Source organism: Caretta caretta, chromosome 28 (genome assembly GCF_965140235.1).
Source record: "Caretta caretta isolate rCarCar2 chromosome 28, rCarCar1.hap1, whole genome shotgun sequence".
Taxonomy (NCBI): Eukaryota; Metazoa; Chordata; order Testudines; family Cheloniidae; genus Caretta; species Caretta caretta.
Genome location: NC_134233.1, coordinates 4,827,370 through 4,899,458, shown reverse-complemented (window position 1 = coordinate 4,899,458; position 72,089 = coordinate 4,827,370). Strand labels below are relative to the sequence as shown.

General features: G+C 45.5%; 3 long non-coding RNA genes across 4 annotated transcripts; all 3 read right to left on the bottom strand.

The window, feature by feature from the left end:
* Positions 1-8,127: 8,127 nt before the first annotated feature.
* On the bottom strand, positions 8,128-14,392 carry LOC142070294 (uncharacterized). Its single transcript, XR_012666259.1, has 2 exons — positions 13,515-14,392; positions 8,128-10,606 (listed from the first exon to the last, which is right to left on the bottom strand). It is a non-coding gene; the product is annotated as an uncharacterized LOC142070294 (long non-coding RNA).
* A 6,696-nt stretch (positions 14,393-21,088) lies between these two features.
* Positions 21,089-45,755, bottom strand: LOC142070295 (uncharacterized). Of its 2 annotated transcripts, none has more exons than XR_012666260.1 (5): positions 45,666-45,755; positions 40,262-40,495; positions 35,004-35,104; positions 22,739-22,799; positions 21,089-22,531 (listed from the first exon to the last, which is right to left on the bottom strand). It is a non-coding gene; the product is annotated as an uncharacterized LOC142070295 (long non-coding RNA). The 2 variants fall into 2 exon arrangements; XR_012666261.1 differs by having other exon boundaries at positions 40,262-40,353.
* A 3,844-nt stretch (positions 45,756-49,599) lies between these two features.
* Positions 49,600-70,398, bottom strand: LOC125627581 (uncharacterized). Its single transcript, XR_012666262.1, has 5 exons — positions 69,548-70,398; positions 58,593-58,668; positions 57,973-58,008; positions 51,700-51,818; positions 49,600-49,683 (listed from the first exon to the last, which is right to left on the bottom strand). It is a non-coding gene; the product is annotated as an uncharacterized LOC125627581 (long non-coding RNA).
* Positions 70,399-72,089: the final 1,691 nt, after the last annotated feature.

The window sequence follows — 72,089 nt, the reverse complement described above, 5'->3', positions numbered from 1 at the left end:
TCCTGATCTGTAAGAACAGCATTTTGCATGATGAGTTTACGCCTGAGGACAGAAGGGCGAATACTGATTCTCCTGATGGTGCGCCAGGCCAAGTTCTACACTGAATTATCCCCGTGCAGTCCCCTGTACCCCCATGAAGTCAGGCAGAATTTGGTGTGGACACCTGGAAAGCGGATGTAATTTCATGAAACTGCCCTACCTCATGCTTTTGCAGTTTCTCGAGCAGAACTGTCAGAACGGTAGCCAGCTTGGTCTCGGCTATAAAGGCAATCCTGAGGGCAATTTTGCCCTTATCTTGGTCATCCATATGTGCCAGGAGGGAGACAACCTCATTATAAACACCTGAAATGAAATAAAAGGATAGCAGAAATTGGTGCTGGCCTCTTTAATTCACTATCCAGTCAAGATTCTGCAGGAGCCCCAACACTGTGAGAAGTAGACCTGGGAATCGTGGAAATCCTCTTCCTTCCTCCTCATGACCAGGTTTGTTTGCTGAACTACCCAGTGTGCTTGGGGGGAAATCATAATGAAGCAAATTTGCTCCTTTCAAGTAGATCCCCCCATAAAATAATCTTCCTTTCCCTCTTTACTGTCAATTGATGAGTTTTGATAGCATACAGAGTAATAATTTAACTCTAAGCCAAGAAATAGAGCTAAAGTTAAGCACATGCTTAAGAGTTTTGCTTAGTCAGGGCCCCATTTTCAAAAATCCTGAGCACCCAGATGTACCTATTGGCTATGCTGGGAACTTTTGGGGCTCGGTATCTCTTGAAAATCAGGCCACTGTTGGAGAGCTCAGTATGAATTTAGAAGCCTAACTTTAGGCCCCTTGTTTTGAAGAAAGCCTTCAATCTTCTTTTATGGTAGTTTAAATACTTGCAGAGAAGACTCATGGAATGGAGTTCATCCAGTTCATAGAATATCAGGGTTGGAAGGGACCTCAGGAGGTCATCTAGTCCGACCCCTTGCTCAAAGCAGGACCAATCCCCAACTTTTGCCCCAGATCCCTAAATGGCCCCCTCAAGGATTGAACTCACAACCCTGGGTTTAGCAGGCCAATGTTCAAACCACTGAGCTATCCCTCCCCCCTGTACAGTTGCCTGTAGAGGTCATAAAGGAATTCCCCCGCCCCCCTCCCCCATGCACAATTGGTGAGGTGTACGCTGTGAGTGGGGTGGGGTGGGGTGAGTCCCTCCAACCTTCATCTGAAGCATCAGGGATTGACCATAGCAGGAGATGGGACACCTGGTAGGGTGGACCAGCGCTCTAAGATGGTTCAGAGAATCTGTTTCCTTAGCTGTCCTGTTCACATGCTCAGGGTCCAACTGATCTCCAGAGTTGTGGGTGGGAAGGAATTTCCCCCTGGTCGGATTGGCAGGGACCTTTGAGTGGGAGGATGGGGCACTGATCACCTGCTAGGATAATCTGAGTATATCTGACCTAATCAATTCTTGACCATTGCAAGGGCCTCAGGCATTTGTGGAACCTCAGTCTCTCCTGTCCTCTGCCGATGGCACACAACAGTTTTGTCTCCTAAAGACTGAAATGTTTTCGTCCAAGACAAGTTTTGGGGTTCAGGGTAGGGTTGCTCGGTGAAATTTAGTGGCCTGTGAAATACAGGAAGTCAGACTAGATGATCTAATGGTCCCTTCTGGCCTTAAACTCAAGGAAACAATGAAATAGCTGGTGTATGAAAAAAAACAGGATTTGATCTCCCATGTATCTCTTCGCTCTGGGCAGAAATTCTCCAGGAGACTTAATATTTCACAAGAAATCTGAAATGCCGTATTTATCTATCTCCATTGTAACAGCATTCCAAGCATGAGGGAGGAATTAACAAGATTTCCCCTTCCCAGGAAAGACTACTTGAGGTTAGGTGATTGCCCATCCGTTATGCAAATTGCATCCTTCAGTTGTAACACCCAGATGCAAACGGAATCATAACTGTAACCTACACTGCCCATCTGTGTGGGATGAGGAGCACTAGTGTTGCTAAGAAATGTGACCCCCATGCTTTCTTCTCTTGCATTTAAGATAGTAGCAGAGCTTCATTTAGACAGCTAGAGGAGAAGTCCTTCTGCATTTTTTGTTCTAATTTCCCCTCTCTCTGATGGAGTTGGCTCCATGGATGCAGAAGACACAAAATGAGGACCCATAACAAACATAAAACAACTGGGAGAAAAGAAGGAAGACATCCCCCATAACATTCCCTAGAAACTCAGATTCTCAGGAAAGTTTCCAGGTCCAGAGGCTGTAGGCCAACTCCTCAACTGGTGTAAATCAACACAGCTACAAGGAAGTCAACAGAGGGACACTGGTTTACAGCAGCTGAAGTTCTGCTCATACAAATGGAGAACATTACAGCTCATCTGTATGCCTATGCTCTCTAAATGTGTGTGTGAATATAGAATGGATATAGAGAATACAATGCTGACCCTTACCTCTGTCGGTTACCTCCTGATCACTCACAAATTTATTCATGTTTTAATCTTTCCTCAACACTTCCTCCAGTCCTTTCTCCAAAGAGCTCCAGTACTGATAGGCAGCAGGCCTCTCAGGCTGTCCTGTCCAGGATAGCCAGTTAAGATTATGCAAGCACTATTATGACATCACTGTGACTGTGACATAGCACATAAACTGCTGCTGACCAGGTAGGTGCTGTGATGACATGGACAAGATCCTCAAAGGTATTTAGGCTCCTAACTTGCACTGAAATCAATAGATGTGAGGAACCTAAATACATTTCAATATCTGGGCCCATCCATGTACGCAGTCCAATAGGTGGCTAAATTTGTTCCAGTGTAGAATTTCTCATTCGCTCTAAATCATTTTGAATTTTGGTTCTGTCCCTCTCTCAGTTTGCCACACTTTCCAATATTGGTTTTATTGGAAAATCTGCTCCTGGTTGAATGGATAGAAAATAAAAGCACCGAACAAAGAAAGAGAAGAAACTGCCTTGGAGAATGCACAGTGATACTTGAGTGTGGTTGGTTGGTTGGAATGCACAGTGACACTTGAGTGTGGGTGGTTGGTTTCCTTTGCTTTTTAATTCGGTTGATTAAAAAGCTTGATGAAATCTTATTGGACTGTATTACAAATATTGATTTTATATTGTTTTACAATGAATTGAAATTTATTCTTCATTTCCATGTCCCGCCAAACAAATTAACTAAATTATTTTTTGTTGTGTTTAATACAGTGTGGTGTCATATGTATGGCCATATGTAGAGGCCACACTTGATTTTGGAGATTATGTTGCCTTCAAAGCATTCAGAGTGATGACACTCTTTGCAGTAAACCATATGGAAAAAGAATTCCAATGACATGTGTCCTTTGCTATGTATAAGTGATTTGGTGCCTTACCCTTTCTGATTTTGCCCTTACATGGACATGCTATTCTTTTGTACTCCTCCTTAGTAATTCATCCATGTTTTCCCATTTTGTAGGATTTCTTTTTGATTTTCAGGTCATTACAAAACTTCTGATGGAGCCATTGGCCTCTTACTATTCTTCCTGTCTTTCCTTTGCATTGGCAGTTGTGCCTTTAATATTGTCTCCTGGAGGTTAAACTGCCAGCTTTCCTGAACTCCTTTATGCCTTAGACTTTTTCCCCATGGGTCGCTACCTACCAATTCTCTGAGGATGTTAAAGTCTGCTTTTGGCAGTCCTTCTCCTGTCATTCTCACTCCTTCCTTTCCTTAGAATCATGAAATCTATCCTTCATGATCCCTTTCACCCAAATCACCTTCCACCTTCACATTCACCACCAGCTCCTCCCTGCTGGTCAGAATCAAGTCTAAAATGGCTGTCCCCCCGCTTACTTCCTCCATTTTCTGAAACAAAGCATTGTCCCCAGTACATTCCAGGAACTTATTGGGTAATTTTGAGTTTTACCATATTCCTTTTTCAGCAGATGTCTGGGTAGGTAAAGTCCCCCATTACGATCAGGATTTGTGTTTTGCATATTGCTGTTGTTCATTCTAGAAATGCCTCGTCTCCCTCCTCTTCCTGATTTGGTGGTCTGTAATAGACCCCCTACCAGGACCTCACCCCTGTTTATTCCCTCTTTTATCTTTACTCAGAGACTTTCAACTGGTCTGCTTCTCACCTCCTTCTGGACCTCAGAACAGGTTTACAATGCAATATGTCCTCTCTTTTTTTTCCTGCCTGTCCTTCCTCAACAAGCTATAGCCCTCTATACCAATAGTCCAGTCATGAGATTTATCCCATCAAGTATCTGTGATGCAGTTAAGCTCAGTTAAGATTCATGTACTAAAACTCCCAGTTCTTACTGTTTATTCCCCATTATTATTACTCCTTGCTTGTGTGTACAGACATCTAAGATGTTAAGCAGATGCCCCCATGGATTTCCCTCTTGTTTCTCCTATAATTCTACTGAAATTTTCCACATTTACTTCTCCGCACACAGCTAGTTCTCTATTAAGGCCACCTTTTTTTACCTGGTGGCTTTTTTCACCTGCCCCCTCTGAACTTAGTTTTAAGCTCTTCTCCTAAGGTTGGTGAGTCAGTGCATGAAGATGTTCTTCTCCTTCTTGGTCAGACGGACCCCATCTCTTCCCAGCAAACCTCCTTCCTGCAATAGCATCCCATGGTAGAGGAAGTCAAAGCCTCCCAGAGACCCATCTTCATAACCCTATTCTGTGGGCATGCCTACCATTGAGTGTGTATTGAGCAGAAAGAACACTCAGTGCAGGAGACAAGGGGACTGAGTTAAACTGCAGATGTCAGGTTCACATACTTCCATTTACCGTGACTAATCTCTTAAGCTAGTGGGGATGGCCACGCTATAAAAATATTTCTGGAGATCAGCATGTGATTATTTGTATTGCAGTACTGCCTCACAGTCCCAGTCACAGAGCAGGATCCCATTGCGCTAGGACCTGTACAAACAGAGAACAAGATGGTCCTTAACTGTCATTAATTAATTAACACATCTTAACAGCACAACAAACAGACAAGAGGATAATAAAGCAAGCAAAAAAGCCCCCTTTGACCAGGTACCAGCAGATAACTAATATAGTGCTACCTATTTCGGGAACTTTCTTCCTGAGTCAGGGTCTGATGTGACTCAGCCCCTGTTCCATGCCATTGTGCAAACTGGGGACTCGTACATTTGCACAAGATGGAAAGTATCCAGTGGCACACAGTTGAGGCCTACTCCATTTTTAGTACATAAACAGCAGGCCGCTCTGCAAGAAGCTAAGGGCATGGTCAGCACAAAGAGTTTGCCTGTCTCTGTGCTGGTGTTCTGCACCCCTCACTGTCTACACCTGGCTCCATAAAGTTGGGCCTTTCAAAAATGCAGCATCAGGTAGGAGCACAGGTAATTGTAAGAATGCTTGCTCATTGCAGCTGTTACCATCCGGGCAAGGCATCCACATATAAGTCCACGACGGATGGACCAGTGATGGGAAGAGTGTTCAGCATGTGACAAGTAACACCATGAACTATGTCATGCCACAGAACAAATTAAGATCAAGAACAGAACAAGAGTATGTGTGGCAAAGCCATGACAAACACTGTGCAGGCATCAAGGAGCTCATAAATTAGCACATCATCACCCCAACACTGCCTCAGCTTGACTTAGAACTTGGGCAACAGTAGATCCTCCAAAGGAGGAGGCCACAGCTTTACACCCGTGGTCACTGTGATGTTAACTGGCTGCATTTGACAAGAGCTGGATCAGAGGTTGACTTTGAGTGTATTTACAGGGGGCAAGGTTTTCGCAACACAAGCCTTGTGCACACACGCAAATAGTGTTCTGCGGCAGTGCAAGTTGAGCTGCAGCAATGAGCAGCGGGATCCTGCTTGGGCTCGTAATTCATACACTTGTCTCACGAATGAGGATCAACAGATTAACCCATACTGAATGCAGCTTGACAATATACCATCACTTAAAACACATTACAGTCAGAGAGGATGATAAATATTCCATTTATACACATTATGTACAAGGCCCAAAATGACTGAGGATGCAAGAAAACAAAGCTGGTAAATACAGAAAATGCATTTGTCATAAATATAAAGGGAAGGGTAAACCCCTTTAAAATCCCTCCCGGCCAGAGGAAAAATCCTCTCACCTGTAAAGGGTTTAGAAGCTCAAGGTAACCTCTCGTTGGCACTTGACCAAAATGACCAATGAGGGGACAAGATACTTTCAAAAGCTGGGAGGAGGGAGAAAAAACAAAGGGTCTGTGTCTGTGTCTGTCTGTCTGAAATCAGTGGAAGCTAGGAGCCTAAATACCTACTGTAGAATTTGACCCAATAACAACAATAATACTAATTTGCATTTCTAGAGAGATTTTCTTCTTCAAAGCATTTTACACACATGTTTTCTAACTCTCTGCTTCAAATAAAAGCCATTATTGACAGACAATTATATTTTTCCGTCACAGCATAGACAAATAGGAGAGTGAAGAGAACACAGTTTATTAATGGGATTTTAAGCAGGTTCTTGTATGGAAAAAAAAATTAAAGATCCAGCACTCAAAAGATGACTCTGCTTAGCTGTGTGCCTTGTGGCTTAAAGCAGAATTCCAAGAACATTCCTTCGCTTTTTGAAATGGTTTCTCAATTAATGACAACTCAAAATATCTGCTTCCACCTAGTGGTGCGGGTTTGCATAACATGTGTTGTTTGTATTCCCTGTTTTCGATATCATTACCTAAAAGATAAAATACATCAGAATCTACTGAGACAATTCACACTTCTGCACAAAGCCACAACAGCACTAAGAATGTATTTCTTTGTTAGCAAATAGGATCATTAGGGAGAAGGAAAAGGATAATCTCAGAAAGAGGCTCTCTCTTTCTCCTTCACTTTATTCTATCTAGGTTTTTCCACTGTTCTCCTCAATGAAGTATCTGAGCAGCTTCGTCTAGTACATTAATAATATGACTCACATCTGTCATGGTAATATCTTTTATTGGACTAACTTCTGTTGGTGAAAGGAGTGCACAGAGTTCTCCTTCAGGTCCTTGAAAGGTTATTCCTTTCACCAACAGAAGTTGGTCCAACAGAAGATATTACCTCAGCTAGGGTGACCAGATGTCCTAAGTTTATAGGGACAGTCCAGATATTCGGGGTTTAGGCACCTATCAATCCCACCCCACCCCCATCACGATTTTTCATACTCACTATCTGGTCACCCTATCCCTCCCCCACCTTGTCTCTCTAATAGCCTCGCAATGACATGGGAGTTTGTTCTCCTGTCACAGACTGTCCCCTGAGAAAGCTCTATCTACTGCACAGACAAGCCTCATCCTTACAGTAGAACACTTCATGGTGCCTGAGAAATAGGCCCTGTCAGCCACAGCCCTAATCCCAGGGATTTACCTGATATTTTAGATATACTGGGCCCTGGCCACTGAGCCCCTGGAAGAGAAGGACTGCGACCTGGAACCTGACTTGATGTGTTCACGTTGCAGAAGTATGTACACAGTGTCGGAAGGCAAACAACAAACAACACTTCAATGGTCACTGAATGAGGGGCCTGTGGAAAAAAATACTACCATTATGCAATTCAAAGACTGTGTCAAAATGCACGTGCACAGTACTCAGACTCCCTGAATCCTGGCATTTCCGAACTTTCCATTGCTCAGTTTTGCAAACTTACTAATTGTTATTTTCATGCAGATTTTTATGTATTTGTTGGGCATCTAAAGATATAAAAATACAGACATCGGTTCATATCATTGTCGTGCAAACATCCCCATTTCATTGTTTGTTTTTAAAGAAAAAAGTACAGGACTAGGTTCTGGCAATTTCTGTATTGAGCTGTAAAGAAAGATATTTTTAAGGGTTTTGAACTGTCGAAACAGAGGCACAGAGATTGTCTCACACAGGGAGGAGTGGGTGATGCAGTGCACACTTTCCCAAGCCAGCAGAGCTGCTGGACCCCAAGAGATTCCCCCTCTATTCCGGAGTCAACCTTTGCCAGAAGCAAGCAGACAGAAGGACAAAAGTAGCTCTCCATTTTAATAAAGGCTCTTGTAACTTCCTGGGTAAACTGGTCCCTTCTGTTGCCGGCACCCAGTGCCGAGAGGCTGAACAACAGCTTGAGTTGGTTCGTTACCCGGTGTGCTACACCCAATAATCACAACGGGGTGGAGAAGCAGAAAAGTTTATTTGCAGCTGCAAAAAGGTACAGGGAGAATAAAATCTCAAATCCTGCACAACAGAGCAGGAAGTTACACAGGCTTTTATACATCCTTTTTCCCAGCATACTTATCCAATAGCAAGCTGTCCCAAGTATCCATATAGCCAGCCAATCCAGTTCCCAGCTAGTTCCCTGATTCTCTGTATTATTTGTTAAACTATACATAAAGCTGCTTTATTCAGCATTGTTCTTCCATATCTCCCGTTTGGCCTTGCTTAGTTTCAGGCAGTCTGACTCTGCAACATACTGTTGCAGATTCTCAGCATAACTGCTGTGTGTGCCTCCAGGCGGGGGGGCCAAGGACACTTGGGCCTAGCACGCAGAGCTGCTGCGAGTGCCTCCAGGCAGGGGGGGGGGCAAGGACACCGGGGCCTAGTGCGAGGGGGCTTCATCGACACTCGTGGTCTTCCATCCCCTCGAGTTACCTAGTGGCCATGCCCCAGTGTTCCCAACAACTCCCCCCTTTGAGAACACTCAACAGCCTTGGCTCTGAGTTTTCTCACTTGGGCTACTTATTTCTTTACAATATGACTTTGCATAAGCACTTTGTGATAGCCCTGAAGAGAATGACTTATTAACTTTTGCAAAAGGGCCCTAACACATGATACTGCACAGCATAATACCAGTAATACAATCAATACAGTAAAGAAAAATTTCAATAGCAGGCTAAATAAACCACCAAGCCAAGACGACAAACCCCAGCCTGAAAACAAGGTCTGCAACCAATCGTTTTCTGGGGCAGTATAGGCAACCTGTGCTCCGGCTCGGGCATGGGCCTCAGCCTGTACCACCTTTTCATAGATCTCATAACTGCTATCATTTACATATACACAACATCGGGGCCCGATGAGGGCACAAACCCCTCCTTGGGATGCCAAGAGATAGTCCAAAGCCAGCCTGTTTTGGAGGGAAAACGTCCTGAGCTGCTGTACCTCTTTATTTAATGTTTTTACTGCTGACCCTAAATCACTAACCGAGTCCTCTAACTTTAAGGCCACTTTCTCAAGTACCATCTGCAGGCTTACAGTATAGCGGCCTATGCATGCCATGGCTGGCCCGGTAAACAGTGGCGCTATTCCCAGTACAGCGCACCCTACCAGCTTCTCGGTTGTGAGGGGATTCTTCATATTGCCCTCCAATGCCTTAGTCAGTCGCCGCAGGGTCTTTTCTCGTGACTCAACAGAGGTGTCTCGGGCATTTCTAATCTTTCCTTTGGGCAGTGTGGCAGTTATGGAAAGATGAGGAACTCCATGAGCTATATAACAGCTACCTGTCCAGTTGGCTGGCAGCACCTTGTAAGCCTTGCGGCCACATACAAAATAGTGACCCTGTAGGGCCCAGTAAGGACTGTTTCTTAAGGGGATTCCTGGGATATTTAGGGCTGCTTTTCCAAACAGGTCATATGCCCCTAGGGGGGCATCCCATCCTCCTGATTGGGTACAAGTGGGGGCGTTTCTAATTGTCCCGTTCAAATTACACTCGCCATAGGGACCACTACAAACCCACCATTGGCTTGCTACATTGGAGATATTAACTGGACGGCAAGTTACATTTCCAAACCCCTTTTTTGTGGTAAGATTATTTGTAAGTGTTTCCCTAAAAGGGGAGCAACCATTACACCCACACTGTTGGCCTCCCCTGTTGGTCTTTATCCAATACCCATCAGCCCACTGTGTAATAACACAGGAGCTCTTTCCCACAGGATGCCCATAGGGATCAGATTGGTTTCGGGTAAAACATAACACTCCCTTAGTGAGTACTGCAACTGAATACTCCTGGTCCTGATAGGTGGCTTGCTGTAAAGAGGTCTTGTTCCAGAACGGTGAGTTCGTTCTTTCCTGCTCTTTGGTGGTGGCTAATTCTGCTAGGGTCAAGGGCAGCATGTCAAGGGGCATTCCCGTCTTGGGGACAGTGGAGTCGGAGCACATACCCAGCAATCAGTCTAGTTTGTTAAATTAGCAACATGGTGCGCAAGCAAAACAAAGGAGTTATGCTCCCGATATGCACAGTTTGGAAATACCAATACAAAGAATAACAATGTTACCCAATTAATTATTACCAAAGTCTTCCCAACCCAAGGTCTCCAATACCTGGGTGGGCCCATTTTAGCATTAAGGTGCCCGATATTTGTGTCTTTTAAACAGTAGCTTTAGCCCGAGATCGTCACTAGATGAGGAGTCAGCAGGTTGGACGGTCCACTGTTCCGCTGACGAGGGGGCGGGTACTGCCTTCAGACGAGAGTGATGGATCCAGTTCTTGTGTCCCTCGATCTTTGCCGCTGTATGGGAGATCAGCAGGACGGTATAGGGTCCTTTTCACTTTTCCTGGAGAGGCTCGTCTTTCCAGGTACGAACAAGCACAGAGTCACCGGGCTGTAAGGAGTGAACGGGAGAGTCCAAGGGGAGAGGCTGGGAATCCTTGGTATGCCTGTGAAGAGACAAGAGAACAGCAGACAGGGAACACATATACTGTGACAAAAAAACATTACCCAACTCCCATTCCCCTGACAGAACCGGGGTGCCATTCATGGGCCATGCCCTTCCAAACATAATTTCAAAGGGACTGAGCCCTAATCTACCCTTTGGGAGAACGCGGATACGGAGTAGGACGAGGGGCAAAGCATTAGGCCATTGCAGTGAGGCTTCTTGGCACACTTTTGAGAGATGCCGTTTAAGGGTCTGATTGGTATGCTCCACTACACCACTGGCTTGCGGTCTCCAGGGTGTATGGAGTTTCCAGGGGATCTGTAAGGCATGTGAGATGCTTTGAATGATTTTTGACGTGAAGTGTGTCCCATTGTCAGATTCCATCCACAGGGGGAGTCCAAAGCGAGGAATGAGCTCCTTAACAAACTTGAGGGCCACTGTCCTGGCAGTGCAGTTACAGCATGGGAAGGCTTCTGGCCATCCGCTGAACCGATCCACTATAACAAGGAGATATTTGAACCCTTGGGTCCGGGGAAACTCAGTAAAGTCTATTTGCCACACTTGTCCGGGGCCCGGAGTGGGTTCTAGGGCAGCTGGTGGCACAGGATGTCCCAGTCGGGGGTTATTCTTTTGGTAGACTAAGCAGTCCGCTTGTACCTGGGCAGCCAGGGGTCGGAGTCCGGAAGTGATAAAGTATTTTCCCATTAGCTGGATAAGTGTTTCCCTGCCAGCATGAGTGGTTTGATGTAGTTTCTGCAGCACTGGCCGGATTAGGCCCTTTGGTAAGAGGACCTTCCCTTCTGGGGAATGGAGCCATCCCTCCTTTTCCCGGAGACTGAGTTTGTCAGTTAGCTGTCTCTCCTCCCCAGAGTACTGAGGGGTTGGAAGCTCCCCTACTGATGGGATAAGGGCATGCATATGGGCGTTCTCAGCCTGAGGGGATGGCAGGGTGGCAGCATGCTTAGCCTCTCTATCTGCCCGGGCGTTACCTCTGGCCACATCTTGATCCTCCCTTTGATGGGCTTTACAGTGTACCACCGCCACTTCCGAGGGAAGTTGTATGGCTTCTAGGAGCCGGAGGATTTGGGGCCCTTACTTGACTGGGGAGCCTTGGGCTGTCAGCATTCCCCTTTGCTTCCATAGGCCAGCATGAGCATGCAGCACACCAAAAGCATACTTTGAATCAGTAAAAATGTTGACCCGCTTTCCTTTTGACAGTTCAAGTGCACGGGTCAGGGCTATTAGTTCGGCAAGCTGGGCAGAGGTCCCAGCAGGCAAACCTTCAGCTTCCACAGTGTCATGGAGGGTCACAACAGCATAACCCGCCCTCCTTTGCCCATCTATTACAGTACTGCTACCATCAGTGTACCACTCATAATCTGCATTTGGGACGGGTGCATCCTTTAAATCCGGACGGCTGGAGTACTGGACATCTATGATCTCTAAACAGTCATGTTTCTGTTCCTCTGTTTCTGGCAAGAGGGTGGCTGGATTAAGGGAGGGGCAAGGCTGTAGGGTGACTTCAGAGTTCTCTAACAGCTTAGCCTGGTACCGAGCAATCCAAGCCTGGGTGAGCCAAAGCCCTCCCTTTGCATCCAATAAGGCTCGGACCATATGGGGAGTATAGATTTGCATAACCCCTCCCAATGTTAGCTTCTCGGCTTCCTCAAGCAATAGGGCAGTAGCTGCGACCGCCCGTAAACATGCCGGCCAACCCTTTGCAACCTGATCCAATTGCTTAGAAAAATAAGCCACAGGACGCTTCCATGCTCCTAACAGCTGTGTAAGCACTCCTAGGGCCACCCCCCTTCGTTCATGTACATACAACTGAAACGGCTTAGAGAGATCTGGCAGGCCCAGAGCCGGGGCTTCCATCAAGTTTCTTTTCAGGATTTTAAATGCCCTGTCAGCCTCTGGGGTTCAATAGAAGGGGTCATGATCTGCTCCTTTTACACAGTCATACAGGGGTTTAGCCCACAGTCCAAACTCTGGGATCCATATCCTGCAAAAGCCTGCCATATCCAGAAATGCCCTGAGCCGCTTACGGTTACTTGGGGTAGGAACTTGACAGATAGCTTCCTTTCTTTCGCTTGAAAGCTGACGCTCCCCTTGCCTTAGCTGTAACCTGATCCCTCTCCACCTCAGACAACAGGGTTCTCAGGAGGATATTACAGTCGTCTCAATCGGTTTGTGACTACTGAGGCACCGCTCAAAGACTGAAATAAACCTGCTTGGGTTCGTTGAGAATTCCCCAGCCTGTGTTTTAAAAGCTGCTAAGTCTATTGGATTGAATGGCACATGGGTTTAAACTTGCATAGTGGTAGCCTGACGTCCGTCTGCCCCTGGGCAAGCCACAACCGTCTCGGTAAGCAAAGGATAGAGTCCCACCGAGGAGGCAATCTCTGTAACCCGAGGCATCCTACCCTTATAAGGTGGGGATGTGGGGGCCGAAGGGGACACCGGCTCTGCCATTACAGTGGGGGTGGGGGTCTGGGGACTAACATTAGCTGCTACCGAACCAGTCGGAGTCAGATTACAGCGCTGTAAAATATCTGGTCGAGTACATAAAGTCAGAAACAAATGCGCATACATATGTTCATTCCATTTACCCATTCACTGACAAAACAAAACTAATTGGAGGATCGTGTTGTAATTAATTGACCCTCCTGGTGGCCACCACTCCTGGTCCTCTAGTTGATATTGAGGCCAGTCAACTGTACAGAATCGTTTTAATTGGCTCTTAGTCATTGGATCCGCACCAAATACCTTCCAGTTTGCTAGAATGCACTCTAGGGGCGTACACCATGCCCTAACCTCTGAGCTCTGTCCCTGTCCCATACCTACAGGGTAACTCTGGGCGTCCCCAGGTTCCAACAGAGCATATAATCCGGATTTTAATAGGTTCCTACCTTATCCAAGGGTCCGGTTCTTCACCGTGGCCTGCAGCTGCTCCTCCCCCATGTCTAAGGGACCGGTTCTTCACCGCCGTCCACAACAGCTTCTCCACTATATGAGTGCGTTGCACCGTTGTGCCCTCTGGGGTCGATCAAATCGCGTCTCCTCCGAGGCCCCCGATGAACTCACCGGTGCGCGCTGGGCGTCGGTTCTCGCTGCAATCCTCGACCTCCAGGAGGGGTCCGGGCAAGGCTAAATTGCAGCCTCGTCGCCCACCCAGGGACGCCAAAAGCTGTTGCCGGCACCCAGTGCCGAGAGGCTGAACAACAGCTTGAGTTGGTTCGTTACCCGGTGTGCTACACCCAATAATCACAACGGGGTGGAGAAGCAGAAAAGTTTATTTGCAGCTGCAAAAAGGTACAGGGAGAATAAAATCTCAAATCCTGCACAACAGAGCAGGAAGTTACACAGGCTTTTATACATCCTTTTTCCCAGCATACTTATCCAATAGCAAGCTGCTCCAAGTATCCATATAGCCAGCCAATCCAGTTCCCAGCTAGTGCCCTTGTTCTCTGTATCATTTGTTAAACTATACATAAAGCTGCTTTATTCAGCATTGTTCTTCCATATCTCCCCTGTTTGGCCTTGCTTAGTTTCAGGCAGTCTGACTCTGCAACATACTGTTGCAGATTCTCAGCATAACTGCTGTGTGTGCCTCCAGGCGGGGGGGCCAAGGACACTTGGGCCTAGCACGCAGAGCTGCTGCGAGTGCCTCCAGGCGGGGGGGGGGGGGGGGCAAGGACACCGGGGCCTAGTGCGAGGGGGCTTCATCGACACTCGTGGTCTTCCATCCCCTCGAGTTACCTAGTGGCCATGCCCCAGTGTTCCCAACACTTCCATTCTTTAGCTGACTATTACTCAGGCTCTTTTCTTACTGGCAAACTTGAATTTTGATTTTTCTACGTCATGGCCAGTCTTTATCGTCTCTCTTGTAAACTTGAATATGCCAATCCCTGAGACGACATACTTTCTTGTTTTTTCCTGATTCGGCAATCATAGCTTTGGGGATTGAGCTCCCATTTAAGGTACTTTTAATGATGACCCCCAGTCCTTTATTTCATCTATCAGGATGTTCAAAGAGAGCAGCTACCCTTCACTGAACGCCACTGCTCTGACTTTGGATTCCCTTGTAGAATGTGTGGGGCTGGGGTAGTTGTCTCAGCTGGACTCTTAATCCAGAGGAAAGACGCTCTCCCCTGTTCAATCAAGATCGGGAATGGCACATAGATTTGGGAGAAAAAGTACATTTTACTTTTACTCTATTTTCTTATTTCTCAAAAGGAACAGTACAACAAAGATAAAAACATTGTGAATAATCAATATAGGTATTGATGTATCTCGTCTGAAATGGGACAGCTGCTCTTCTACTCTCGGGATGGATGCTATATCAATAGATAAGATAAAAAGACAGGCCTAACTGAGAGACTGAACCCATATGAGGGTCAAATTCTGCTCCTCGGTTACATGAGTATGTCGCTCCCCGACTAGGGCCCAAATCTGTGTAAAGAAGAGTAAATCTGGTCCCAAGGGAGTATCAAACAACTTCCAAACTGTATAAGAAGGATGGTTGAGTCTAAACTATAAAGACAATTCCAAATATGGACCGCAGTTCAGGAAAGCAGCCTTATTCATCCCAGCATATGAATGATGTAAGAAAATTCTGAAAATGTGCATCTTAGATCATGGTCATAATTTTAAAAAATTAATTGACACAGCGGACACCATTCACATTTGAAACATAAAGTAGCTTAAAACTGTCCTAGCTTGAAGTGGTGTGAAACTGCTTCAGGAAATGTGGTCCTCTTACAAGTGTAGATGTGAGGTTGCATATATGGTAAAGCCATGTATACAGAATACATGCTGATCTTAATCCTACAAATTTCCTAAACACTATACAGAATATCTAATTGCTTATTTTTAAATCCTAATCAGAGGAAAATTAAAATGATTTGTGCAAATAATTGAATTCTAAGGATTGTGTAACAACAAACACTCTTATTTTCTAGATCTACTGAGAGCTAGCTCTGAGAGAACAAAACAGTATTTTCAGTGTTTATGGTTCTTTACTGAAGCAGGTCTATTCTTTATCAAAGAACAGGAAAAGAAAAGAATTCACAATATTGTTATCCCTTTTGACATGAGTAATTAGTGAATATTTTGGGTCTTGTGAGTTGTTTCCATTGGGGGAGAAATGGGTGATGGAGTCAGGTATTTTTTTGACACAATCCTGCTATTTACAAAGAATGTACACAAAGTTCTATTTCCCTAACGACAGCAGGAATAGTTTCTTGGCTCACAATTCCAAGCCTCTTTCTATCCAGCAGTCGACCCTAAAGCGCGCGTGCTCTCTCTCTCTCTCTCTCTCTCTCAACTTTTTCTGAGATCACACTACAAATACTTCTCTGGGGCTCCTTTGTGCTTCTGCGGTGTCACACTCCCTCTCTTCCTCCCCCCCGCCCAAACCCCATCTCCCTGCATTTGCATTCAGACCCTAGTGAAAGCCCCTTCCACTGTATGGCTCAACTCCTAGTCCAACTTTACATGATGGTGACTTCTATTAAGTCAGCCATGTGTTCCACAAAAGAGCTTGATTGTTTTTACATTGATCCTGAATAAAGGACAACTGGTATGCCCACCAGCTTCAATAAGGCTTCCCCTTTCCCCAGCATAACTACCTGTTTTCATGTTGTTTTTATAAATCTGTATCTTGTACATGTCCGCAAAACCCACAGCATTCTTTTATTTTTACTAACCTGAAACAGGATATTGAATGCACAATTTCAGTTACACCAATGTAAATCTGTGGTAATTCATTAGGATGAGTCCATATTTATCCTGGTGGCAAAATATGTTAGCACGTCACTAGAGAAAACATGACACTTTTTGATAATTGTTATTGTTGCCGGCACCCAGTGCCGAGAGGCTAATCAACAGCTGAGGTTGGTTCGCTACCCGCTGTGCTACACCCAATAATCACAACGGGGTGGAGAAGCAGAAAAGTTTATTTGCAGCTGCAAAAAGGTACAGGGAGAATAGAATCTCCAATCCTGCACCCAGAGCAGGAAGTTACACAGGCTTTTATACATCCTTTTTCCCAGCATACCTATCCAATAGCAAGCTGCCCTAAGTATCCATATAGCCAGCCAATCCAGTTCCCAGCTAGTGCCCTTGTTCTCTGTATCATTTGTTAAACTACACATAAAGCTGCTTTATTCAGCATTGTTCTTCCATATCTGCCCTGTTTGGCCTTGTTTAGTTTCAGGCAGTCTGACTCTGCAACATATTGTTGCAGATCCTCAGCATAACTGCTGCGAGTGCCTCCAGGCGCGGGGGCCAAGGACACTTGGGCCTAGTATGCAGAGCTGCTGCGAGTGCTTCCAGGCGGGCAGGGGGGGGGGGGGGAAAGGACACCTGGACCTAGTGCGAGGGGGCCTCATCGACACTCGTGGTCTTCCATCCCCTCGAGTTACCTAGTGGCCATGCCCCAGTGTCCCCACTGAACTCCCACATCTGAACTCCCAGCCAGAGCCCGTACGTGCTCCACCACGAGAGGCCCTGATGCAGCAAGCCACCCCATACAGCAAAACAAAACTACTTCCCACATGGCATTAGGATGGCAAACGATAATAGAGAAAGATAAGAACTTGCTATAACAGGGGTTCTCCAACTTCATTGCACCACGACCCCCTTCTGACAACAAAAATTACTTCGCGACCCCAGGAGGGAGAACCAAACCCTGAGCCCACCCAAGCCCTAGCTCCCCCGGGCCAGAAGGGGCCAAAGTCAAAACCCAAGGGCTTCAGGCCCTGGCAGGGGGCGGGGGGAGCTGTAACCTGATCCCAGGGCTGAAGCCCAAGTCTCAGCCCTGCTGCCCAGGGCTCAGGCTTGGGCTTCAGCCCTGGGCCCAGGCAAGTCTAACTCCAGCCCTGGCGACCCTATTAAAAAGGGATCCCGACCCACAGTTTGAGAACCGCTGTGCAGTAACATGCACTGATTATTGGTGATACTTGGTTTCCTCACAAAGACATGCACAAGGTTACATGGAACTCACCAGATGGTTAAACCACAAACCAGACTGAACACATGCCAGGAGACCGGGTTGTAGGCGGTCAGGCCTAGTGGTCAGAGTGGGAGTCATACCTAGTGGTGAGTGTCCAAATGCCAAAAGCAGGGATTGAGACAGGGCCAAAACCAAGAAGCAGGTCCAAAGATTAGAACTAGAGTCAGAATCCAAATGCCAGAGCCAAGAATCAAGTAGGGTGACCAGACAGCAAATGTGAAAAATCGGGACGGGGGTGGGGGGTAATAGGAACCTATATAAGAAAAAGACCCCCAGATCAGGACTGTTCCTATCAAATGGGGATATCTGGTCACTCTAGAATCAAGAGAGAGTTGGAGTCAGGAATCAGAGCCAAGGGTCAGAACCGGATCACCGGGGCCAGGGAAGAAGGGAGCAGGGCTTGTTCTGAGGAAGGAGCAAGGCTGGGTGTAGGACAGGATCTGGGCTGAAGCTGTGGAGGAGCAGAGCAAAAGCAGGGCTTGGCAAGAGCTGAGCCCAGGGAGGCAGAGAATCACTGAGCACCCAGCGAGCGACTGCTGCTGCTGAGTTTAAGAACCAGGCAGCTAACTTCTTCAGCCAATCTGGCAGGGTGGTCCAAGCAGGATAGTGTCGGAGGATGGTGCCGTGGGGAAGGCGAGCAGAGCTTCATCATCATGGGCTTGCTTCTGGACGGCGCCGTGCCTTGTGGGGCCGGAGGTCTATCTTGCCTGGTGGGAAACTGCGGTGCCATCATAGAATCATAGAATATCAGGGTTGGAAGGGACCGCAGGAGGTAACTAGTCCAACCCGCTGCTCAAAGCAGGACCAATCCCCAATTTGTGCCCCAGATCCCTAAATGGCCCCCTCAGGGATTGAACTCACAACCCTGGGTTTAGCAGGCCAATGCTCAAACCACTGAGCTATCCCTCCCCCTAGCAATCAAGTCCCTGGCCACCTCAAACGTGTCTAGGATGGAAGGGAGCTCCTGCTCCTCCACCTGGCACTCTCTAGCAGGAGGGTCCAGTGGCACCAGACTTGACGGATCCCTCTGCAGGCCCAAAGTCGACAGTGCTGATCCCTGCGCAGGACGCAGACCGCTTATGCTGTCAGACCCAGTGCTCTGACCATGGGTGAGCGCCCTCTAGTCATCTTCTTGTGCTGCTTAGGTGGCACCGGTGAGTGCGAGCCGTAGTTTCTCTAACAGAGGCCAGAGCGCTGCGCACAGAGGTGCTTAATGCCAAGTCCTGCGCGCCCAGAGCCGGCAGGGGACGGAGGGCTGCCTCCATAAGGAGTTCTTTGAGCCTGAAGTCCCTTTCTTTCTTTGTTCTCGGGCGGAGAACTTTGCAGATCTTGAAGCGAGCTGTTTGATGTGCTTTCCCCAGACACTTTAGGCAGGAGTCGTGGGGGTCGCCCATTGACATGAGCTTGTAGCAGGTCCCGCACGGCTTAAACTCTTGGGATGGAGGCATGTGCCGAACCCCAAGAGGGGAGGGAATTGGGCTTGGGGGAACCCCCCACTTCTATCGAACTAATTACTGAAAACTAACACTAACTAATTAACTATTTACAGGTTAACAGAAAGTCCCATCACTGGGGAAACTGCTTGCGGAGGCAAGAGAGACACACAGCTCCAACGACCGTCACAGGCAGGAAGAACGAATTGAAGAGGTGGCGGGTCGGCAGGGACCTATATACACCGCCATGAAGGCGCAGCTCCGGGGGCTCCACAGCTGACCCGACGGGTACTGCTTGGGGAAAAACCTTCCGACGACTGTGCACGCGGCATCCGCACACCTACTTGGAATCGACATGAGCAAGCACTCGAAGAACTTGGCAGATTCCCCCACAATGAAACCCTAATGCAGGGCAGTTTTACCGTTAATCTGTGCGTTAGATTAGGAGTCAGCAAGCACCTGACAGGGCTGTAGCCATGGGTGGGCCTGAGTGGGCTGCGGCCCACCCACTTAGCATCCAGGCCCACCCAGATCGGGGCTGGAGCCCCCCGAATCCACAGGCTGGGACTCCCAACACCGGGTCGGTGTCCATCCGCGTCCCGCTCCTGCCAGCGCCACGTGCTGCTGCCCTGGTCTCCAGCCCTGCCCCTGCAAGGTACACCCCCGCCCTCCCCCAGGCAGCCTCATGGTCAGGTGCCTGCTGAGCAGTGAAGGACGGCTGGAGATGGTGGGGGAGGCAGGTCTCCCTATCCCCAACCGCCCCGTCATTGCCCGCCCAGTTTCCCTGTCCTAGCTACGCCACTGCCTGTAAAGCTTTTCCTACAGAAGGAAAGTGCTCTCTTCAAATCACCACGCTGCCAGCAAAAATAGCTGAAGACTGGTTCTTATCAGCCTTCCCTTGAAACTTCAGCAAAGCCTTAAATACACCCAGGCCCTGGGAGAATTCATCTGAAAGGAGATCCCGACAAAGGTGTGGTGAAGTCAAGGGGTAGTCAGTCGTATAGCAGAGGGTACAGTTGCTCAGCCAAGAAACAGGCCTTCTATCCCCAGTATTCCACTAAGCTCTATTCACGCTGCCTCTACCACGAGCCGACCGCAGAAAACGTCTCATTGAAAAGCGGCTCTCTGACAAGGCCCCCTTTGTGCACCGGAAAGTGATCTCAGCAGGATTAGAATTAAATCCCATTTCCTTTACCCTTTTTAGGAACACTAGTACAGCTGCTTCAGTCTCCAGAGTGCTTTAGAAGCATTCCCAAGAGCACCGGTGTGAGACAAGTCATCCCGTCGTACTCGTGGGGGAAAAGGCGGGCACACACAGCCTGACCCATTTCAGGCAAGTCACTTAATACTGAGAAAACTCTCAGGAGTCCTGCTAGAAGCTGCCGTTACGCAATAATGCTGAATTTACTCCATTTGCTTTTCCATGACAATCGTGTGATGCCACAAACCCAGGATAATGACACCATAGCAGGCTCAAATTCAAGGAGAGGAAGAACTGGGTTACAGTCTATGCATATACTTTATTCTCATGCAGAGACCCAATAACAACAATTGTATCTAACTCACTGATCCCCACTCCTCCAGCATCTGGACATCCCCTCACAGTCAGACCCCCCTGCTGAGCTCAATCTCCCCGCAACTCAACCCCCTCCCCCCACTGAGCCCCAACTACCTTCACCTGGACCCCTAATGCAGAATCCCATTACCTTTGCAGCCAGAACCCCCAACAAGCTCCTTGGCATCCAGATCACCCACTGAGCCGCCAGCTCCCAGATTGCCCCACACAGAACTCCCTCACCCCACAGTTGGATTCCTTCCAACTCGGATCCCGCCTTGTGAGCCTCCCTGTCCACACCTGGTGCACCTGGCATGGTGGGGCAGGACTCTGGGGTGTTTCTGGGGCAGACCCAATCCTTGCATTGTGTCAGGGTTGGGTACAGCCTCACCGGTGAGTCCGTGTCCCCTGGGGGCGGGAGGAGGAGGCGGCTGCACAATGATCTCCCACCTCTGTGCAGCCAGTGGCTTGTGCTGGAGCCTCCACATTTAATTAACAAATAAAATTTGCAGAATTTTAAAATATTGTGCACAGAATTTTTCATTTTTGGGTGTAGAATGCCCTTAGCAGTACTGGGCGCACACCTACAAGGCAGTACCATGGCTGAAACAGAGCACTCCAACTAAAGGTACAGCAGCCATGATGCAGGTCCACTTCTGCTATTACAGATTCACACGCTGTCAAATTGTTGTGTTCAGCTGTACAACAAAAGGATTTCACCAGAGCTGACGTGATACCCCTACTCATGGTGATTTCCACAGCCACACAGGAGAACAAAACTTGTTTTCTAACCTCCTTCTATATGACACTAAATCCCAGTTATCACTAGGCCCCTTCTCTACAAATCCCTTTAAATGCGTGGACCTCAAAATGCATACAATTGTTTCAAGAGCTCTAGTTCTCAATTACTGATATAAATTAAGCAACCTCATTTTCCTTTCTACAGTATGCAGAAGATTGTTTCCCCCCACCCCCTTCCAAAACTTAGACATTTATTTCCGAATCAGCATGAATGAGATCTAGCATAAAGCACATTCCGGTTTCTGAGAGCTTGCCTAAATACCCATTTCTGTTCCCACTCTTTTGTCATTGACTTTAATGCAAGTGGATTGGGCCCTAAACTAATAATCTACATTGAATGCTTATCACTAATCTCATCATTTAAAACCAAATTAAGCCCTCCCAACCTGATCACCATTGATTGAGGGAACAATTTAGATGCCAACTTGAAAAATCCCTTTCTAGAATACTAAAGAAAATAAATGCAAAGCCTAACTTTCCAGCTGAACCACTAGGAACTTTTATCCTATAAGGAATATTGGTTGTGAGCCAATTTTCAGTCTATTTTGCAAACCATTTTCATGAACTCTAGCCTAACCTACAATGAACAATGTATTACATATTTAGTGAAGATTAATTGTAAAGAGGTTCCTTGATCAATTTTACACTTATTCCATACAGACATTCAGTTTTAAATAATTTTAGCAGACAACTATATGGGTAAAGGACTATCAAGAAAAAACTTTTTTGAAAAAAAATCAGTCTTAATAAAAATGTCAGAACAAGATATCAAAGTGTCAAAACATTTCTAGAGACAAAAATATACCCAGGCCATCTTACAAAACCTCAGACAGCAATACGTACGTCAGTCTCTCATAGCTTTACGTGAACAAATATTACAGTCAAATTATACGTCTCCTCCTGGCCCAGGTGAACCAAAATATGCTGTTTACTGTCCAATACCTTCACTTTACGTAAGCTCAAGCTTCCAATGAGAAGGTCAGTTACTTGCTGGGATAATAAATGCCAAGGTTTTGCCTGATCCAGTCTTTGCAGCTCCAAGTACATCTTTACCTTGCAACGACAAGCCTATGGTCTGCCTCTGTATCTCAGTAACCATGCGATACTGTGCTTCTTGCAAACCTAGTATTTGGGAGAGAAAAAAAAAGATTCTTACTTTTTGCCTTGGATAATGATACATTTTCCCATAAGGAAAAATACTGCAGGTGGCAACATTATCTTGGAACTCTGATATTTAAAAACAAAAACTCCTGAAACAGCCAATGAAGAAGACTGATGAAAATTGGTCTTTTATTCCAATACTTTCCGAAGAACTGTTGGTGTACTTACCTTTCAGTGTTTTGTTTGACAATGGGAAATCTGAAAATCTTTCAATTTCATTTGGGCTGATCTGAAACAAAAGGATTTAATCAATGCTAGAATATAAGAATACCATGGGATTGAAATGATATCCTTTTCATTTGCTGGTAACGTTGGTAGAATTTTTAGTGGGTTAATTCTAGGAGTACCTGGCAATCAACCGCAACCAGCTCACTGGAGGTAAAAGGTCTACACATAGGCATAGTTTGACTTCTACATTTGGGGGGCCAGCTTCAGTCAGGCCAACAGGACTCTGCATGGGGGGAGGGGGATGCGCAAATTCCACAACTGTCGAGGCCTGCAGTTTGGGGAGGAGGGGCAACCCTCCCACCCCACAAACTACACCCTTGCATCTACATGAGGTTTACCTAACCCTGACAATTTTTCCTAATCTAGACACATTTTAAAATGTGGAAAGTGGAGCAAAAGATGCACTTATCATGGCTCTCTTATGTACAGTAGCAGTTCAATCTAAGGTCTTCAGAGACATCCAATTGTAAGGATAATCTAAGATACATAATCAAGGTTTAAGCATTCCATATGCTGCTTGCCAAAAAGCCCAAGCCATGACATGCAATTAAATGTTCATACTAAATAGACGATAAAACAATATCAAACCTAGGAGCAGAATTTCTCTAGATTTTTCTGAAGCTGTCCCACCACTGGGGACTCTCTGCTTCTCTCCCTCCCCCATCCCCAGGGCCCCTGTGCTTCCCCACCCCCACCCCTCGACTGACCTCTTCCTTGCCTGCCCACCCCCAGACACCCTAGTGCAGTGGAGGAAATAGACCACAGGAGCTGGAGGAGGGCACCTGCATGGCGCAGCAGGTAAGAGCTCCGACTATGTGCCACGAACAGGCCTCTGGTATGGAACTCGAGATGGAGGTGCCCCTCCACCCTCCCTAAATGGCAGTCCTGGCCAAGGCTCCCACGGCTTCCCCGCAGCTGTTTGTGTCATCCCCACACCTTTGCAGGGTGGGTGCAGCAACAGGGGCAAGAGTCGCCAACTGGCTGTATGGAGGTGGGAGATCACCCTGAAGCCCCGCGCCTCCCCTGAGACATGGACTCAGAGGTGAGGCTGCACCCGACCCTGACACAGTGCCAGGGCTGAGCCTCTCCAGAAACACACAGGGACTCTGCCCATCCGCACTGAGCTGTAATGTATCTATAGCCTGAAAAAGAAAACTCAGAGAGAAGGGAAGAAGCAGCTGATAGGGATGGGAGAGAATGGGGATGGACGGATGGAGAGAATGGTATTGGTTCCCTCTAACTAGACAGCAGGGATGGGTTTGTGTCTTGGAGAGAAGACGGTTTCCATTCTTCTCAGCAGACTGGGAAACCATCAAATTAAAGAGGCACTTTGTAGCCAAGTCTAACAGAAAAATGTGTGAGTCTCAAATAACGTTCAGGGACAACACCTGAGCAGGAAGCCCTTCTCCTCCACCAGTAGTGAAGTAAAAGGGGTGGGATTTGGCGTTCCCACCACAGCACAGCCCTTGGACTCCACTGAGTAGGAAAGGAATCATTTGAAGCAAACTCTGGTTAGTAGGTTTAGTCCTCTGGTTATTAGATGTGTGGTTGTGACTCTTGATAACACTTTATGATCATCTGGTGCCTTTTATCCAGACGGATTTCAGTGCTTTACACATGGTATTATTTTATCCTTTGCTGAATTGCAGCCAGGCCTTTGATGGAACATGTCTGGCAACCTTCACTACATGTGGGGTGAAGCGCAGAGTAATCTATCTATTTGAGACGGCTGTGTGGGCATGAGTGTATGCTTTCCTCGATTAGGCTTGTTTCACTCTTGTGAGCAAAACCCATAATTGGTGGGGTATTCTTGTATTGGGTTTTGTCACGTTTGCGATGGAGCACACTATGAGACTGAGTAGAGCAGCGATAAACTTTCTGTTATTACTAGGGCCCTATCAAATTCACAGTCCATTCTGGTCAATTTCATGGCCATAGGATTTGAAAATAAGACAATTCCACATTTTCGGAAGTTTACCCCTGAAATTTCAGGCTGTTGTAATAGTGGGGGCCCCAACCCAAAAGGGGATGGGGGAGTGTTGCAAGGCTGCTCTAGGGGCATTGCAGGATTGACACCCTCACTTCTCTGCTGCCTTCAGCAGGGATGGAGACCCCCTGCATCCAGACCTACCCCCACAGAGTCCCCCCTGCATCTGGATCTGTGCTGAGCTCCCCCTCCCTGCATCCAGACCCATGCTCTGACTAGCCCCCTGCACCTGGACCATCCCAAATGAGCCCCCCATCCCACTGAACCCCCCAGCACCTGGACCCTCATGCTGAGTCCTCAGCACCCAGCCTCCCCTGCTGACCCCCAACCACCTTCATCTGGACCCCCTGCACAGTCCCATTCCCCCTGCACCCGGAACCCTCACTTCTGAGTCCCGGCCTGCGACCAACACGTGCAAATTAGGGCCTGCGGGACCGGCCTGTCCGGCCCGCCTGAGCTCCCGGCCAAGGAGGCGAGCCCCGGCCCCTCCCCCGACCGCCCTCCCCCCATCCAACGCCCCCGGCTCCCTGACTCTCTCCGCAAACCCCTGCCCCTCATCCAATCCCGCCCCCCGCTCGCCGGAGCCGGTCCCGCCGCTGCAACGCTCCATGGCAGGAGCAGCGGGCAGAGGGCGAGCGGCTGCGGGGGAGGGACCGGGGTTCGCTCCCCGGCCGGGAGCTCAGGCGGCCGGACAGGACGTGGGCAAACGACGTCTGGCCCGCAGGACTGTCCTGTCCAATCCCCGGCCCCTCCCCTGCTGCCTCCCCTCCCCCGGGGTGTGGATAGGGGACAGGGAGTGGGGGGGGTTGGGGTCCCGGGGGCAGTTAGGGTGCGGGGGTCTCCGGAGGGGGCGGTCAGGGGACAGGGAGCAGGGGGTTGGATGGTTCGGGGATTCTCAGGGGGGCAGTCAGGGGGCGGGAAGTGGGAGGGGGTGGATAAGGGTGGGGGCCATGCTATTTGGGGAGGCCCAGCCTTCCCTACCCGGCCCTCCATACCATTTTACAACCCCATGTGGCCCTCGGGCCAAAAAGTTTGCCCACCCCTGCCTTAGTGACACAGTGGGCCTGGCTCATGGCTCTGAGAGTGAAGGCGCAGCCTGGCCAGTTGGAAACTGGTCCATGAGATCTCTGTGCTTCTCTGAGCCATGTGGCTCCTGATCATCGTCAGCTCTCAGACACGCCAGCATGACCCCCGGTCTGAGTCCTGTAGGCCTAGAGAGCGCTAAGCCCCTGCTGTGCCCTGTGATTCTGCTGCAGAGAACGACAACCTCCGGCCTTCTCAATGCGGCTCTCCCCTCTCCTGCCTGGGAGCTGACCCTTAAAGCACGCTTCCCCGGATTTGTATTAGGCGTGTTTTGTAGATTGTCAAACTGAGGCACAGAGAGGCCAAATGACTCTCCCAAAGTCACAGAGGGAGTTGGTGGCAGAGCTGAGCATGACAACCTGGAGTCCTGGTCCCCTGCCCACCAGGGGAGATGGTGCTCCACAACCCCCCGTGTCTTATCTGGTTTGACCTACATGGTTCCAGAGAAGGCCTGGCTGTTCATCTGCCTTTGTAGGGGCAATGTGCATGAAAGGCCAGGATTCCCTGAGCCTGGGAGGGAATCTGTTACCCTGAGTAATGGTGGGGCAGAAGGGGATTGAAGGCCAGAGCCTGAGAGGTGAGAGTCGAGAGGCTGCTCCCCTGTGTCCACTGCTAACTCTGCCCCTTGAGCGTGTTGCTTTGGGCCAGGTCTGGCAGAGCTGCACCCAGTAGCAGGTTTGCGGTGGCCGCGGCGTCTCCGATGAAAGGCCGAGTATTAATAACAGGTGCCCACCATACCGGCGAGCTGCCTGAGTGCCAGGCTGTGGGTCCAGGGCCAGGAAACGTGCTCGGGAACGGGCACTCGTGCAGCCCGCGGAGCTAACCTAGGGGCGGCTGTGTGTGAGGAGCCCAGCTTGGCTGTGCCAGGCCCCCTGTGTCCTAGTGCATGGGCAGCAATGCGGACGCACTGACGGCCAGGCGAGAGCAGAGCCTGGGTATTCGGGCTGCTGCTCACAGCTGGTGTGGACACGCTGCCTCCTTTGCTATGCGAGAGACATGCCTGGCACTTCCCACCCAGACGCCCTGCGCAGCTCTCAGCAGGAGCCCGGCCTTTACACCCTGCTGCAGCTGCATTTCCTGCTCCTGCTGCTGCTGGAAGGGCGGATGCTGGTTCCTGATGGGGAGCATCCGGCAGTGCCCGTTCTGCTGGGGCCTGTCACCAGGGCAAAGTGTACTTGGCATGGAATTGAAAAGAGAAAATGGCAGAATGAATGCCAAGCCAGATACCAGTGCTTCTGGGAATGCCAGCCTGGGCCCCAACTCCAGCTAAGGAGGGTGGCAGATCTCCTGCCTTCAGAAGCCTGTCTGTGGCCAACTCCCCCTTCTGTCTGAACAGCGGCATGCAATGCTGTCAGCCCCTCTGGGGGTGCAGTCAGCGTCCATCTCACAGTTGTCTTGTGGCTGATCTGCCCAGCGTGGGGGCTGCTTTATTGGGGCGTTGAGTTCCCTCCTTTGCCCGGCACCAGCTCTCACTAAGGCTGTTGGCCTTCTGGAGCATCCTCCTTTGCATCTAGCTTGCAGCCGAAGGCACAAACCTCATGCACAGGAGCAAGTTGACACCTCGCTGCCTCCCACCAGGCATTGCCATCCTGTGCAGGGGTGAGGTCACTCCCTGAGCAGTTCTCCTCACAGGTCGCTGCTCCCCACTTGGAGTCTCTTTTTCGCATTGCCCTTCTCAGCTAATGTGTTGTGTGTGGACACAGCCCCTAATGTGAACAAAGACCTGGACCCTGCAGCTCCAGGCCAGGCCACGATTGAAGAGATGCCATCAGCGTGGGGCTCGCACCAGCTGCTGGGCAAGAGGGACCCTGGCTTTGATTCCACCTGGCAGTTCCTGTGGTCCTAGACAGCAGCAGGTTCAGGAGAGTGGGTGTTCTGCACTTGTTAGACTCTGCACTGAGCTCTGGGAGCGGGCGGGGAGAGTGAGTGGGTGGGTGGGTGGGTGGGGGGGCTATGTCTGCACTGCAGTGAACCCCACAGCTGGCCTGGGTCAGCTGACTTGGGCTGAGGGGCTATAAAACTGCTGGCTGGGGGACCTGTGCTCTGCTTCCCTGCAGAGAGGTGGGGGAAATCTCCTCCTCGGTTGCTAAGTGTGACTGCCCTGGCTTTTGGGCCTCCCCTTGTCTTTTCAGATCCTCCACTGACACGGGTCAGTTTCAACCAGTCCTTAATGACCCATTCATTCAACTTCAGACAGCGTGACCCAACACCTCTTAAGAACGGCCATACAGGGTCAGACCAAAGGTCCATCCAGCCCGTATCCTGTCTTCCAGCAGTGCCAAGGTGCTGGAACTAGGAGTGCTGCGGGTGTGGCAGAACCCTCTTGCTTGAAGTGGTTTCCCTCATATAGTGCATTTAGTTTTGCTCAGTTGCTTTGAGCACCTCCACTATAAAAATGGTGCCAATGCCCCTACAGCAGTGGCCAGGGCCAGACGCTTCAGAGAGAATGACCAGAAGAAGGCAATTTCGAGTGATCCATCCCCATCATCCAGTCCCAGGTTCTGGTGTTCGGTGGTTTAGGGACACCCAGAGCACGGGGTTGCATCCCTGACCATCTTGGCTAATAGTCATGGATGGACCTGTCCTCCAGGAACTTCTCTCATTCTTTTTGAACCCAGCTGTATTTCTGGCCTTCACAACATCCCCTGCCAATGAGTTCAACAGCTTGTCTGTGCACTGTGAAGAAGTACTTCCTTATGGTAGTTTTAACCCACTGCCGATAAATTTCATTGGGTGACCCCCTGGTTCTTCTGACATGTGAAGAGAGAACGAACATTTCCTTCTTCATTCTTTTCACACCACTCGTGATTTTATAGACCTCCCGTTGTTGTCAATTTCTCCAAGCTTGTGAAAAGTCCCAGTCTTTTTAATTTCCCCTCCTACGGGAAGCTGTTCTACCCCCTTCATCATTTTTCTTGCCCTTCTCGGTACCCTTTCCAACTCTAAGATACCTTTTTTGAGATGGGTCAATCATCTGTGCATAGTATACAACTTGTGGGCATGCCATGGATTTATATAGAGACATTATGGCATCTTCTGTCTCATTCTCTATCCCTTTCCTCATGGTTGCTAACATTCTGTTCGCTTTTTTGACTGCTGCTGCACACTGAGCAGATGCTTTCAGAGAACTATCCACAGTGAGCCCAGGATCTTTCTTGAGTGGTAACAGCTCATCATTGATATGATAAACCCCTCTCATTTTATATGTATTGTGGGGATTATGTTTTCCAATGAGCATTACTTTGCACTTACCAACATGGAATTTCATCTGCCATTTTGTTGCCCAGTCACCCAGTTGTCTGAGATGCCTTTGTAATTCTTCACGGTCTGCTTTGGACTTATCTGTCGTGAGTAAGTTTCTATCATTTGCACTTTTTGCCACATCACCATTTACCCCCTTTTCTAGATCATTTATGAATATGTTAAACATCACTAGTCCCCGTACAGATCCCTGGGGGACACCACTGTTTACCTCTCTCCATTCTGAATATTGACCATTTATTCCTATCCTTTGCTTCCTGTCTTTTAAGTTACTGATCCATGAGAGGACTTTCCCTCTTATCCCGTGAGTGCTTACTTTGCTTAGGACCCCCACCAAAGGCTCTTTGTCAAAGGCTTTCTGAAAGTCTAGGAACCTCATGTCTCCTGCTTTGCCCCATGGGCATTTTAACCCTCTGGACCCATTGGGTAACAGTGTGAAGTGCAGAGGGAAACTGAGGCATGCATAGAATTAATTAAAAATATTACAGAAAATTCCCACTTTATTATGCTCTGGTAGGTTTTAAACCTGATGCTGCACATGGAAATGTGTCCAACTGTCTCTCAGGCATGGGCCATGCCCCTTGTGTGCTCCTTTCTCCCCAATATCACACTTGTGACAGAGTGCTCCTAAGCAGGGCACAGCTGGGCACCTGGGAACAGAGCTGAGCCTCCCCTGAGCACAGCCAAGGTCACTGACTCTCAGGAGAACTGGTGGCTTTCTTAAAGTCCCAGCTCCTGGAGTCATGTGAATTTGTGAGAATTCCAGTTTTTCCTTAGCCAATGAAGTCAGTGTCCAGCGCTCATGGCTGGGGAGCACAGTCCAGCAGCTCCATGGAGGGATGAATAAAGAATCCAAACTGATCAGTTTTGTAATCCCATGATTTTGGGGGCCTCACTTCTGAGCTCTGAAGCTGGTGACGCTGCATAGATGGTGGGCTCTATGTGCCTATTAGCTCCAAAGTACGTTAGCAACAACCAGCACAGAGATGTCCTCTGAAGTAGCTGACAGTGTTAATGAGGGGAGCTGCAAGGCTTAGCTGAGCCACTGGGTGGGAAAGGGTGGGTTGTGGGGTGGGATGCTGGGTGGGGCAGGGCAGGCTGGAGAGAGTGAGGTGGCAAGTGGGGAAGACTGATTGGGCGGCGGAGGGAAGGCTGGCTGAGGGTGTCAGGGAAGGCTTGTGGGGAAGGGGGTGGGGCGGTGGCAGCAGCAGGTGCTGGAAGGAGGGTGGCGGGCACTGGGTGGGAAGTTGAGGGGGTGTTGGTTGCGGGAGGCTGGGTTGGGGGAAGCAGGTGCTGGGTGGGAAAAATTGGGGGGCTGAGACATGGGGGGCATGGGCGGTGGGCTAGGAGGCGCAAAGGCTAGGCTGGGATTGGCAGATGCCTGGCAGGGAAGGCTGGGCTGGTGGGGTGGGGAAGGCCACGGGCACTTTGCTTGGCCTTTCCACACAGCATCTGTCTGTCCAGCCCCATTATCAGGGCGTGGCCTCGCTTGCTGATCAGTCTTCAGAGGCTGTTGCTGCAGTGCAAAGGCAATCAAGAGCTGGATTAACCTGACTGCTTCTGCCCCATGCCTCAGTGGGCATCCTGCATGAGAGCCGGCAGAGGGACCCTTGCGTCCTGAGCAAAGCTCCCTGCCAAGGGGTTCTCCCAGGCAGCCTTTCCTTCTGTGCCAGAGCTTTGGGGTGAGAGGAGATGGCTGCCCTGGCAGGAATCTGGGGTGAGAGGAGATGGCTGCCCTGGCAGGAATCTGGGTCCCATTGATCCAACACCCTTTGTCCCTTGGGTGGCTGTTAACATCATCACGGGCTCGTCTGTGAGCCTGTGTGGGATAGAGGGCGGCTGCTGTTCATTGATCCCTCACCCTCGTTATCTGTAGCCTCTTCCTGGCCGATAAGGGGGCTCGAGGGTGAGGGCAGGGCGGGTCCTGGAGCCTGAGCTTTGGCAACCTGCCACCGACTGCCATGCCGGTGTTACGGTAACACCAGGACTCTGATTTGAACTCTGCTTCATGCTGTCACCTCGGGCCTGGAGCTTCGCCACCTGGCGTTCGCCTGAAGGTGGCGAGTGGTTTTCTTCTAATGTCTGAGCCAAATCGGTGCAGCTGTTTGAGTCCCACAAGGTGGGTCTCTACGCTGTGATGTGGAGAATGAACTCTGCGGGTGGGGCAAGGGCTCTGCTGCTGGGGCAGCGGGGGCCTGCTCGCCAGGCCAGTTCTCTAAAGTCAGCCTTTGTATCTTAAGAACATAAGTGTAACCTTTCTGCCTGTCAGAGTTGGCAGCAACAAGGGCCGGGTTCAGTATCTAGGGGATCCATTCCAATAACACAATGGAAAACCGGCTCGAGCCCCCACCCAGTGACCTGGGACAAATATATACCACCCCCACTGGGCGCCTCCATGAGGCAATATTTCCCCTCTCGCAAGCACAGAGTCTGAGTGTAGCAAAAAGCCTTTTAATAACAGAGAGAAACAATGTGGCATTATGTTGGGGAAACACCACCAACAGGATTCATAACACAACCCATGAGCAAAAAACCCACCCCAAGCAAATTGGGGCATGTCCTTTCCCTTTGGTTCTTGAGTTCAGCAACTCAAAATCACCCAAAGTCCCGAAAGTCCAACGACCCAAAAGTCTCTGTCCCTGGTCAGGGCAGCCCCAGAGTTCAAAAGTTTATCTGCAGAGTTTTACCTCCCAACCTGGGTGGAGACTGGGGTTAAGGGGCACCTTACATGGTCCAAAGCTGATGGCCCCACCTCTCCATGGGGCTCTGCTTTGCCAGCCACCCCATGAGTTGCTCTAGGCATCCAACAAACTGCTCTGCTCCCCGAGCCGCTCTGCTCCGCTCGCCATCCCGCAACTGCTCCACCATATATCTTCAGCCTCCCCCACTACTTAACACAACACTCAGTGATTTCAGCTCTGAGTAAGTTTAGCTCTTTCATGATTTCAGCTTGTAGTAGGGGAGCCTCAGTGTGGGTGCACCATTAGCCCAAAGCGAATTCAGCTCAGCAGCCTGTAACTAGACTCCTAATGGAATCAAAATTATAGTGGAAAGAGGAAGAAGTGCAATTAGCACGTAAGGCCCTCACGAAAGGGGGGGAGGGGGGCATACCACCAAGTATTAATACCTGTCCCCAGCCTCTCTCCCTTCACAGAGTTTTGGGACCCATGTTCCTTGCCTAGCGAGTGAAACTTAGTTGATGGAGAGTCCCTCCATCATAACAAAAGGCCAAGTACAGTTCCATTGTCCTTGATTCCCATAATCAGGGTAATAACAATTTATTCTTCCTGCCCCAATAACAGAGACAATGGGGATCCCACAGCAGCCAAAGTGACCATTTGGGCAGCTATGGCCTCATTCTAGGCGGGCTGGGTGTGCCTATGCAAATGAGATCGGCCCCTGAAGTTCTTTTCCACAACTTGCCACACCTCACCACCAGATGTCAGGGTGGAGCTCATCCCGATTCTGCTTACAAGAGGAAAGTGATCAGGAACAGTCAGCATGGATTCACCAAGGGCAAGTCATGCCTGACTAAACTAATTGCCTTCTATGATGAGATAACTGGCTCTGTGGATGAGGGGAAAGCAGCGGATGTGTTATTCCTTGACTTTAGCAAAGCTTTTGACACGGTGTCCCACAGTATTCTTGTCAGCAAGTTAAAGAAGTATGGGCTGGATGAACGGACTATAAGGTGGATAGAAAGCTGGCTAGATTGTTGGGCTCAGTGGGTAGTGATCAATGGCTCCATGTCTAGTTGGCAGCCAGTATCAAGTGGAGTGCCCCAAGGGTCGGTCGTGGGGCCGGTTTTGTTCAGTATCTTCATTAATGATCTGGAGAATGGCGTGGATTAGTGTTTGCAAGTTTGCAGATGACACTAAACTGGGAGGAGAAGTAGATAGGCTGGAGGGTAGGGATAGGATGCAGAGGGACCTAGACAAGTTGGAGGATTGTGCCAAAAGAAATCTGACGAGGTTCAACAAGGACAAGTGCAGAGTCCTGCACTTTGGAGGGAAGACTACCATGCACCGCTGCAGACTAGGGACAGAAAGGCTCGGCAGCAGTTCTGCAGAAAAGGACCTATGGGTTACAGTGGACGAGAAGCTGGATATGAGTCAGCAGTGTGCCCTTGTTGCCAAGAAGGCCAATGGCATTTTGGGATGTATAAGTAGGGGCATTGCCAGCAGATCGAGGGACGTGATCGTTCCCCTCTACTCGACATTGGTGAGGCCTCATCTGGAGTACTGTGTCCAGTTTTGGGCCCCACACTACAAGAAGGATGTGAAAAAATTGGAAAATGTCCAGCGGAGGGCAACAAGAATGATTAGGGGACTGGAACATGTGACTTATGAGGAGAGGCTAAGGGAACTGGGATTGTTTAGTCTGCGGAAGAGAAGAAGGAGGGGGGGATTTGATAGCTGCTTTCAACTACCTGAAAGGGGGTTCCAAAGAGGATGGCTCTAGACTGTTCTCAGTGGTAGCTGATGACAGAACGAGGAGTAATGGTCTCCAGTTGCAGTGGGGGATATTAGGTTGGATATTAAGAAAAACTTTTTCACTAGGAGGGTGGTGAAGCCCTGGAATGTGTTACCTAGGGAGGTGGTGGAATCTCCTTCCTTAGAGGTTTTTAAGGTCAGGCTTGACAAAGCCCTGGCTGGGATGATTTAGTTGGGGATTGGTCCTGCTTTGAGCAGGGGGTTGGACTAAATGACCTCCTGAGGTCCCTTCCAACCCCGATATTCTATGATAAGTCTCTGCCTGCGCTAGAGCTTAAGTCTTTGCAGTTAATTTAACCCTTCTGAAACAGGAGGGAAGTTACTCAATGTTCCAGCTGAGGCCACGTCTATATTGGGAGCATTTTGCCAGTACAGGTAAACTAGTGTGGACATAGAAGAGCACGACTGTCCCCCACTGAATGAAGAGCCTTTACCCTTAGAAAAGAGCAAGAATACAAAGAGGACGAACCCACTGCTCAGGCTTGCTCTGCATGGCTTTTCTATCACTATTGCGATGTTGGCTAGGGGTGTGATTCCTAACCAATACAATCATACCAGGACATCATCTTAACACGTGGATGCAGTTATACCGGTATAAGTGTGCTTATACCAGTACAACTAATATACACTAGCACTGGAGAGCTTAAAATAAGATACTAAACTGAGAGGACAAAAGAAAGGAGCAGATTCTCCTCTTAAAAATACAGCATTCTCGCCCAGGATAGAAGACTGAGAAGAGGGAGTTTCAGACAGATGTACACTGAATAGAGTTATTAGCAATATAAAAAAAGATGGCTTAGCAGCTCTCCTGCTCTGATTGCAAAGTAAAGAATTAACTGCAACATCAGATCACTTCTGCTTTGGCCAGCCAGAAGGCATCCATCTAACACTGGCTGCATTTGCTCCATGGCCTGAAGTGGGAAGTAAATACCCTGGTCCCATGAATGAACTGTTGGAAGAGAATAGGATCCCATCACTGAGCTAGGTATTCTGAAGAACCTGTTTCGCCTTTCTTCAGGGTAAATGCACTGATCAGAAGGGCATTACTAAATATGAACTGGATGCTTTTACGAAGTGGTAAATGGATGAGCGATATAAATATGAAATAAAGACGGCTTCTTCCAGCCAAATAGCAAGTGAATGCATCCTTCTAGCAAAAGGCAGCACAGCATACCGAGCTCACCATGCATAAGCATTTACAAAAATATGATTTCCCAAGTGCATTAGAGACCTTAACATCCCATCCTACCTTCAGAGTAACAGCCATGTTAGTCTGTATTCGCAAAAAGAAAAGGAGTACTTGTGGCACCTTAGAGACTAACCAATTTATTTGAGCATAAGCTTCCGTGAGCTACAGCTCACTTCATCGGATGCATCCTACCTTCCTGCACTTTATAAGATGATAGGGAAACCAACAGGCCCTGATTCGATGATAGTTATCATAGGGACATTGTATTAACCTCTCTGGATCCAAAGCATCAACTGGAAGAGAAGGAATAAAAAGACAAAAGAAAACATTCTGTAAAACAAGATCTAAGTTCATCATCAACACAATTAACAAGAGTGGAAGCATACTAGCTAATGGAGCTGCCCTCTAACGGGGTTAAGCCATCAATTTTTAATAGCCGAGACAAAAATGCTAAACTGCTAAGCTGGCACTCACTGTGTGTACCCAACCAAATTCACTTCAGATTTTGGGTGAGTGGAATGTTCAATTAAAAATGAGGAAAGCGCAATCAGTAGGGCAGAGTGGCCAGTACATATTAATGACTATACTTATGCAGAACAGTGAGCTGGAAATAAACATTACTATAAAAACCCTTGAAGCTACCAAATTAGCGAGTTGTACAGCAGTGACATGCTAAGGATTGGCAGAAGCACGGCATTCTGAAGTAAATCCTTTTGCATTTACCTTCATACTCCAAGGCCATCTCTGCTGGATTAAGAAAAAAATCAAACTCAAACAAACATGTCTGGAGTTAAGGATGCAATTTGCACTACAGTGCACTTGGCCCTGTAAAGTGCAGAGGTTGGCAGGTGCTTAAGAGCCCAACACTCACTGAACATAGTGAGGGGCTAAGTCACAGGCACTTTTTGAAAGCGTTCCCTCCTAGTCCATACTATGACCCAGAGACAGGCACGAATCACCTTAATCACTTAACAGTTACACAGAAGGGACAAGGTAGGGGAGGACCAACTTCTGATAGTGAGACACACAAGCTTTCAAGCATACATAGACCTCTTCTTCAGGATTCAGTTTGTGTCCATGCAGCAGCTTTCTTGCCATCACAAATGTGTCTCCCCTCACACCTTCCATGCTATTTATCCACGTTTGTATCAATGTACAGAGGGCATGCACAGAAGGAACATGGGCCAACGGACTGTGGGAGGTTTTCTAGATACCTGGAAGTAAGTAAGATTGATTACATAAATCAGTGTTTTTCAACCTTTTTGATACCAGGGACCAGCTTAGAATCATAGAATATCAGGGTTGGAAGGGACCTCAGGAGGTCATCTAGTCCAACCCCCTGCTCAGCGCAACACCAACACCAACTAAATCATCCAAGCCAAGGCTTTGTCAAGCCGGGCCTTAAAAACCTCTAAGGATGGAGTTTCCACCATCTCCCTAGGTAACCCATTCCAGTGTTTCACCACCCTCCTAGTGAAATAGTGTTTCCTAATATCCAACCTAGACCTCCCCCACTGCAACTTGAGACCATTGCTTCTTCTTCTGTCATCTGCCACCACTTTGAACAGCCTAGCTCCATCCTCTTTGGAACCCCCTTTCAGGTAGTTAAAGGCTGCTATCAAATTCCCCCTCACTCTTCTCTTCTGCAGACTAAATAACCCCAGTTCCCTCAGCCTCTCCTCATAAATCATGTGCCCCAGCTCCTTAATAATTTCCATTGCCCTCCGCTGGACTCCCTCCAATTTGTCCACATCCTTTCTCTAGTGGGGGACCGAAACTGGACGCAACACTCCAGGTGTGGCCTCACCAGTGCCAAATGGAGGGGAATAACCACTTCCCTCAATCTGCTGGCAATGCTCCTACTAATACAGCCCAATATACCATTGGCCTTCTTGGCAACAAGGGCACACTGCTGACTCCTATCCAGCTTCTCATCCACTGTAATCCCCAGGTCCTTTTCTGCAGAACTGCTGCTTAGCCAGTCGGTCCCCTGTCTGTAGCAGTGCATGGGATTTCCTTCCTTCCTTCCTTCCTTCCTTCCTTAGTGCAGAACTCTGCACTTGTCCTTGTTGAACCTTATCAGATTTCTCTTGGCCCAATCCTCCAATTTGTCTAGGTCACTCTGGACCCTTCCCTATCCTCCAGTGTATCTACTTCTCCCCCCAGTTTAGTGTCATCTGCAAACTTGCTGAGGGTGCAATTAATCCAATCATCCAGATCATTAATAAAGGTATTGAACAAAACTGGCCCCAGGACTGACCCCTGGGGCACTCTTCTTGATACCAGCTGCCAACTAGACTTGGAGCCATTGATCACTACCCGTTGAGCCCAACAATCTAGCCAGCTTTCTATCCACCTTATCGTCCATTCATCCAATCCATACTGCTTTAACTTGCTGGCAAGAATACTGTGGGAGACCGTATCAAATGCTTTGCTAAAGTCAAGATATATCACATGCACTGCTTTCCCCATATTCACAGAGCCAGTTCTCTCATCCTGGAAGGCAATCAGGTTGGTCAGGTATCACTTGCCCTTGGTGAATCCAAAGCTTGCAGCCTTTCTAAACAGTGTCAGGGAGATCTGAGGGACAGGCCATTGAGAAAGACTGACACAGGTACTTAGGACAAATGGCTACTTGTGATGAAGTGGAAAGTGTCTTAGTGTTTGTATGAATACTGTGCACGCCTCAGTTTTCCCTATGTGTTGCACAAGTATCTAGGTGGTGGGATAAGGGTGTGTGACCTTTGCAGATACCCCGAGAGGGAAGGTGCAAGTGCCTTCTAGCTCCCTGGGACCAGACAATAGATGTATCTTGGCAACTGATTGCCGGGCCGCATCCTCTGCAAGAGCCAGCTGGAGGAATTGGAGAACAAAGGGAGGTGGAGGCCAGGTGACCGGTTTGCCTGGGGAACAGCATACAGGATGGAGGAGGGGCAACTGGGTGTGACTGCAGGTGGACTGCTGGAAGCTGGTCAGACTCCTGGTTTGGGTCTCAGGAGGACAGCCCATGGCTCTGGGTCTCCTCAAGATGAACTTTGCTGTAACTTCCTGCTTTCTGTGCTGACAAGATTCTGCTCTATGCTGTGTTCCAGACGACTAATAAACCCTTCTGTTTTACACCGCTGGCTGAGAGTCACTCCTGACTGCTGAAGTCGGGGGTGCATGGCCCCTTTGGAGGGCGTGTAAGGTTTCCCCAGGTGTCCTATTCAGGTGGCTCACTGCAGGGAGCTTATGGCGTGAGACAGGGATGCTGAATGCTCCGAGGTCAGACCAAGGAGAAGCTGAAGCCCAGGAGGCTTGTCCTAGTGAGAGTGTGCCCCGAGGGGTAGTCACACTGCAAGAGGGTCCTGGTCCGGGGGCTAGTCTTCACCAGACTCACTGCAGCTGCGCTAATGTAGGGCAGTAGTGTAAACGCACTATGAAGACCAGAGAGCGCTTTCCTGTCAGCATAATTACTCCACCTCAGCGAAAGGTGGAAGCTATGACAGAATGAGAGTGTGTCCCACTGACTTAGCGCCGGTGCGGACAGCTCGGGGGGTGGCTTTTTCATATCCGTGACCGACATAAGTTACATCAACTTAAGCGGAAGCGTAGACAAGCCCTGAACTTCATTCAATGGTTCCAGAGCACCAAGCCCATGCATCCATGAACTACTATGGGGGGAAAAAGTCCCCAATGCCTCAAACCAACACCGTATACCTGGCTATGCCCTCTCACCTGCTTTTATACTTGTTTTATTAGGGAAAGACTTCTGTACCAGCGTCTGCCTCCACAGTACTCCCACTGAAATCCTATTGCAGCCAGACACTCCTCACCCTATTCTTCCTCCTGAATGCAAGTTTTAGTTTAAAGACATAGGCCCTAAGTCTCCACTGCCTTTCATTTTGTGAAGTAATTTACACCTCTCCAAACTGAGTGCCAAGTGTGTGAAAAACGCTACCATTCCAATTTGGCATGAGTTAACTCCCATTTCACTCACTTTGCACAAGTGTGAAAGACTACACAAGGTGAGAGGGAGGGGGAAACTAAGCCAATAAATATTAATGAAACAGGACCAATCAGCGACCATGATCCATCCCTCTGTCAGCTCCACTTTAGATGACTGCAGTGGAATTTTACATGTGGTGATACTTTAAATCCAGTAAAAAATGAATTCTCGTGCATCAGCTCACTTGTTATGTTATGATTTTATTTTTAAAAAATCTTTTTATGAAGGCCAAATGACAATAAAACATTAACATACTACACTGTACATTACTTATTCCGGATCAGCTAGCACATCACACCTGCACTTCATGATCTGCATTAGCTACCTTTTGATTCTGAATGGAATTTAATGTGCCAATTTTGATCAGGTGGGATTTTCAGAAGTGACTTAGAAGCATAAGTGCCATTGAAAGGCAATGGGATTTGTGCTCCTATGTTATGTAGGCATTTTTTAAATGCCATTCTAAATGGCTGAGGTGTGGCCTACAAGAATTGCATCGTTCTCCCTGCATAATTCTGCCATAGCTGAAATCAAAAAAGGAGCTTAAGCTGTAAATTCTTTGGTGTAAAAGGAAGGGCACTCCTGACAGTGTCTTTTGTATGAGATCCCCCAAACTTTGGAACTCATTCTCAACCTTGGTCCTAAATAACCTTAATCTGCTGATATTCAGGTTGTAGTAATAATGCTTTCTTTGCTCAGAATTTGAGGAAGCCAAGTTCCCCATGCTGAACACTTGCCAGACTGCTGTGAGGTGAATCAAACAATGAATCCCATAAGCCCTTAGCTTATGGGGGCTGGGCAGATTTTAGGTCTGTAGGTCTTTGGGTCTATAGCAGGGATCGGCAACCTTTGGCACACGGCCCATCAGGGAAATCTGCTGGAGGGCCGGGACTGTTTGTTTACCTGCAGGGTCCACAGGTTTGGCCAATCACAGCTCCCACTGGCCATGGTTTGCCATTCCAGGCTAATGGGGGTGGCAGAAAGTGGCGGCCAGTACATCCCTCGGCCCACACTGCTTCCCACAGCCCCCATTGGCCTGGAACAGCAAACCACAGCCAGTGGGAGCTGTGATTGCCTGAACCTGTGGACACTGCAGTTAAACAAACCTGCCTGGCCCACCAGCAGATTTCCCTGATGGGCCACATGCCAAACATTGCCAATCCCTTGTCTGTCGGCATGCGCTCCAGATGCTGTGTCTCATGCCCCTTTTGGAAATATGGGCACCATGGCCCAATTCCCTACGTCCTGAAATTAGTGTAAACCTCCCCATCAGCTGTTGCACATTCCCCAGTATCCCACTGAAGGACTGGGCCTTTTGGTTTACAGTTTACCTCTTCAGAGACACATGGTAGGACACAGGCTTAGCAAAAGGTTTCTTACACTATTACTGTGTACATAGGAGATAAGGCACAAGCAAACACAGATATTTAGAAAACAACAAATAATCCAGAATGCAGCTGACCTTTCCCTTGGGAGTTCTTAAGGTCTCTCTGTGTTCAGGTAGGCAGGGTTCCCCCAACATCAGGCTCCTGCAACAGCTTCCATTGGCTTGAACTGATGAAAATAGCCAAAGACTCTGAGGAGAGCAGTTCCTGCCCTTAAATTATAACCTCCCAGTCTCCTGTCATATGACCTCCCAATCAGCCTCAAAAGGATGAGCAGACCCATGTGACTTAATTGCCAGGCAACCTCTCCCCTGGGAAAAGAAAGCCATTTTTACAGGGTATTTCTCTTTCAATAGAGGACCATCCAGATTTAATCACCCACTATTGTTAGTCCGATGCCACTACCCCTCGGAATTGCAGAGCAGCATGAAAGTAAGGGAACAACAGAGAAGACAGCAAACCCCACATTCAGAGTGGAGTCTGCAGTCTGACATAAATACATATCAAGAGCCCCCAGCATCAAACAGAATGCTTAATCATACATAGACAGATTCTCGAAATCAGCACAGGGAGGAGATGGTATTGTTGGAGAGGGTGAATTATTTCTTTGTTAAATTTATTCTTTTGGCTGGTTAATGTTGGTGAACATGTGTTGCCGGATTTGCTGTTTTGTACAAGGGCAATTTGGTTGTTGTTTTTTTTTAAGTTCTGCCAAAAGCAACATGGCCAAAATTTTCAAAGGAAATACCTTAAGTTCCATATTTGGGCACCTCAGTTAGTGGTATGATTTTCCGTGGTGCTAAGCACTCACAGTACCCTTTAATGTGCTCTAATTTTAGATATTGAAAAGTATGGCCATAGAGGACGAAATATACATAATGTTGTTAGCCGACGGCCAAGGATGTTTGGTGAGGTGCCAGCTATGCCCGTTTATACCATCCGTGACTTTAACCGCTAGGACGCACTGTTCCTTCGCGGCGGGCAGCCCGGGCTAGGCTGACGGATGCCCCAAGGTCCTAACCACCCGTGACTTTAACTGCTAGAGCTCAGAGCTCCTTCGCAGCGGGCAGCCAGGATTGACTGACAGGTGCCCCAAGAGTTTGCCCCGTGGAGGCGGCACAACTCAACGCTAGGCTCTTCGTACTCTCACCTAATGGCCAGACTTTAGAGCCAAAACGGCTGAGGTTCTTTAATTGTGTTGGCTGCGTTACAGTAAACCAGAGAAAACAAGTCAGGCTTATGCACAAATGGTTACCAAAATTTATTAAGCTAGATTCTAATCATGTGGTTACAAAATTGCTAGTGCCTACTTATTTAAATGTAGAGATGTTACACACACAAACAAGTTACAAAACTGAAGCCACAATCCCAAAGAAAGAAAACAAAGTATAGAGCTCTATTTCAAAATATGTGTACACTAAAGATAGGAGATCAGGTGTGGGTGCTTCTTACCCTCCTTGCATCTCTCGATTCCAGCGGTGCCAAGCCAGGATCGGTCACTCAATTCCGCGGAAAGACGAATAAGGGACAAGGCGTAGGGACCCTCTTAGCTGCAGAAGCCTTGGGAGGCTGTCACTTATCTGACCAGCAGATAGATAGTGAAAAGCACTCAAAAATCATGGTGCTGTAGGTCCCCTACTTATACCTCTGTACTCCTTTATTCTCTTTCTCCTTTCTTATGCCAAATTGAGGCTGGTCTGTCGGGGTGACGCCAGCTTTCGCAAGAGTAGTTTACACTTGCAAGGGAGAGAAACAATAAGTTTCGACTACTGGACATTTCTTTTATCAGGGTAAATATTTTCCCACCTAGGATGTTGGTGTGTGTGCATCACGCTATTTAGTAGGGGCTAAGAGCCATGTCTGTCACAGGGCCTCTGCCTGCTGTGAGCTTAATCGTCGTATCTGTTCCCAGAGGCACATTGTAGCAGCACACCTGTGCTTTTCACAGCTTCAAAGGCTGTGCTGGAATATATGTTAAGTGCCCAGTTCCGGCTTCCTCCTGTGTTTCCAGCAATGCTGGTCTGAGGGGGGGGGGGGGGGGGCTGGCTGTCTGGCTACAAATGTCAGTATCTACAATAAAATTTAATTGATTACTTTAATGTAAACAAAGTAATGGGACATCTTGTTTAAGTGGATGTATAGAAAGATTTATTTGGTAATGCCAGATTATTTTATTATATAGCCGCCGAAAAATTTTCCTGAGATAAGAATCTCTTCCAACTTAAGTTATACAGTCTAATACTGTAATGATGATCTTTTTCTGGCTTGTTTCAGCAAACAAGATGAAAATATAACACTAAATGCAGTACAACAGCCCTATGATCCAATAATATTGCAAAAGAAACTGAATACTACTTGTCATGAGATGACACACTAGAAATCTATATGAAATTAAATGGACAGCTATGTTGAAAAGATGTGAATTGCAAAGAACAAAATCTTATATTTAAACAAACACATTGGAAAAAATATTCACAAAAAGGACTGCATCTAACTGCTTATTCAAAAAGTTAGCTACAGCCAGAAGAAAATGTAATGGTCTTCCTATGGTGATCAAACTGGGTGGGGGCTGAAGGGAGAGGGTAAACTGAATTAAAGAAAGATGCTATGTAAAGAGAAAAAAGGTTGACAAGCGCCTTGTTTGTCAGAATGTAAAACAAGCCAGAGAGTATAAAGTCAATAGAATAGTTTTTTATAGAATCAATTTTCATAGAACCATGGAAATGTAGGGCTGGAAGGGACCTCCAGAGGTAATCAAGGCCATTTCCCCATGCTGAGGCAGAACCAAGTATACCTAGACCATCCCTGACAGGCATTTGTCTAACCTGCTCCTCTAAACCTTCAATTATGGGGATTCCAAGACCTCCTTTGGTAGGCTATTCTAGTACTTAATGATACTTATAGTGAGAAAGTTTTTCTTACTATCTAACCTAAATCTCTCTTGCAGTATATTAAGCTGATTATTTCTTGTCCTACGTTCAGTGAACATGGAGAACAATTGAGCACCATCCTCTTTGTAACAGCCCTTAAAATATTTTAAAACAAGTATCAGGTTCCCCCTCAGTCTGCTTTTCTCAAAACTAAACATACTCTGTTTAAAATCCTTCCTTATACGTCAGATTTTCTAAATCTTTCATCATTTTTTTGCTGTCCTCTGTACGCTCTCCAATTTGTCCACATCTTTCTTAAAGAGTGATGCCTGAATTTGGACACATTTGAAGCATCACTAATGCCAAGTAGAGCGGGACAATTACTTCCTATGTCTTGCATACAACACTCCTGCTTATACACGTCAGAATGATATTAGCCTTTTCTACAACTGCATCACATTGTTGGCACATATTCAGTTTGTGATCCACTATAATCCCAGATCCTTTTCTGCAGTATTTGTGCCTAGTCAGTTACACCCCATTTTGTAGTTCTGAATTTGATTTTTCCTTCCTAAGTGTAGTACTTTGCATATGTCTTTATTGAATTTCATCTTGTTGATTTCAGACCTATTTGCCAATTTGTCAAGGTCATTCTAAATTCTAATCCTGACCATCTCAGTTTAGCATCATCTGCAAATTATATAAACATACTCTCCACTCCACTATCCAAGTTGTTAATGAAAATATTGAATAGTAATGGACTCAGGATAGACTCCTGAAGAACCCTCACTAAATACATCATCCCAGTTTGACAATAAACCATTTGTAACTATATTTTGAGTATGGTTTTTCAACCAGTTATGCATCTATTTTATAATAATTTCATCGGGAGCACATTTTGTTAGTTTGCTTATGAGAATGTCAAATGGGACTGAGTCAAAAGCTTTGCTAAAACAAAAATAAATCATGTCTAAGGCTAAGACTTTGTCATGGATATTTCTTGTAAAAGTCATGGACAGGTCACAGGCAAAAAAGAAAAATTCACAGAAGCCATGACCTGTCCCAGACTTTTACTAAAACTATCCGTGACAAAATGGGGATCTGGATCTTCAGGTCCCCACACTGCCTAAAGTGGGGCAGCTGGGTGGCTGCTAGGAGCCACCTACAGCAGCTGAAGGATGTGGGTACCCCCGCCACCTGCAGCTCCAGGGACCCGTGGTGGCCAGGAGCTCGGGGGTTCCCCTGAGGCCCGCAGGGTCCGGGAGCTGCAGGATACCCCTGCCACCCATAGTTTTGGGGGCCTGCAGCAGCTGGGAGCCTGGGGGTTCCCCTGCCACCACCGCCCACAAGCTTAGGGGTTCCCCACCACCCGCGGCAGCCGGAAGCTGTGGTGATTCCCCTGCCATTGGCAGCTCTGGGAGGCCCCCACTGCCCATGGCAGCTGGGAGCTCAAGGGTACCCTGCTGCCCAGGAGCTGCGAGGTGCCCCACTGCCCATGGCAGCTTGGAGCTCTGGGAGCCGCCAGAGGCTAGAGTACCTGGCAGCTCCCTGCCCCTGCAGACAGCGGAGGACCCTGCAGCTCCCGACCACCACAAGCTGAAGTCACAGAGATTGCTGGAAGTCATGGATTCCATGACTTCCACGACCTCCGCAACTAAATTGTAGCCTTAATCACGTCTACTGCTTCACTCCTCTTTTTATCAGAGTTGTATATTTCAAATTTGCTTAAGTGACATGAATATTTAAAAAATTCTGCAACTCTCTCCTATCATTCTCTGATCCTGGATAATCAAAACAATCTTCATAAGTAACATAATGCTATAAAATTATTTACCTCAGTTAAAGCTCTTCTTGACTAAAATCTTTAATTAGTCAATTGGAAATTGCCTGATATATGAATGAAACAATCTTGCTTATTCTCAAAAAATATATATATGAGGAACTTTGTGGGTTCTCCTAAATTCATATATACCTGCTTATATGTTTGGTATCAGACATAAAAAATTAATTATATGGTCTAAATAAATCTTATTAAGAAAAAAAATGTAATGGCTGATAATTTACTCAAGTATGTTAATATTCTCCCTCCTGCTGGGTTAAACGAGTCCTCCTTACTTTTTTGGTTTCTTGATTAAGAAAAAGCATCTGAAGAAGTGGAGTGGTTATTTTTGTTTGTCCATGCTTAAAGAATGGTCTTTGGCCATAATTATGTGAAATATATTGAAGCTAGGAATGCATCTCCCAAAGCCAATATTAGTTTAACATCCAGGAATCTTTTTTTTTTTTTGAGGTAAACTAGTTGCTCTTTAGCACTGAGCAATATACTATATGAATGGAACCTTTAACACAATTTAGTACAGCGAGTAAGGCTGTCATAAGTTTAAGAATTGGTTGCACAATATGATGACAATATGTATTAATTGTTTCTAATTCAATAATATTTTCAAAATGTGTAAGGAATTTCTGGGTTCAAAACCAAGTTTGAAAAAGCAGAAGCACTGTTCCCTATGCTCTCCCTGGAATTCTCTTAGAGCTAGCTTTGATTTCAAGCAGACATCTAGTACACTTAGTTACATAGGGGTTAAAATATCAAAAAACCATGCAGACTTACAGATTAACAAGGCTGTTACTCTGAAACCTCTCTCTGAATTATAGTCCACCTCTGAAGAAAGTTTCAGAAGAATTAGCTCATTGGAAATCATTATGCCTTTCATGGGGAGACAGAACAAATGTTATTGAAATGAATGTTCTAGCAAGATCCAGTTATTTATCACAGGTTTTGCCTATAATGATACCACTTTTCTTTTTTTTTTAAATCATCACAAAAATTTGCATGGAATAATAGTTATTCACAAGATGGTATTATTTGGCTTCAGCAAAGAAAAGAAAAAGGAGGTTTTGCTTTGCCTCACTTTAACTTTTATTTTCTTGCTACTCATTTTACAGAAGTATTTGATTTATATGTGGAAACTCTTTTCAACCCTTTTCTTAGCCTACAGAACAGTCCATTGGACTAATATTAAATATATTCTCTTTCTTCCTAAAGCGGATCTCTGAAGATGCAGGGTCCAATCCTGCAATACTCCCATTGACTTCAGTGGTGTAGGACTTACCTAGACCTTGTCATCTGTGCATGTTATATATCTATTTAACTAGGTACATATGCAGCTTCTTAAGTGATATTTTATGCAGGATTGAATCGCGAGAGCAAGCACCCTCTAGTTCAGTATTTCTCCCCTATCTAATAATAATTAATTAGTTAGTTATAATACTTTGGAGTTACATAGCACTGTGACCAAAGATTCTCTGGATGCCAACTAGCAGAGGGCAAAGGAGTATAGGGATCCCCTGGGTTCACCCAAAGGATGTCATGTAAGGTCTCTAATGAAAGCCTGTCTCACACTGGTCATCATAATGATTTCAAAATGTATGTACAGACATTGTGTAAAGAGTTACATGTATACATTGAAAAATATGTTCTTAAGGTCTGTGATCAGAGACTGGTCATCAGAAAGGTGAAAAGCAGGTTTTCTTTCATGCAAGAAATAATTATCCATTTGTCTGTTTATATGTAAATGGTTCACAATGGGCATCCATGTACAGTCTGAGCCAAATGTTAAAAAAGGATTGTGAAATCTTCAAAGAGAGAAAATTTACAGGAAGAAGTGACCCAGCAGGGAAATGCCCTGTTTACATGTAAGGACAATGAAATTTGGGGGGTATAATAAGGGGTACAGAAGTACACCTTCAGCCTTCCCCTAGGAAGTAAACTGATAGCACATTGGCTTCATGAAAAAGAAATTTCAGCCGGGCTTGGTTGAAAATGCTGGAAAGAACTTTGGATGCGATAAACTGATTTGGGCAAGAGGATTATATGTTAGTTATGTTTAGGCTCTAGAATGCATGTTATGATTTTGTTTTAGATGTAATCATTTGTTCCCATCTCTTACACTGCTTTTTATTTGAAGATTTTTATTCTTTCTTAAATACATTTCCTTTTGTTTGTAATTGAACTCAAGTGCTGTGTGTAACAGAGGAGTGGTGATCTAAGGTAGAGCTGGTAAACTGTGATACTCTTTTCCTTTGAGAACAGAGGATCTGGAATTTCTCTGTGTAGGGAGTGATCAGGGGCTGGATACCACAGGGGAATTCTTTGAAAAAACTCATGGGCAGAGGTGCCACTATTGTCAATCTGCACAGCAAAAACAGTCCCAAAGAAGAGTTCTTGAGTGTCTGACAGGCTAGTTGTGCTCACGAGCTAACACCCAGTTAAGCACATGCAAGTCTCCCTCATGTAGTAACAAGGTGACCCCCAGCCCTAGGTGTCCCAAGAAGCATCACAAACACCTTCCTCCCAAAGTACTAAGGGACTTTCACTTACTTGTGAGACAGGTAAAATTTAAAATCCCTATTTTCATATGGAAATCAATGCAGAAAAAGATTATGTGACTTTCATAGATTCCTAGATATTTAGGTCAGAAGGGACCATGATGATCATCTAGTCTGACCTCCTGCACAACGCAGGCCACAGAATTTCACCCACCACTCCTGAAAAAAAACCTCACACCTATATCTGTGCTATTGAAGTCCTCAAATCATAGTTTAAAGACTTCAAGGAGCAGAGAATTCTCCAGCAAGTGACCCATGCACCATGCTACAGAGGAAGGCGAAAAATCTCCAGGGCCTCTTCCAATCTGCCCTGGAGGAAAATTCCTTCCCAACCCCAATATGGTGATCAGCAAAACCCTGAGCATATGGGCAAGATTCACCAGCCAGATACTACAGAAAATTCTTTCCTGGGTAACTCGGATCCCACCCCATCTAATATCCCATCACAGGCCATTGGGCCTATTTACCGTGAATATTTAATTACCAAAACTATGTTATCCCATCATACCATCTCCTCCATAAACTTATCGAAGTTAATCTTAAAGCCAGATAGATCTTTTGCCCCCACTGCTTCCCTTGGAAGGCTATTCCAAAACTTCACTCCTCTGATGGTTAGAAACCTTCGTCTAATTTCTAGTCTAAATTTCCTGGTGGCCAGTTTATATCCATTTGTTCTTGTGTCCACTTTGGTACTGAGCTTAAATAATTCCCCTCCCTCTCCGGTATTTATCCCTTTGATATATTTATAGAGAGCAATCATATCTCCCCTCAACCTTCTTTTAGTTAGCCTAACAAGCCAAGCTCCTTGAGTCTCCTTTCATAAGACAAGTTTTCCATTCCTCAGATCATCCTAGTAGCCCTTCTCTGTACCTGTTCCAGTTTGAATTCATCCTTCTTAAACATGGGAGACCAGAACTGCACACAGTATTCCAGGTGAGGTCTCACCAGTGCCTTGTATAATGGTACTAAAACTTCCTTATCCCTACTGGAAATACCTTTCCTGATGCATCCCAAGACTGCATTAGCTTTTTTCACGGCCATATCACATTGGCGGCTCATAGTCATCCTATGATCAACCAATAGTCCAAGGTCCTTTTCCTCCTCCGTTACTTCTAATTGTTGTGTCCCTAGCTTATAACTAAAATTCTTGTTATTAATCCCTAAATGCATGACCTTACACTTCTCACTATTAAATTTCATCCTATTACTATTACTCCAGTTTACAAGGTCATCCAGATCCTCCTGTATGATATCCTGGTCCTTCTCTTTAATTGGCAATTCCTATTGATCTGAATTAATGTTTCAAGTATGATTTCATGATATCTTTTATTCTATGGTTTATTCTATGGTTTATTCAAATTCAGTTATATGACATCTACATTTTGTAATTCTGTCAAAATCCTTCATTTTCTACCAAAACACATTCTTTGCAAACCAGTGTTGCTTATTACTCACTATCCTAGAGATGTTTAGCTACTTTTTTCCTCTCAATATTTGTTCCACTGTTTTACTAGGGACAGAAGTTAAATTTATGAAACAATAATTGCAGAATCACTGGGTAGTTGCAGGATAGTGGGAGAGGAGATAATAAGCAACTGCCATGGCAGACTTTGAAGAAGTGGACAGCAAGTCATAAGGAAAACTAATAGAGTCCAGCCACGAGGTAGAAATAATCATGATCATGATGGTCAAAGGCAGCAGGCAAATCAAAAAGAATTAAATAATTGAAGCGCTCCCTTGATTTTAGCTAAGAATAGATCACCTATGGCTCTGGAGAGTGCTATTTCAATGAATTAGAAAGGGCTGAAGCTAGATTGTAAAGGATGACAGAGTTGAAGCACAAGTGTAGATAGCACACTAGGATTTTACATACAATTAGTTTTCAAAGAAGATGCAAATTCATCCCATTGCAGTTGAATCAGGCTCCTATAAAAATGGACAGAGATTGAGCTGAGCTACAAATACAAATGTATACTTAAATATTTCACGTGCGTAAGGACCATTTTGGTAGGGCAACTCTAGTAGACTGATATCCCTGACTAAGAAAAGTGGCATTTGGCAACATTTAATAACCTATATCAGGTCTGACCATCACTGGCATAGATAACACAAGGGATCAAATAGTAGAAAGAAAATTCGTACATGACTCCCGGAGAAATGGATAAAGGTCTCCAATGGCAGAAAGCTGATTCAGAGAAATACAGCAACTAATCAGTATTTGGACCTTGAGTGGACCCAGTCTGGAGAAATATACCACATCAGTAGGGATTTCAGAAGGCAGATTTGAAAAGTACAACACACAGGAGGTGCTTTACATCAAATGAACACACACATCATTAACAACCTGTCATGTAACAGATGTAGAGAGCACAAGAAGTACTTAGAGACATTATTCCAAGGAGAACAAGTCATCGGATTTTTTGTCCTTTTGATATAGAGCTGCAATTAGAAGCCCCGTATTCATTTTATATGACATATGTTATATTATTATTATTCTGTCTGTTCTAGGGGCTATGAGTAAACCCATATAGATATCTGTCTTTGTTTCTTGATACTAACCATGTCAAAATGAGAAAAATCAGCTCATTTCTTACAAGTGAAACAAAGGTGACCTGCACTTTATTTTTAAACAACTAAATGTGGTTTTATATACTGAATGTCCCAAATAGCAAGGGTAATGTGAACACTCTGCACATAAATTATTTAACTTACCTTGCTTGTATTCAGCACATGTCCCTTGAAATCCAGACTAACAGCCTGGATACACTCTGTACGTCCACGCAATCCCTAGGACTGTATGATCATACACTGACCCCTATCATATACTGACATCATAGCTACCAAGGAATCCCACTAGACCACACTGACGGTGGTGGGTAAATGGAGGGTTTTTACTGTGCATGATTTTGAAAACAATACTATTTTATATCCCAAAGGGCATATATAAAATAATATTGTACCAAATGTTTGCCTAGGACAAGATGGTTGTCGCAATACCACAGACCACAACCACTCTGATCTCACAATTAATTCAGGGATAGATCCAAAATCACAGGATCCTAGGAATGTAGAGTCCTGCTGTCAATGTGAAGATCTGAGCAGCCATGGTCCCAGCATGCTAACAAATACAACATACACAGACTTGTTCAAACATTATATAATACTCCAAGTTGACAAAGATAACAGAATTCACCTTGCAACAATTTAGAAAGTTTCTGCTGTCCACTTGTATTTAAATGCTGAGTTGCATTAACAGTGTCTAAAACTAGCTCATCAGATTGTCCAGACAGCATCTTCATGTCTGGTGGTTAATTATTCTTGATTATATTTAAAATATTTTAAAAAATACACGAGTCATTTGCAGGAGTTAGAATCACTTTTATTGCACTGCAGTTTTCTTTTCCAAAGAAAAAGAATTTCAAATACCCAACGGGCTTTTATAAGGAATGAAGAAATTAAAAAACTGCTTTAAGAATTATGAAAAATACCTTGATAGTTGTCTTTTTAAAAAAGGAGTGTGGAAGCATCTGTCACAACCTTATTGTTATTGAAAAGAAGTTCCATGTGTTAATGGAAATAAAGCCCAGACATGTTCATTCACCCTGAATAGAGACTCTGGCGTTCAAATTCTACAGATTAAGGACAGCTGGATTAAGTTAATGAAAGGACCTTGAGCAGTCATGGTGTACAGGCCCCCTTTGAAAGGTATGGCACTTTGATTTTCATATAGTTTGGCACTTTGTCTTGTTACTCCTCCATCACCATGAAACTTATTACAGTTGACAAACAAGTTGTCTAATATACTGGAAGTATGAAACCTATATAGCATGCATAACTCTGTCTGGATAAAGTACTACAATAAACCCATACTAAAGCAGTCAGATATGGCTTCTTCTGTGTTCCTGACACAAATGACAGCATCTGCACATGGCAACTGCCTCTGCACCATGTTTCTAACTGCATAGGGATATCACTGATTATACAAACAGTGTATAAGAGCATTGGGAGTGACCTGCCCACTGCGCTAGCAGAGATGCTTCTGACAATGACAGGCAAAACATGTGTTCGGGAAAAGAGAGTAATGAACAATATTGCCAACTGGTGTGAAAGTGTAACCTAACATTTTGTCAGGCTTTAACAATGATAAAATAAATTGCATAAATATTAATATTAATAATCTTGTCTCAAGGATCTATGAACACTTTACAAAGGTGGGAAAACATCATTAGCTCCATTTAACAGAAAAGGACACTGACCTGAGAGAGACTTGCTCAAAGTGACAAACTGGCAGTCAGGACTGTAACTCAGTTCTCCTGATTCCCAAAGTTCTTAAACATTCAAATAAGCTGTAGTTTGCCAATCCACTTCATGGTCTCTTCAAGCAATAACCAAATAGGAAACAGGAAGAGCCACATTATATGGTTCTTACAAGTGAGGCATGTATATACTTTCAAGTGCTACCGTGATAGCTGTCCTCTTGGTTGACATATTGGAGATTGAACTGGGAGTATCCTGAGCAGCAAATTCTTATATGTGGATTTTGACATAGAGAAGTGTCCCTATAGCCCATACTCACGAGTTACTTACACTCACCAACTGCTGTCCTTGCTAATGCTGTTCAGAGCTATCATACAAAAAAAATTGTAAAAGTTTTCTTTCCATTCTGACTTCTTTCCTTCCATCCCACTCCCTTCTTCAATAACCCCCAACTCTGTGATCCCTGTCGCATCCCCACCAGATCACAAATGCTGCTCATATTTACACTGTGCTTTGGCTGGATGACTGAAGTATCCCACATTAATTATGAAACATTTCATTCTGCCTGGAGGCCCAAGTAGCCAATATGAAGGCAGTTTCAAGCACATGAGGATACAATTGATACCATGGTGCAGCAGAGTGAAAGAAGTGGGAAAGAGATGACAGACTGAATAAATGGCAAGCAAATTGGGGAGGATTGATTGAAAAGATTTTGAGTTATGACAGATATTGAGTTTCTTCAGATAGGACATGATGTAGTCAAGAAAATCTGGAGGGCACATACCATATTAGCATGTTGTTTCTGCGACTGATGAGACTCAACTGCTTACAATAATTGACTCCTCCTGTCTCCAGAATAACTTCTAATGGTCGCTTAGTGTTTGTGCCCAGGGTAGTATCAATTTAATACATGAACATTCCTTGTGGGATTGCTACATAAAGAAATGTATTCTGCCAAGCAGAGGGATGAATTCAAGTATCTAACAGGTACTTTTCATCTCTAAATACTGGGCATATTTAATATAATTTTTAAAGCCTGTACTACCTTTCTTTAAAATTTGAAAAAGTTAATTTCACAGTTAAATATGTGTTTGAAACAAAGGAAAGAAGTAGAGTGACCACAGGAGAAGGCTAAAGTGTTGCTTAACAAGTTGCTATTTCTGTTCACAGCCCAGATGGGAAAAATACTACTAATACTGTCAAAGTTTCATTTACTTATTTAAAAAATAATAAACCAACATGATTAATAATAAGATCCTGATGTACTTTGGAAACAATATTTCTCAGAATTTTTTCTTCTGCCCAACTTCTATTCATGGTAATGCAATCTGGATCAATATTTACAAAATTCATCCACCATTTCTTTAGTTATTTTCCTGAAACATTTTCCACAATGAGTCGGCTTCTCTGAGAAGGAAGTTGGCAGATTATTTCTGCTGTTACTCTTTTTCTATGCTCTGCTGAAAATACAGAATATTATGCCAAAAATAATTTCCAGATTAGTATGCTATTTTTATTAGTCTATAGTATACACATTTTTAAAAGTAATTTACTGATAGCTGGCAACTCTTGTCTGCCACTTGTGTGATTTTGCTTTCAGAACGCAGCAAACAGGATTGGTGCGACCTTTCCTTCCAGGGTATCGGAATTTACATTAGTATCATACCAGTTTTGAGTAACTGGGAATCATTAATTCCATGAGAAATGATGACAAATCTTAGCCTTAAGGCTAGAACACTCTTGAAGCATGCTAGCGCAGATTTTAACAGATGTCACTTTGTACCACTGATGACCATTCTGAAGTTCCTGTTACACTGCAGACAAATTAATTGTGACATACTAATGTAATTTTCTTTTACCATGAACTGTCAGAGTACAAAACTTGTCCAGTTCAGAAAGACAATAATTTCATGGACAATCACTCTTCACTGTACCTCTGATTAAGAAGCTTTTATAAATAATTCAAGCTGTGACTGATTAGTTTTTATACTGTCAAAAAGACATGCCTCTTTAAATCATGCCTAGATTTAAAAAAAAACAAACAAACCCCACAACCCCACAGTTTCCACAACAACCCTAAAAATCACAAACGTAGAAAACATCTGTGTGATCCAGGCAATCCCAAGCCAATACAAATTGTTCACTATAATACTTGGTTCAGTTTATTTTCAAAAAAATCAAACTAATTGTGTTTATTGAACATCCCTTAGGATGCAAGAGTTTTAATAAACCCCAGAAAATGTGTTTTTTTAAAATATTATCACAAGGTTAGGCCCTGGTTATTTAATAAGAAAGTTATTTTCTTCTTATTAAATATGTATAGGCCCTGATCCAGCTCCCATTAAAGTCAATGGAATGACTTCTAATGACTTCCTTGGCAGTTGGATGAGGCCATATTGCAGAAGCACTCAAAGGCCTCAGCTGGGATGTTGTGTTAAATGCTGCACAAATATAACTTAAGACATGGCCCCATGGAAGTTAGCGGAAGTTTTGCCATTTCCTTTACCCACATGATCAAAGAGGATTACATCTGGAGGGTATAAATATCCTGCCCTGACTGCATGCCTGACAGGTCAGTGCCCACACCTGAGCTGGACTTCTGGGTCCCTATTACTCTGCTCACCTCTTTTGCCTTTCCCTCATAACTCAAGGAAGCAGGAACCCTTATGGGGTCCACAATCCCTTTCTTCTTGCTGCCCAGACAAAGACCTACTGCATTCAGTTGTGGAGTGCACTTTATAATAAGTAAATATTTTAAGTTATTTAGTATCCTGTCTGTCTCTCAGCCTAGCCCTCTTTAGTTAGCTTAGCAGGATTGTGGCAAAGGCAGGTCTTGAGGCAGGATATGAAAGTAGAGAACCTAGCTGCGCTCAGTTTTGGTTCTAGATGGATTTTTTTTCCTCTGTATATAGGAATGTGTTTGATCAACCTACTTGCAACAGTGCCTGGGCTTACCTAACCACCTTCTCTGACTCTGACATAGCAACTACATGCTTTTAAATGGTATTTAACTGGCTCTGAGCATGCTCATTTTATCTTACTATATTCTCCTAATTAATTCTGCTTCGTCTACTTTCTTCTAGAACAGACCTGAAACTTAACTTTCCATTAATATAAAACAATGAGAACACTCCAGTCTTTTTTGTTTTATATCATAAGGCAACACAGTTGATTTCAATAGTACAGTCAGTCTATCACATGTACAAATGCCTTCAGCCAGAAATGCAAAGTCAACTGTTATAAAATCTCTATACAGAGTGAACAGAGAGATTAGTCCCTCACTTCCATCAGTTTCTCCTTATGTTGCCACAGTCTTTCCCCATTTGGTCCATCACAACAAAGTCATTGTGGTTCTATTTCTTGATTTCTCTGAGATTCTGCCAATATCCAGTTTTTCCAAACAAATTTAAAGATCTGGTCTGACTATACATGCATTCATGTAAAACCAAAAGTCATCTTTCACTCTAGTTATTTATTTTCTCGAAACTTTTCATTTAGCATTCCAGGTTACAATTTGCATGAATAATCAGGATTTCCCCCCCTTCCTTTTTTGGAAAGTTGTAGGAATCTAATGGAATAGCCCTATGGATTTCAACAGGGATGAAACAATAGAAAAGATTCTAAAACCATAATTTAATAGAAAATTATAGCCTTCCTATGGAATTTTGTACTGTCTAGTAGATTGTAATTGGATAATTGTATCCCTTCTATTGATCTGTATAGGTAGGATTCAACTTTTTATAGAGAGGTCACCATTCATTCTAAATGCTACAGCAACTTTCCATAAGAGAGACAGCGGTGTGATATTTTGTATCCCTGATCCTTCTTTTTTTCTCTCTTCTTTTAGGAGAAGGTACCAGAGCTTTCCTGGCCTATCATGTACCACCCTCCAGAGTTGACTCTTATTCCTCACTGTAAAGAATTCCTTCCTTCCTGAAAGGTCTGGGCTGGAAATATTTCAAACAACTTCTAAATATTCAGTCTGGCCAGAATATTTAACTCATGAAGAGAACTGAGCTTTAATAGAGACACCACAGCATGCTAGGTTCTGGTTGTCTTATTATTGATCACTTGTACTGCAGAAGTGTTTGGAGACCCCAGTCATAGGCCAGGGCCCCGTTGTGCTAGGCATTGTACAAAAGGTAACAAAAAGACAGTCTCTGCCCTAAGGAGTTTACAATCAAAACCCACTTGGAATAAATAGGTCACGTATGCACAATAGGCACTGACTCTGTGGGTGCTCCAGGGCTCAAGCACCCACAGAAAAAAAAATAGGGGGTGCTCAGCACACATGAGCTATAGTGGTTCCTGTCACTCTCCCCCTCAAGTTTTGTAACTGAGGTCTGATCACTGGGCCTGCCCTAGGCCCACACAGAGCTTGAGTGTGGAATATGATAAGTTTACAAAAAGAAAAGGAGGACTTGTGGCACCTTAGAGACTAACAAATTTATTTGAGCATGAGCTTTCGTGAGCATTCGATGAAGTGAGCTGTAGCTCACGAAAGCTCATGCTCAAATAAATTTGTTAGTCTCTAAGGTGCCACAAGTCCTCCTTTTCTTTTTGAAAATTTATTTGAGCATAAGTTTTGTGGGCTACAGCCCACTTCATCGGATGCATAGAATGGAACATATGGTAAGAAGATAGATATATACATACAGAGAATGTGAAAAGGTGGAAGTAGCCATACCACTGTAAGTGGCTAATTAATTAAGATGAGCCATTTTCAGCAGGAGAAAAGAACTTTTGTAGTGATAATCAAGATGGCCCATTTAGACAGTTAACAAGAAGGTGTGAGGATACTTAACATGGGGAAATAGATTAAATATGTGTAATGACCCAGCCACTCCCAGTCTCTATTCAAACCCAAGTTAATGGTATCTAGTTTGCATATTAATTCAAGCTTAGCAGTTTCTCATTGGAGCCTGTTTTTGAAGCTTCTTTTCTGTTGCAAAATCACCAAATTCTGTACTGCTAACAGCTTCTGCCCTTGGGGCAGGGAGTTTGTTTATAAACAGAGGCAGGGTGATTAAGATAACAAAAGGCTTGTCATTAAATTAAATTAAGGATCCTTAGATGATCCTGAAAGCATTGCCAGCACTCCTGTTAAAAGATAAGAAACAAAGGGTAGGAATAAATTGTCAGTTTTCAGAATAGAGGGAGTTAAATAGTGGTGTCCCCCAGAGGTCTGTACTGGGACCAGCGCTGTTCAACATACTCATAAATGATCTGGGAAAAGGGGTAAAATAGCGAGGTGGCAAATTTACAGATGATACAAAATTACTCATGATAGTTAAGTCCAAAGCTGACTGCAAAGAGTTACAAAGGGACCTCACAAAACTGGGTGACTTGGCAACAAAATGATAGATGAAATTCAATGTTAAGTGTAAAGTAATGCAAACATAATCCCAACTATACATACAAAAGAATGGGGTCTAAATTAACGGTTACCCTTCAAGAAAGAGATTTTGGAGTCATTTGCAGTACTCTGGAAGCACTATGCACTTTTGTCTCTGCTTGTTATTTCATGAGGAGTTTGAACAGCGTAGGAAAAAGATCATTCTGCAACCCTTCTGGGATATACAGATTGCATACAGATCTATAATGACCTCTCACTGTGTTCCACATGGATGTGACACTCTACAGGGAAAAGTCTGACAGAGCTTTCTCTTCAAAGTCCTTTAAAAGCAAAGATGTTGTCTTTGCTTTTAAAATAATATCACAATAATTTGACCTCTCAGACGATGTGAGTTGTCATACCTAATATATCCAAAATACAAACACCAAAAAACCAAACTAGTCAAACCCATGAACTAGCACAGCATGTTTTAACTTTTCTTTCAGCATGAAACAAGGAAAATAAATCCCATCAGTAAGTAAATGAAGTGGATCTCAGCATAACCAATCTATGAGCCTAAAATGAGTTTAACTCCATGGTGGGAAGGTTTCAGATTCATAAATTATAAGCCCAGAAGGGACTACTGTGACCATATATACAAATTTAGGGGGAGATTTTCAAAGACACAAAGGGCAGTTGAAGCATCTAATTCTATTGTCTTTTAGTGGAAGTTGGGTTCCTAACTGCCATTTGGGCCTTTGAAAATCTCACAAAGATAATAATAAATTGGCCCATGCCCACAATTCAAAATCCTGATAGCTAATAACCTGCTTTGAGTTATTAATGTCTCAAATGTAATCAAAATGTTAATAGAATTTAGGTTTTGATATAGGGGGTTGTTTACCCCAACTTGACTGAGGAAGAGAAGGTTACTTACATTGTGCAGGTTCTTCGAGATGGTTGCCGAGACAGCCTGTTCGGAGGAAATAAAAGACATATTACTGAACAGTCATAGAATGAATACAAGAAAGACATATATCCATAAGTGGAAACAATTCAGCGCTTGGTGCCAAGATAAACAGATCTTACCAACATCTTCCCTTCTAACAAGGGTCCTGGACTACATATTAGAACTTTAAAAACCGGGACTCTTCACAAGCTCCATCAAGGTACACTTGGTGGCTATCACAGCTTTCCAAGAGAAGGTGGATGGAATCACTATATTTGCCCACCCAATGACTAACCGCTTTCTTAAAGCATTGAGAACACCTACTCCCACAATAAGGAAACTGCCACCCAACTTCATCTTATGCAGTCTTATGGGAAAGCTGTTTGAACCCCTTGCAATTGGCTCATTACTACATTTATCTATGAAGGTGGCCTTCCTCATCATCATCACATCCTCCAGACGAGTGGGAGAGCAAGGTGCCCTAATGGTACATCCTCCTTACACAACGTTCTTTAAAGATAAAGTTACTTTAAGACCACACCCCAAGTTCCTACCCAAAGTCGCTCCCCCCGCCCACACACTTCATTTGAAACAACCCATTTACTTACCTGTGTTTTTTCCAAAACCACATGCAGATGGAAGGGAGGCATCACTCCACACAGATATTTACAGAGCATTAGCTTTCTACATTGAAAGATCAAAAAAATTAAGAAAATCACAGAGACTTTCGGTCTCCATAACAGAATACTCAATAGGACAAACCATCTCAAAATAGAGAGACTATCCAAATGGATATCAGGATGCATCCATCTTTGCTTCCAAAAGAGCAACCTACAAGCCCCAGTGGGAGTCCGCACACTTTACCAGAGCACAGGCAGCTTCTGTGGCCTTTCTCAACAATGTCCCCATTACCGACATTTGCAGAGCAGCAACCTGGGCATCAGCCCACACATTGACAGAACACTATGCTATAGAACAACAATCAACATCAGATGCTTGTTTTAGACTCACGGTGTTATCCAACGTTTACAACACAACTCCGAAGCCCCTCCCTTCCACTGAGGAGCACTGCTCAACAGTGACCTAAAGTGGAGCACCCACAGGGACACTCCAAGAAGAAGAAGAAGAAGAAGAAGGAGGTTACTCACCTTGTGCAGTAACTAAGGTGTTTTGAATTGGCTGTCACTGTGGGTGCTCCACTACTCTCCCACCTCCCCTCTACTTCAGAGTTTCATACAGATTCTCTGCGGTAGAGAAGGAACTGGGGGGCGGTTGGTTGTGCAGCACTATGTAACCACCTGGAGTGGTGCAAGACAGTGATGGCGCGTGTGTGACCCAACTAGGCACTGCTACCACAAATCTCTGTTTCAGGTGTAAGGTGTACAGACACCTAAAGTGGAGCACCCAACAGAGATGCTCCTCAAAGAAGAAGGGAATTGAGTTGCTACACACGTTCTCTGATTATTAGGTGATTTTCAGAATAATGGATGTATTTACAGTACCACACTAGACCTTCTGATCATTAGACCCATTCAGAAACTTTAGGGATGAGGGCATTTGGGCCTTAGTCTGAAGTTGGAAGTATAATTCTCTATGTAATTTGGTCAGGAACTTTTCGGCTAAAAAATTTTCAATTTGTAGAAACCAGAACTTTTGATGGAAACATATTGGTTATGAAAAAACTTTTGTCAGGATTGTTTTTCAGGTCCAGGAGGAAATTTCCTGTAACACAGAGAGAGAGATCCAGCCCAGAATAGCCAAGCAGTTGGGGGATTCATGTAGGAGACCCGGTGTTCAGTCTGCTAGATTCAGACTACTGACTTGAGCCTGGGTCTCCCACATCCCAGCAGTGTACCCTAACCATCTGGCTATCCCAGGGATCTCTCCCATATCAAATGTTTTTGTGAAAATGAATTCTCGTTTCCAGGCAGCCCCGTATGTAATCTTACCTCTGGTGTGCTTGGCAATAAACTCTGTAAGTAATTGGCAGGTTCTAAAGGGAGGTCAACCTTTCTTATTTTAAGTATCTGTTAATTTCACACACACGCGCGCACACACACACATCCCGAAGAGAAATTATTTGAGGGCACAGCCACCAGTAAATCACAGCTCTTCTGCCACTCGGAAGAATAACAGTAATTTATTGCATTTAATCTGGAAGAGGTTAAATACATTACAGTTACTATTCTCATTCTATTTGACTGGGATATGGCACACTTAAGCCAACAGCTCAGATGATTTATTTGCCTGTCTAGATAAACTGCCTCCTCGTGTCTGCATCTCATATTTAAATATAGTTTAACTTAGGCTATGCCTACACTTAGGACAGTGTGCAGAGTACATACATGGCATGCCCCCCGGAACACAGATATAACTAGCAGTGTAGAAGGTGAGGCACTGCTTAGGTGAGTAGACACATCAGAATCTTAGGGTATGTACCCTACATGGCTCTCTACGCACAAAAGCAGTGGCTTCCATGGCTATGCTGCTATTTTTAGCAGTGTAGCATCCTGCTGCCTCTCCATTGCAGGAGTGTTTCCCCACCAAAGGGAAAGGCTCCAGCAACAGGAAAAGGGTCTGGCAGGGGGAAGCAGTGGGAAAAATCTCTGACAGCTCCCCACTGCCAGAGCCTTTTCTCCTGCCTCCCCTGTGCCAGAGCCTTTCATTGCCATGTGTAGCTACACACCACTGTGTGGATGCACCCTACTCCACTGCAACATGTAGCTGCATGCCGCCACCACTGTAGACAAGGCCTTAATGTTAAAAATAGTGTGTTGGGGGGTAGAATATATTCCAGCTATAACCACTTTACACACAGCAGGGAATGCAGGGAATTAGGAGCCACCATACTGCATGAGACCAGTGAGCCAGTTAGTTCAGAATCCTGGCTCTGACAGTGGCCAGAACCAAGGACTCTGTTTTCCATTTCATTTGGCAGTCTGTTGATCACTCTCTCATTGATGGGGTTACAGGCAAAGTGCTAGAATTGAAAAAAAAAATTGCTAAAAAATGTATTTCACAGCCAGGTAAGGTTTCCAAGATTCCAATACATTTAAAGTGATTTCCTTGAAAAAGCCAAGGTAGAGGTTTGTCAGATTTGTTGGCTTTCTCAGAACAAAATCTTTTAGGCGCTCTAATTGCATACACCATTCAGATAATATCAATTACATTTATTTCTCTAATAGTCTTGCTCATTTATTTCAAAGTGCTACTAAAGCACTATTCTGTAATTTTTCCAATTGGGTTTAACTGATCCTGAAGAGCCAGAAGTTGTTGGTTTACCAAAGCAGTCACACTTCAAAAGTTTTTCCAAGTTTGCAAGATTCTATCGGGGTGCAAGTATCACCAGCAATATCTCTCATACTGGAAGAAATTTTTGGCGTGCAACTCCTGACACTGCTTCCTTCCTGACATATTGAGATAGCCCTGCCCCTTCTCACTTGCTGGTCCCCACCACAGCCAGAGACAGGAAATCTCAGGGGTGTAGCGGTTAGCTAGATAGTTATCTGGGGCATCATTACACTACATTTCAAGTTTATCTATTGACCAGTGCCATCCACCCTTTAGGTTCCTTTACTATTAACATTAGTACCAGCGGAGCATGGTCCTGAAATGCTAATTGAGCCAAATCTGACAAACAATTTCTCTGGCAACCAGATGAATATCAAGAAAAGAGTAATCTAATCTCAAATATGATTGGTGTCTCAGTGAAAAAAGTGCAATCTCCTTTCAGAGGCTGCAGATGGCATCTTACATGTTTTTGTCTCCTAAAAGTTTTCCTAATTTTTTCACTTTCAAGTTGAGAGAGTTAGTGGGACCTGAGCAATTTTAGAAAGTATATATATAACAGTGACACCTAGAGCAGGGCCCCATTGTGCCAGGTATTCTACAAACAGATATGGTATGGCTTCACAGCAGAGGGTACCAGGATACAGGTACTCTGGCTTGCCAAGCCCACCTGTAAATGTCCACACTGCAGAGTCACATACAACTCATACCAATGTCCACGCTGCAGTTACCCAAGTTTAGCGCTAGGATTTATGGGGGTATATCCCCAGGTTCTTAGCACCTGACTACCTTGAGCCAGTCTAGGAATTTATTGGTGATGTATTGTGGGAAATCTTGTCTGTCCTTGAGTAAGAGGCAGTTCCTACTTTGAAGAGCTAACCATCTAATTGGATAAAACCACCCATTGGAGGGAAGGGAAACAAAAGGAAAACTGACTTTCTTGAAGCCCACTTAGCAGCACAGTGGCAAAGCTGGAAAGAAAACCCCCATCTGCTGAGTTACAGAGCAGTGTGTCTTGCAGTAGACCATGCTATCTTGTTCACAGCCTCAGCCAGTCACTGATCATTATATTCAGGATGAGGAAGGAATTTTTTCCCCCAAGGCAGATTGGCAGGGACCCTAGGGTTTTCATAATCCTTTATGACATGGGGTGTGGGCCACTAGCTAGGTTCATCTGGGTATAGATCATATAATCAATTCCATGCTATTGCAGGTCCTCAGGCATTGGTCATCGCAGTCCCTCCTGTTCTCTGCCTGTGGCACATAAGAGATTAGTATCCTGGGGGCTGTAATACTTTGGTCTAATTCTGGTTGTTGGGTTTGGTGTGGTGGTGGCTGGGGGGTGTTTAGTGGTCTGTGATATACAGGAGGTCAGACTAGATGATCTGGTGGTCCCTTTTGACCTTAAACTCTATAACTCTAGTAGTGACAATGAGTCCTACCACTCCCTATTCCCAATGTTCCACGTGTATGCAAATCTTGAATATGTAATTAAAAATAATCAGACTAGAGATAGCGTATACATTTTATTCCCACTTTCTCCAACAACCAGTGCAATCCTACCCTCCTCTCATAGTATTGTTGCAGTCAGATGAATGGAACATATTTATGCACACACAAAAACTTCTCACCACCCTGGCTCTTAACATACTATGAAGAGTAGAAATACCCCTCCACACTTCAAATTTTCATGCTCAGTGTTTGATGAAAGGAGATTCTTGAAAGAGGGGAAAATCATCCTTTAGTTTCTTTTTAGATAAGAACTCTCATTTTACAGGGATGGTCATAGTCTAATGTCTAGTGAGATAATTTTACATGAATCATCCATTACAGAATGTTAACACTTATGTTTGTATCTTGCAAATAATTGAACTCAGAGTAATCCTTTGTTAGCAAACATCTGGAATGATAAGTGAGAAAGGAAGAGAAGAGATGTTCTAAGACAGATTTTAAAAAACTGTAATGTTCCTTTGTTTCTTTGTTCGAAAATCCCAGAGCATATGTGCCTATCCTTTCTTATAACGATTCAAACTCTACCTATCGAGGTAAATCAGTAGGCCATGAAAATAAAAATAAACTGCCATAGCTAAGCAAGAGAGAATCCAGATCATAACTTGGTTAGGAAAGGAAAGGAAATTATATGCTCGGTAGAGTCTTGCTTCTTCTATTAAAATTCCGAACTCCCTCTTTCCACCTGCCACTTCAACAATATAGTCAACCACCAACTCTACAGTAATTATATAATGTTATGTCAACAGTATAGTTGCACGCATACTTGAGTGAAATATACGCTTTGTCAACCCAAGACCCATGGATAATGAAAAAGGAAAAGACAGCAAGATCTCTAGGGGAAGGGATGAGGAATTATCATAGAATCACAGAATATCAGAGTTGGAAGGGACCTCTGGAGGTCATCTAGTCCAACCCCCTGCCCAGAGCACAGGGTTACAGACAGGATACACTATAAAGAGTAGACAGAAACATTTCCCTGCTTTGCACAGCGAGTCTTTGATCCATAGTTGTGTAACTGGCAGAGGTGCCTCACACACACAGTATTCAAAACTTTCCTAGATTCTAAGAAATGAACACATTTCAAAACTCAAGTCATCTATACTAAAGGCTTTTCTCAATAGGTTCTCCACACTATTCCTCATTCATTCTGTGTTAGGAGGAATGCAGAATAACCCTATTTTATACCATATCCCAAATACACATAAGCTAGTGAACACTAGAAGAGGGCCAAATTCTCCTCACTAGGGCTGACATTTGATCCATTGTGTCTTGTTTCACTTGAGCATCTCAGTAGCTTGCTCTTTTGACATGATTTATTTTCTAGATATCTCTGTATTGTGAATAATTATTTTTCTCATTTGCCTTTTGTGCACATACAAATTCTATCTACCTTCAAGGGTGAAGCTCCTGTGTATAGCTGACGGAGGTTTTGGAATTCACTCCTGTAGCAACTAAAAATAATCACCAACCTCACCACCCTCAGGTCCAAATGCAAATCCCACTGTCTTTGACCTTGCCTCCCCACACAGAAACTCCAAATCTATTAGCATTTCTGGGACACTCATAAAAATCTAACACAACTTATTCACCCTGGGGGTGGGGGGGGGAGTTTGAAGAGGAAACTTTACTGATGGTAAGTTGTATGATTTTTAAATCTGAAAAATACTCAAACATGGTGATGGGCATGGTATAAGAACCTAAATAAAAAAGAGCTGGAAACATTTTTGATCAGAGAGAGAATACGCCATACTGAAAAGGGAAATATCTTTTATCATGATTTTGGTTCAGTACAGAGTACAAGTCAGAGTCAGCTGTGGACTCTTTTAAGTTATTCCAAATGCATGAAAACAAAAAATATTTTCCACCTTTAGCAGTAATTATATGTATATTTCTCTTGAGATAAACATATGCATTTGCTTTAACAGACTCTCTCTTTTCTCAGGTTTCAGAGTAACAGCCGTGTTCGTCTGTATTCGCAAAAAGAAAAGGAGTACTTGTGGCACCTTAGAGATTAACCAATTTATTTCAGCATGAGCTTTCGTGAGCTACAGCTCACTTCATCAGATGCATACCGTGGAAACTGCAGCAGACTTTATATATACACAGAGAATATGAAACAATACCTCCTCCCACCCCACTGTCCTGCTGGTAACAGCTTATCTAAAGTGATCATCAGGTGGGCCATTTCCAGCACAAATCCAGGTTTTCTCACCCTCCACCCCCCCACACAAATTCACTCTCCTGCTGGTGCTAACCCATCCAAAGTGACAACTCTTTACATAATCAAGTCGGGCTATTTCCTGCATAAATCCAGGTTTTCTCACACCCCCCCCCCCAGATGTTCTCACATACGCCTTGCAAGGTAGCCTGTTTCCTCTTGTTTTTTCTATCCCCCCCCCCCAGATGTTCTGGTTTAACTTGGATTTAAACTTGGAGAGTGGTCAGTTTAGATGAGCTATTACCAGCAGGAGAGTGAGTTTGTGTGTGTATGGGGGTGGGGGGGATGTGAGAAAACCTGGATTTATGCAGGAAATAGCCCGACTTGATTATGTAAAGAGTTGTCACTTTGGATGGGCTAGCACCAGCAGGAGAGTGAATTTGTGTGGGGGGGTGGAGGGTGAGAAAACCTGGATTTGTGCTGGAAATGGCCCACCTGTTGATCACTTTAGATAAGCTATTACCAGCAGGACAGTGGGGCGGGAGGAGGCACTGTTCCACGCTCTCTGTGCATACACAAAGTCCGCTGCAGTCTCCACGGCACGCATCCGATGAAGTGAGCTGCAGCCCACGAAAGCCAATTTAGAACAACGCTTCCTCAGCTCTCGTCCCCTAAAGCCCCTACTCTACTTGCGCTATATTGATGACATCTTCATCATCTGGACCCATGGAAAAGAAGCCCTTGAGGAATTCCACCATGATTTCAACAATTTCCATCCCACCACCAACCTCAGCCTGGTCCAGTCCACACAAGAGATCCACTTCCTGGACACTACAGTGCTAATAAACAATGGCCACATAAACACCACCCTATACCGGAAACCTACTGACCGCTATTCCTACCTGCATGCCTCCAGCTTTCACCCTGACCACACCACACGATCCATCGTCTACAGCCAAGCTCTGCGATACAACCGCATTTGCTCCAACCCCTCAGACAGAGACAAACACCTACAAGATCTCTGTCAAGCTTTCTTACAACTACAATACCCACCTGCAGAAGTAAAGAAACAGATTGATAGAGCCAGAAGAGTTCCCAGAAGTTACCTACTACAGGACAGGCCTAACAAAGAAAATAACAGAACGCCACTAGCCGTCACCTTCAGCCCCCAACTAAAACCCCTCCAACGCATTATTAAGGATCTACAACCTATCCTAAAGGATGACCCAACACTCTCACAAGTCTTGGGAGACAGGCCAGTCCTTGCCTACAGACAGCCCCGCAACCTGAAGCAAATACTCACCAACAACCACATACCACACAACAGAACCACTAACCCAGGAACTTATCCTTGCAACAAAGCCCGTTGCCAATTGTGCCCACATATCTATTCAGGGGACACCATCACAGGGCCTAATAACATCAGCCACACTATCAGAGGCTCGTTCACCTGCACATCCACCAATGTGATATATGCCATCATGTGCCAGCAATGCCCCTCTGCCATGTACATTGGTCAAACTGGACAGTCTCTACGTAAAAGAATAAATGGACACAAATCAGATGTCAAGAATTATAACATTCATAAACCAGTCGGAGAACACTTCAATCTCTCTGGTCACGCAATCACAGACATGAAGGTCGCTATCTTAAAACAAAAAAACTTCAAATCCAGACTCCAGCGAGAAACTGCTGAATTGGAATTCATTTGCAAATTGGATACTATTAATTTAGGCTTAAATAGAGACTGGGAGTGGCTAAGTCATTATGCAAGGTAGCCTGTTTCCTCTTGTTTTTTCCTACCCCCCCCCCCAGATGTTCTGGTTTAACTTGGATTTAAACTTGGAGAGTGGTCAGTTTGGATGAGCTATTACCAGCAGGAGAGTGAGTTTGTGTGTGTATGGGGGTGGGGGGGATGTGAGAAAACCTGGATTTATGCAGGAAATAGCCCGACTTGATTATGTAAAGAGTTGTCACTTTGGATGGGCTAGCACCAGCAGGAGAGTGAATTTGTGTGGGGGGGTGGAGGGTGAGAAAACCTGGATTTGTGCTGGAAATGGCCCACCTGGTGATCACTTTGGATAGGCTGTTGCCAGCGGGACGGTGGGGTGGGGGGAGGTGTTGTTTCATGTTCTCTGTGTGTATGTGGGGTCTGCTGCAGTTTCCACGGTGTGCATCTGATGGGGTGGGCTGTGGCTCACGAGGGCTCATGCTCAGGTGGATTGGTTGGTCTCTGGGGTGCCACAGGTACTCCTTTTCTTTAGGCTCATCCAGACTTTTCTTACCAAGCACCTTGCCACTCCCCACAGATCCCCTGCCCTGCCTGTGTCTCCCCCCACTCAGCTGGGGGTCTCAGCTCCCACTTTGCTCAGCGCTGCCCTTGCTGTCCCAGTGCGGGTAGGCAGCGAGCTCGCTGCTTTCCTCACTGCATCAGAGCCTGAGCCCCCTAAGCCCCCCTCTCCGGTGTGCAGGGGGGTGGGGAGCATCTCTCTGTCCCACCCAGCCCCAGGGGTCTGGTTACAGGCAGGCAGGTAGCCTGAGCCTAGCCGCTCCTCCCCCTGCCAGCCAGGTCATCTGCATTTTCACTGGTTTCAGAGGAACAGCCGTATTAGTCTGTATTCGCAGAGGGAAGGGGAGTACTTGTGGCACCTTGGAGACTAGCCGGTTTATTTGAGCCTGGGCTTTCGTGGGCTGCAGCTCACTTCATCGGATGCGTGCCGTGGAGACTGCAGCGGACTTTGTGTATGCACAGAGAGTGTGGAACAGTGCCTCCTCCCGCCCCACTGTCCTGCTGGTGGCGGCTTGTCTGAGGTGATCGACAGGTGGGCCATTTCCAGCACAAATCAGCACAAACCTGGATTTGTGCTGGAAATGGGCCACCTGTTGATCACTTTAGATAAGCTGTTACCAGCAGGACAGTGGGGTGGGAGGAGGTATTGTTTCATATTCTCTGTGTATATATAAAGTCTGCTGCAGTTTCCATGGTATGCATCTGATGAAGTGAGCTGCAGCTCACGAAAGCTCATGCTCAAATAAATTGGTTAGTCTCTAAGGTGCCACAAGTACTCCTTTCCTTTTTTCTCTCTTTTCTGACAATATCCCGCCCCTCCCCCCCCCGCCCCACCTTCCCCCCAACCCCCAGGCAAACTTCCTTTTCAAATTATCAGTGGCTGAAGGTTTGGGTTGTTTTTTTTTTAAAGCAAACAAATAAATTACCCATCTTTAACTAGATTCATGTGCATTTGGGAATATATTAAGTGTTTTACATTTTCTTTAATATTGCATTACAAATCCTGGAAGATTGTTCCTTGCAGTCTGTGTTCACAGATACATTCATCGGTGAATGAAAGCCTAATTTTCTAATGGCATTTAAGATTATTTTAGTAACAGTGCACATATGTTATCAGAGGAAGAAACAAAATTTTAAAGTCTCTTCTCTGCTATGTTTGTTGTTTTACTCTTTGACCACTATACCCAAGTGAGTTTTGGCAGCTCCAGGATACTAAATCTTCATTTCTCACCATCCAGAAATGTTGAAGTCAGTAGCTCTAATTTTCCAATCTGTTACACCACTTTTGTGCTAGTATAATTCTACTGAAATCAATGGCCTTACACCATCAAAAAACTGGTAAAATATAGGGGAGAATCTGTCCTAGTATGTATAGACTGCAGACTTGGGAGTATATGTTTTTTCACATCACAATAATGCTAAAGTATGTTTTTCAGTATTGTTTTACTGCAATTTAAAAGGAAATACTTTAATCCAGATTAGCACACTGAAACTACCCCATTTGGGTACTGTGTTAGTCAAAGCTGAGTTTCAGAGTACTTATTGTGGTAGAATTCAAATTTGGTCTCATAATATCCTAGAAACATGCTTTAAAATTGTATGAATACAAATCTGGCTACTCCCTTTCAAACCAAGGTAAATTTTAAATGAGAACCACAAAGGAAAAAACGATAATGTTTGCACCCTATTTTTCTTCTTTGTGATATATAAAAAAACCCTGAATTTCTTTCCCACATAAAATACAATTCTGTTTGTGGCTCCCCCCCCCCCACCAATCTCAGTTATGTCTTTCCTGTTTTTATTTAAGAATTCTTTGGAGAACTAGATAAGTGATAGGTTCCTCAGCTCTTTATTACACAGAGAAAGCTTTTCTCCCAAATGTTTTTCAGATGTTAGAGTTAAATATTTAGTTACAAAAGCAATCATACTTGCTCAAGTTTTAGTCCTTCAGTATGTCCCACTAGTTTGCCTGTCTTCCAGCACATGCAAGTGACAATCTAATATTTAAAATGTAAAAAGTCTGTAGAATAAAACCTGTAAATAAATAAATAAATATAAAGTATATCGAGCTACTCAATGCAGTAGAAAGAAATAAAAAGGGTGTGTCTACACTTTGTTTTCCTTTTGTTTAGGTCACCTTTACAAGTAGTAACTTAGAGATGGCTTGTGTGACAACCTGAATACCTAACATCTGATTAGTGGAATTTGTCATAGTTTTTACTCCACTGCATGTTAACTATTGCTACACAGGCCATCTTTAAAACTATTCTTAAATAATCTATTTTATACATTGCTCTATTTTTCATTATTAATACCTTTCTGAGGATAAGTTGCGAACACAGCTCTCTTTCCACAGGCAGAACTACTGTTCCTGGAGTAGTCATCTCCAGCTGTGGTGCAGAAGTCTAAAAATAAATGGAGACACTGCAGCCTGGTGAGACTGTTATACCCCTGTGGTGATGATTCTTGCTCCTCGGTGAGTTACACTAGTTCAGAACATCTAGTCCACCGGGCTGCTCCGGTGTATTAGCCAAGAAAGGTTTTGAAGTAGCGGCCTCTTTCTTGCAGATGGGAGAGGAAACGTGTCTGTTCATGTTAAGCACGTAATAAAATGCATTGAAAAGCCTTTCAAGTCAGCAGCAGCTCTGACATAGCATGGTGCCACGATGAGCTGTTGCTAAGACCTGGATTCTGAAAAAATATAGATGTGTAATCAGGGTTCTACAAATCAACTGAGCGAAAAATCATTCAATAAAAAACCTATACCTCCACAAAATCTTCCCTTTTGTTTCTGATTCGCAGCTGGAGGACATGTGCATTAACCAGCCTCTGAACAAAATCACTGGCATGTCACTGAAATGGCTTTTGTCCCTCTGAACAGCCTTCCATGGGCATTTTTGCCTATTTCTCCAAAGAGACTGTGAGATCTTGCCATAGACTTTCTTCATCAGAGGAAAGGCAAAGACATCCAGAAATAATATCAAGCTATCAAAGCCAGAGCCACAGACTAAAGGAAGCCAGCTGCTGAAATAGAAATTAAGGAAATCAAAGGGCCTCTTGAAATAATAAAAAGGGCTCTTAAATAACTGCAGCAAAAGCCAACTGAATTGAAAGCAAGTGTCACGGAGTCCCTGGGCGATGCTCTGGAACTGCTCCCCATGAAGTCAGTCAGGACTCTGGGGTAGTCGCCTTTCTGTGAGCAGCCTGTCTTCAGGACACACAGCTCACACAGCTTCCACCTTCCTGGGTCTGACCTCGGAGCATTCAGCATCCTCTGCCCCTCCGTGCGCTTCCCACAGCGAGTCCACTCAGGCGGGGCTCCTGGGGAAGCCAGAGGGTCCTGCACCCCAACTTCGCAGTCAGACGTGACTCTCAGCCAGCCAGTAAAACAGAAGGTTTATTAGACGACAGGAACATGGTCTAAAACAGAGCTTGCAGGTGCAGAGAACGGGACCCCTCAGCTGGGTCCATTCTGGGGGGCAGTGAGCCAGACAACCACGTCTGCACTTCACTCCATGTCCCAGCCAGCCCCAAACTGAAAACCCCTCCAGCCCCTCCTCCTCTGGGCTTTGTTCCTTTCCCAGGCCAGGTGGTCACCTGATTCCTTTGTTCTCCAACCCTTCAGCTCTCACCTTGCAGGGGGGGAAGGGCCCAGGCCATCAGTTGCCAGGAAACAGGGTGTCGGCCATTCTCTGTGTCCAGACCCCTGCACACACATGCCCTCTAGGGCTCTGCAATGATCATACACCCTTACTCCACCCCCTAGATACTTAAGAACTGCCTAGGGGAAACTGAGGCACCCCCACACTATTCAGAGGAAACATTAAGAACAGTCCCACTTCGTCACATCTCTCCCCCCTTCGAGATCGAACTGAGCGGGGTCACTTTAGCCGGTGACCTGGGGAAGTTCGAAGCCACCAATGTTCCCATGGATGCCCCAGCATCTCTCCCATTCCTTGGTAGGAGTTACACCAGGCCCTTCCAGTTTCACGCCCTCCCTTAGGTCAGGGGTGGTCGATAGCACTCGCAGGCCGCATGTGGGAAGGTTTATGCAGCCCATGCCCTTTGGCCACCCCAAGAATGTCTCCCCATTGACCATCACCTTCTGCTCCCACTGGAGGTCCGGGGGGCCTGGCCCCAGGAAACTCCACACAGACATATAGGTTGGGGTCAGGAGTGGGAGCCTGTCCACATCCCCAACCATCTGGCTGACGGAGTCTATGGCCTTGGGACCCAGCAAGGGAGCTAGACACCAGGGATTTTCCGCAGGGTTCCCTTGGTTCAAATCGCCAGCCTGCTCAAAGGCAGTGAGGTGGGCATCCACACCCCCCCCCTCCTTAACCAGGGGCAGCAATTTAGTCTCGAGGTTCCCTGCGGAACTGGCCCCCCGGGATCTATCCCCACTCACCCCGGGGAGGTCCCCTAGGCCTCTCCGCTCCCCCACCGCCAGTTCATCCTGCTGCTGCTTCTGCAGCTCTTTCTCGGGCTCTCGCTGTCTCCCACGGTCCTCTTGCTCTCTCAGACTCAGCTCCAATCCCGTCCGTCCGTCTCGATCCCCCGATGGGGAACCCGATCGTGAAGACCCTCGTCTGGTCGGGGACAGGAGTCTTGGCGATGCCTGGCTCCCGCTTCAGCTGCTCCCAGATCCTGCTATAGCCCCAGTTGGGGTCAGGAATCTGTTCCTTAGAGCGGTCATCCTCCTCCAGCTGCACGATTAACTCTGCTTTGGTGAACTTTCCAACGTTCAACCCTCTCTTTTTGCACAGGGTTACAATGTCCTTCTTAAGGAGACAGTGACAGGCCATCACTCCGCTCCTCCCAAGTTGTTGTGGATTCACAGGCCCGTGTGTTCTCAGC